Source organism: Oryza brachyantha, chromosome 2, assembly GCF_000231095.2.
Source record: "Oryza brachyantha chromosome 2, ObraRS2, whole genome shotgun sequence".
NCBI classification, from domain to species: Eukaryota; Viridiplantae; Streptophyta; class Magnoliopsida; order Poales; family Poaceae; genus Oryza; species Oryza brachyantha.
Window position 1 is genome coordinate 5,529,862 of NC_023164.2, and position 72,089 is coordinate 5,601,950.

Consider the following 72,089-nt stretch of genomic DNA (forward strand, 5'->3'; position numbering starts at 1 on the left):
TTAAAAAAATTCTTGGAAAATTTTAAATAAGATGGATAGTCAAACACTCGACACGAAAACCAAAAGATTACTTTTTTTAGGACGGAGGGAGTACATGATTAATTAATTATTAATTATAAAAATTATAAAATACATTAATATGATTTTTTTAAAGTAACTTTCTTATAGAATTTTTTTAAAAATATACCAATTTATAGTTCGAAAAGCGTGCGCGAAAAGCAAGGAAATATGGGGGTAGTAAAGGGGGCAAAGGCAGCCTAGGAAGACTGGATAGGATACAACCATACAATGTTATAGCCACACGACCGAAGAACAAATGCAACGCAAGCGCAAGGTGTCCGGCTAGCGCTCAAGCTAGATAGATAAGAGAAGATGCCAGACACGTAGATATTTGAAGCAGAAAATACATTGAAAGTTAGCTTGACAGTAGGATAAATGTATTGGAGTTTGATAAAGTAGTAGATAAATATATTGAAGATTGAAAAAGTAGAGGATAAATGCATTTGAGTTTTTAACTTTATATTGATGCATGTATGATGAACTAAAACTGCAACCTTTCTGATGAGAGAAAGCCAGTGACCAAATATTAATAGCATAGCCAATTGCTAGCTTCAAATTTCGATACATCATATATATAGCTAACCCAATAGTTGTTGACGTCGAAAATTGTTAGGAACTCACAGAAACAGAGAATCGATAAAGATAGATCGCCGGATATTCAACCGAATACTCCGCGCCGCCACCGTCGCCACCGCGATCAGTTCATTTCATTAGCCGGCTCCCAATTGTTGTATCGATACAGTATTTAAGCACCAGCCAGCTGGCCACACACACGCACTCTAACATGGCCCAATGTGGCCCAATATACTTTGGATTAAGTCTACTTTGCCTCCTAACACGTGAATCCTCTGCTTGTGCGTCGGCCTCCTCAGTTCCAGCAACGATCTCCTTGCATCTTCAGTGTCAGCATGATTTGGAATGTTGACAATCCCCCCTTCTTGAGAAATGGCTTGTCCCCAAGCCAGTGCACAAAGAAAATGGTAACGAAGTTCAACTAAATTCTCCCAGGTGGCATCTTCGGCCAGGATGTTGGGCTATTGAACCAATACCTGCAAGTAGCTGTATTGGCATATTGTGAAATCTTGGTGTCCAACAGAGCAACTGGGTACTGCTTGATTCTGTAATTGTGATTTCCCCATCTACTTCATTCTGGGCCAAGCAACAATGCTCGAATTCTTCGATAAGGAACCATAAATCTCACCCACTGGACTGTCATAAGCAATAGGATGGCCATCTTGGAGTAAAACAGCTTCGGTCCCCATTTCGCTAGCATCGGTCTCAATACAGAAAAGCTTTAAAAAATCTGGCAAGGCTAGAACCCGAGCAGTGATCAATGCTTGCTTCATCGGTTAAAGGCAAGATCTACTTCAGAAGTCCATATAAAAGCCTCCCCTTTTCTCAACAAGTTAGTCAAAGGCTTACTTAACAACCCAAAGTTTTTAACAACCTTGCTATAATAGCCAGCTAAGCCCCAAACCTCCTTGAGTTGCTTCAGATTCTTCAAAATAGGCCAATTAGCAACAGCCTTGACCTTAGCTGGATTTATAGAAAAACCCTTGGCTCTAATAATATAACCCAAGTAAGCCAGTTCTGACTGACCAAAGGAACACTTGGACATTTTTAACGTTCCAGTGGTGCTGCTGTAAAAATTGTAGCACTTCCCTCAAATGAATCACATGAGAGTCCAAATCTTGGCTGTAAATCAATATGTCATCAAGGAAAACTAAAGCACATCTCCTAAGCACTGGGGCTAAAGTAGCATTCATTGCCTCCTGGAATGTGGCAAGTGCACCGGTCAACCTAAAGGACATCACCTTGAATTCAAATTGATCGAGATGAGTTTTAGGTTCTTCTTCTTCAGCCAATCTAATTTGGTGATACCCCGCCCTTAAGTCCAATTTAGAGAAATATTTCGATCCAGCCAATTCGTCCAATAATTCATCAATGACTGGAAGAGAAAACTTTCTTTTAACAGTCAATGCATTCAACTGTCGATAGTCAATACACATTCTCCATGTTCCATCTTTCTTTTTAACTAGTATCACCCCATTCTGTAACATTTCAGACACTTGTTTTTCTATCTCATCCTTTTGTGTTGGATTATACCTGTAAGGTCTAATACAAACAGGTTTGGCTCCAGGAGGAAGAGGCATAGGATGATCATAAGCTCTCCTTGGAGGTAATTGAGTGGGTTCTGTAAATACATCAGCAAATTCTTGCAGGAGTGGGGTGATAGAATCAGAAACACAGGTGGTTGCTACAACTTCATTGTCATGTACTCCTGTTACTTGTACCATGTGCATCAGTGGTCCTGACTTATGTAAAGCTTGTATTTGAAGATTAGTAATAGGGGCACAGTTATGTAATTGAGTATGAACTCCCTGAATAATAACTAGTTGCCCATCCTTGAAATACTGCACTTCTTTTGTTCCCAGTCCACATTCATAGGTCCTAATGATTGCAACCAGTCCATACCAAATATGGCATCATACCTAGATAATGGTAACAACTTGAAATTAGTCCTATAATGTTGTCCTTGCAGCCACCAATCACAATTGGATAGTAACTGAGTACAAGTGATCGCTTCACCATTAGCCACTCGAACTCTAACTGCAGTAGGCAGTGTTTGAATTCCATTTAGATGCTGAACTGAATGTACATCCAAAAATGAGTGAGTGCTTCTTGAATCTATCAACATTAACAGTTCAGATTCCTGAATTAGCCCCTGAATACGCATAGACTGGGGTGCTTCTATTCCCTTGCAAGCATATACAGATAAGGTCATTAAACCTTCTTCTTCACTATGAGGTTCAGGGGTGAAATCAGAGTCTCCTTCTTGCAATACTTCCAAGAGCTCTTCCATCACATGCAGTTGGACAGTGGATGCACACTTGTGATCTCGACTCCAATGTTCTCCACATGTAAAACAAAGCCCCTTAGCCTTTCTATAAGCCTTCAATGCTGACAACTTGCTGTCTTTATCTGATCTCCTGGCACTTTCAGAGAACCTACGATCTTTAGCTTGAATTATAGTACCAACCTTGGGCAAAAATGGTGCAGTACTCTTCCCAGGTCCCTTCAGGTAAGAAGCATGCTCAAGTCGTCTGAAATTAGGCTTTTGAATCATGACCACCGTTCTAATTTCTTGTTTCAAACCCTCCATGAATTTAGTCACAAAATACAAAGGCCGAACAACATGGTCATACGCCAGCAATTGATGCATCACAATATCAAATCTCTCAACATATTCGGAAATACTACCCACTTGTTTCAAATGAAACCACTGGCGAATCAAAACATGTTGCCTATCTCTCGTAAACTTACTGCAGACCTTGTCACACAAATCCACCCAGGTGATTCCTGTAATCTGCTGACGCACAAACTGCAACCAAAATGCCACCGCACCCACAAAATTTAGAGTGGCCACCTTCACCCAATTTGCTGGATGAACTCCGTAGACATCAAAGTATGATTCACAATTGTCCTTCCACATGTGAGGATTATCACCATCGAACTGAGGACAGGACAGCGGCGGTAATGAAACCGCGATAGAATTAACAAACAACTGATCATGATGGAAGCAAGCCGAATTTGCTACATCCGTGGAAGGTGCAAATGACGTAGGAATTCCTTGAGAACTTAGATCATTCCTTCTACTCAGCCATGGTGATTCTAGGTATTCCTCCTTGACATTTTCCCGAACAGCGGCTGGACGCTCAGAAGCTCCTGTTGCCTGTAACGACTTCCAACTCGCCTGAAGCACATCCACCTTGTTTGCTAACTCCTCCACCATCAAACCTGACTCATCCACCTTGTTCTCAACCACAGGAATCCTGCCCTCTAAAGCTAATTTCAGGGACTGAAGGTCAGAGCAGTACCTTTCTTCGGCGGCCGCTCGCTTCTGCTCCGACTCCTCCATTTTTCTCAGAAGAACATCCAACTTGTCGTCGTGCTCCATGATCGTTCGTGCTTGCTTGTTGAGATATCTCGGTCTCTCCAGATTGCCAAAAAAAAATCACGAGCACCAACGCTCCAAATCGAGCCAACCCAGATCGAGGGAGCGAATCGAATTCACTTTTGCGGAATCAGTCCAAAGAGACCGATTCCCACCTCGTTCCCGGAATTTTACAGACGATCGAGAGATAATGGAATGCTCGCGGATCACAATGGCTCTGATACCAGATTGTTAGGAACTCACAGAAACAGAGAATCGATAAAGATAGATCGCCGGAGATTCAACCGAATACTCCGCGCCGCCGCCGTCGCCACCGCGATCAGTTCATTTCATTAGCCGCCTCCCAATTGTTGTATCGATACAGTATTTAAGCACCAGAGAACTGGCCACACACACGCACTCTAACACGGCCCAATGTGGCCCAGTATACTTCGGATTAAGTCTACTTTGCCTCCTAACACGTGAATCCTCTGCTTGTGCTTCGGCCTCCTCAGTTCCAGCAACGATCTCCTTGCATCTTTAGTGTCAGCATGATTTGGAATGCTGACAAAAATATGATCCGACGTGTTACACACGAAGGCCTGTGAGTCAATCTTAGACAGCTCAAGTGCAGGACCTAAATTCTTAGAGTACACGGGCGTGCCAGTCAGTTTGATCCTGCAACTGACAAGATAAATAGTAAAACATGCCGATCGGCTATCAAGCCGATAGGTGACTTAATATCCAGCCGACCGAATGTTGAGGCTGCAACGGTTAGCCGATAGGATGAACGATCGACTGTAAAAAGTATGGATCGGCTAGAAACACTAATAGAAATAGACATGAAATCAATATAAGACCAACGTAATCCGCCAAGTTACTTATTGATCTTAGTCGATCGGACAAGTCCCTATAACTAGATCGAACTAGACATAGAGAGATTAGACTTAACCAAGACAGTATGCAGTCGAGCACGATGTGATTATAGGAAACATGAAGATCGATAAGTCTAAAAAATAAACTGATGAATTACTTGGAATAAACAATGAATCATGTGTTGCGATTGGCTAAACCAATTTGCATGTAATTCTTATAAGCCGATGCAACATAAATAACTGCTGATCTAACTAAATGAAGTCGATGGATACATAAATAATGCAGTAAAGCAATCGGCTACTATATTGATGTAAATATGATAAACATGTAGATCGACAAAGATCATCAGCTATAGACGATGGACAAACAACCAAGATCTATAAAATACCTAGCCCAGATTGCTAAGAATAATCATAGAAGATCGGACCCAATCGAGACAGTTTAAGATTAAATCTAGCAATGTCAGGATAGATACTAAACAGATCAAGATTGCTATCAAGCCAATGAGCCGATGACTGATAACTTATCGGCTGGTACTCCGATAAAACAATGAGTAAAATACATCAATCTGATAGAAACCATCCGACAAACGCAATCTACTAAATCAGACCTAACCGAGACAGTACTAGATTGAATATGTCAAATAGTGAATATCAAACCAACATAGATCGCCCAAAGTGGTCGACCAGATCAACTCAAAGCATGAAAGCGATCTAAGTTGAAACTGATACGATAACTAGCAATTGCACAACTAGATTAGAAGATCAGACTGAACCGAGACAGTTCTAATCTAGCCGAATGATTACCGTGGCCCGACGGAACATATGAATTACCCCTCCATCAGAGATCGAGACGATGCAGCCCCACGTCAGGTGTCAAGTCCCGCCGGAGTTGAAACCTCGGTTTGGAGGGTGGCGATGCGCTGAAAGTAATTGATCTATTCATTGATGTAGATGATCAACAATGACCCCGGGCATACATATTTATACCCTCGGATTGAGGCTAGGCTGTGTTGGACACGACATACAACTCCTAATAGACAAAAAGAAATAACAAACTAGTCCTATGCGGACTCTATCTCTAACTCCTACTAGATAAAACAAACATAAGTCCTGATCGGACTCTAGTCTCTTAGAGATAAAATAAAATCATAACTAACTCTAATAAACTGATAAATTTATGCCGCCAAGCCTTGGTCTTCATGATTCCCTGTCGGATTCAAAATCTTCCGGATAAAATTTCTCTCGGCGATTGCACCTTTCCTTATCCGAATCCAATACGGAAATTTATCAAATTTTGGTGTTAACAATAGCCCACTCATATAATTATTAGCTAAACATATATAATGTGTAATTAACACTTGGCCCCTGAATATGCATAGCACGCGCTATATTGAGTGGACATACACTCACATAGTTCATAGCACACCGTCTATATTGAGTGGACCCATATTCATATAGTACCTAGTTGTACTTTCGTATTTGTTGTGTAAAACAGTTAACTTGATCTAAACTCATCGCATGGGACTAATACCACTAAATAAACGCTTCAAGCTAATGGTATGGAACTGGAATGAAAACAGATATATGCATGGACAAAAATGGGCCAAAACACTATAAATGGGCTAAGTTATTACACTCTCCCCCTTCACGGGTTGACACCCTCAGCAGCTCACCGCTACTCCGCTGATAAATACCTACGACATTACCTCGGACAATTGTTTCCCTTTACGGGCCATGCATACTCATGCGACGTGGGTTAAGCCTTTGATAGCAACTATAATACTCAAAATATCCACTCACCTGGAATTAATGCTACACGAGACACACAAACAATAAGTCCTAAATTGTTTAAAATTTTGGTAAAATTATCTCAACCGTAAATAAGAACACCACGATAAGTAATTACCCTATAACACTTGAAGTCCGTGCCGTGGACGGCTACAAAAATATATGTAGCATGTTTTTGTTCTTTTTCGTTCTTTCTTTTCTCCTTCACTTAAATACAAAATTAATGTGGTAAATTCTTATAGCAAGTTTACATCAGTCTACTGTACTCGCTCTAAGGTTATGGTTTTTAAAAGTTAGCGATTAATAAATTTGTCATGACCTATAGGAGATGCTTAGATAGGGTTGGACCGGCCGGGAACAAGGAATATTGCAAAGTTGATATACACATCGACGATCGATTTATGATGTTGCGTTGCGCACTAGATGCTGCCTAGCCAATAGCATCATCCCATTAGTCGTTACCAACACACCAGCTGATGGCGATCGATCGATCGATCGATCAAGTGGCTAGTGTGTTTAGTGCTTTTGTTTCCATTGATCCAATAGCTGGAACTAGAGATGCAAAAGGATAGATGCTGCATCTCTTTTTGACTCGTGCTCGCACACGTTAATTTGTTAGCACACTTTGCTAGGGCCCCCTTGATTCGTATGAAAACATTGAAATTGTGTAGGACTTAAATCTTATAGAATTTTTCTTTGATCCTTTGCAATAAAGGACTGCATTTCAACGTACTCAATGTAATGACATTTCCTATATGGAATTAATAGTCAAAGAGAAGAAGATTTTGGAGGAAAGTTAATTTGCATGGGTCTATATAACTTTATTGAATTTTTGCTATGAGTATATCTATCGTCTAATTCATGTGTGTTTTTTTTGGTTTTCCATTCAGACAAATTTATGTATTTTTCTTGTGTTTTTCAGTTCTCCATTTTACATTTACCGTGAAAAATCTACCCTACCGGCCAGAAACCTTTGCTGGTATTTTAAAGTGGCTCTTACGTAAGAATAATCGATCTGAAACGATGACATCTGTTGTCGTTTTATGATAATGTACTCAATTCAACTCCACGGCCACGGCCACTAAATGGTTCTTTTATGATAATGTGAATAAATTAAAATAGAATCTTGGGTTGTTTTGACTGAACATTTTGAGTGCTTTGTTTCTGTATATGTTGTGGGAATATGCATGTCAACTGGGATAGCAGGGCTTATATATGTTGTAGTCCAATAAGGGAAAACCTCCACTACACAAATATTAATCTAAACAAAGGGGGTTACATGACTTGTGTGGCGCGCCACCATTTCGCATAAAATAATCAAGGTTTTTTTGGTGTCACAAAAATCAAATTTGAAGAAACTGCTACCAGTGGCAATTTTTTAAAAAATAGCACCGCTGTTGGTAATTAGATGTGACAGTGATGAACTTTTCTGTATTAGTGAAATTGTTTTAATTTATAAGCTAGTGCGAAGGATATGTCATCTTTTTTTCGAAATTATGTGTGAATACATTTTGATAAAGTTAACGAAATTGACCCAATATGTATCCTACTATCTCAATAATTTAAAGCCTAAATTTGACTGACAAATCATGGTCGTTAGCACCCGTATCCATATTACCAAGCCGAAACCATAGCGATCTTAGCTAGTGTCCTAATTTTTCTTCGTAACATCCAATCTTACTATTTACTTTTATCTGATCCTACAAAATCTTAGGTGGTACGATCTCTACAATCCTAAAAGAAAATATTAAAAACAAGTTGGATTGAACATAATGTTAAAAAATCATTTATGTCAAAATTGGTATTACATGTATAAATTTATACCATATATATTATATATTTTATATAAAATATGTACTTTCTAAAATTCGATAGTACCCGGCCCGATCCTACAAAAAAAAGGATAATATTTAGTATTCCAATATTGATTGCCTCGCCACATGCAAACAGAGAAACGAAAAGGGACACATTCAAACTTGAAATGGTGTCCTCTTAATTTATCATGAAGCGTGCTTAGGTAAACGTTGGACTTGAATCTTTCATGGAGCGTGATAGATGTTAATTAATATATTTTATATTTATGAAAATAAAACTATATGTATTATATTTGACAAAGTAGGGATAACTTCTCAAGGAACAAAAATTCCATGAATCATTTTCTGTTCGATAAGCTATAGACATTGTACATTGATAAGTATATATCTAGAAGTGTTAAAATAACAGGTTCGACGGTTCACCACTATAACAACTAGAAAATAACAGTGATGAACCTGTTAATACTTATAAAATTTTGATAAAATTAATATAATTCTAACTTATGAGAATTTTATAATAACAGTGATGAGCCTGTTAAAAATTTGGAGCGAAATTAAAGTATGTAAACAAAAACCCATCACTAAATTTTGCTAAAAATACGTATATATGTTTATTGTACCTACTATACGTGCCTTATTTGTTAAAATCCACCCCAAATTAGTGTGTGTGTAGACACACATATCATCCAATATATGGTCGTCGTGTGGCCTCGTATTGATCGATCCACGCACGCAGCAATTAAGTCCTCTGCTTTATTCCAACATTACTGAAGAGTGGAACAGTGACAGCAAAAGGGATGGATAATATTCTTCCCGGCCGGCCGGTCGTCGATGAACTGACCACCAAAACCCTAGCTAGCTTGTTTACTGTGGAAGCTATGGCCGGGAAGTAAGGTATTATCGTGTATCGATCGCTGGTGCCAATTATGCTACAAGCGGCCACGATTGTCGTGGCCACTATACCTGAGAAAACGACGTCGATCGTCGACGCACATATGCATATATATGATCACGTCACAGCCACATCTCATCGATCATCTGGGAGTCGTAGCAGCTGCACACGTCATGGGGTCATCCTCCTTTGACGATATCGATCAGAACAAAAAGAAAAATCAAAAGAAGGCTACCAGGGGAGACGAGACCTATTTACAAACAAAAATAATTTATAAATAATATATATATATATATATATATATATCACGATTAAGACTTAAAAATAAACTTCGGTAAAAAAATCTAAAATTAACTTCTAAATTTAATGTTTAAAATTTAAATTCTGTGTTGTAAATATAGACAGAAAAAAAAAGATTATTGACTACGTACATGATGTTGTTCTTGCCTCTAAATGTCAAAAGCCGTATATATGCTCGGACCAAATGTAACTAACTAAGCTCAGGTCGAGACCTACAGAGCTCCGTATCGTATGATCGGGTAGCCGCTTGTCCACACCGCTGTTCCATCGGCGGCGAGGGTACGCGGGTCCGGCGTCCGTCCGATCATGATCCGACGGGGGGGGCGCCATGGGAACGAGGCGCCGCGTTTGAAGCGCGTGCACGGAGACGAGGTCGTCGTCGTCGTCGTCGCGGTGGTGGTCCATGCAAGTTGGGGATGGAGCTAGCGAGAGAATTGAATTGAAGCTAGCTAGCTAGGGTGATCGATCAATGGGAAGACGGATAGATAGATCCATCTCGATCGACGGAGGTCAAGAGATTCGGTTCCGGCGATTCCCACGGCTAGCCGGCTTAATTAGCTCATTAGCTGGCCGGCCGCCGCCGCCGGCCAGGCCGGTCAGCGGTCGTACCTCTTGCTTCGACCGACCGATTCATCGACCGTGTCAAGTCCTGAACTCCTGAAGCGAGAGCTAGCCTGTCCGCGTCTTGCTCTCGCAGTCGGTCACGTGATAATTACGTGGCGATGAACTTCGATCACACAAAGAATTAAAGATCGGTGTCATTATTACGCATGCCTAATAATGCCTACGTAGACGTCATCACACTTAATTCTGGTGAGAGCATTTGCTAGAGAACGTAACGCGTAAAATTAATTACTGCTCCCTGCAGTTTCTTAATTCACGGTCCTTTTCAACGAGATATTATAAAGCTTTTTGTAATTTTATCTATCAGTATCTTGTAAAATATTTTAGTTTCAAGACAAGTAATTAAGCCAATAAAATTTAGCAGTGGTACCATTTATATATATTCTAAAATATTACCATTTTTTTCAACAAATGGCTATCTTTAGTTTTGGTTAAATAATTGACTCGTCTTAAGATATTACAAATTTAAACCGAATCGATCTTAATTTTATTGCTTTTAATAGATTTTGACCGATGGTACTGTAGATTTGTCCAAGAGTCGAGAGATGTGGCAATATTATTAATTTATTTTCAGCATATCCATAGGATTATTTGTTCTTTGTTTTGAAAAATATGTTTTCTCAAAATATTTCTTATGCCACGTTGTTTGGTCTACTTGATTTAAACTATTTATTAAGTTTATTTCTTACTAATTTAGCCCTACAATCAAATCGATAATCAAGATATATCAAGCGGGGCCTTAAGATTTAATCTATGGAAGATTTGGCTAGGCAAGCAGTGCCGTTGGCCTATTATGTTTCTTGGAATAATTTTTAAATTTCATGGATTACTTTTGAAATCCAGTTCTAACCTTTTAATATTTAGGCCCCCTTTGATTCAAAGAAATTTCATAGGAATTTTAGAGAATTATATTCCTATAGAAATTTTTTCTACAAAACCCTTTGAATCAAAGGAATGAACCCTATTGAATCCTATGAAATTCCTATGGAATACATCTCCCTATACAAATTTTGGAGGAAATTTAACAAGAGGTTGAACCTCATGGAAAAAAAATCCTTTGAGTCTATCTTCTTAAGTTCCTGTGTTTTTCCTTTTCCTGTGGTCCAATCAAACAGCCATTCCTATATTTTTTCTGTGTTTTGCAATCTTCTGTTTTACATCTACATTCATGTCAGAATCTTATATTTTTCCTATTTCTTAATTTTTTTATTCCTGTAATTCAAATGAGTCCTTAGTCCACGCAAAGCTACACTTAAATAATCGTCACGGACTCATAATAATCTACTGTCCATGCATTCTCGACAGTTTAAAATTAAGAAATGTGGTCGAGACGATCACAACGATCATCACAATTCATTAATGTGTAAATTGTCACCCGTTTATGACAATTTCGTGAAACGAGTGTGTATGTACACACACGCTGTGATTATATATTGATAGCATTGAAGGGAACATGTCTCCTTTGGAGTGGTAATAATTCAACTAAGGTCTCGATCATTGAGAAACAGAGAATATTTGACGTACTTTGTCCAGGCATACACACATGACTTACGTGTAGATCAGGGGGGAAAGAAAGGGTACGTAGTTTTGCACGTTCTTAATTAATTACTGTTCCTATGACACCTAGGAACTAGTTTGCAAGCCATGCGTTTCAAATCAATATATATATATACGTCATATCAAACCAGATACGTGGTTAATTTATGCTAATCTCTGAGTGTCGTATCAAGCTACTGGTCACCGAATCTCTTTTCTTTTTCTCTCGTTACGTATATTTATACGAGTACTAGCAAAATTCAAATAAGTTATTATATACGTGATTTTTTTTAAAAAAAATCACATTTTGGCTGCTTGAATTGCCAACTTTTAACTACCGGACAAAAAATGTTTAATTTATTGTTAGTGTGTAAGAATGATTATGGATATATGAGAGCTTTAGGATCTATCCATGACTTCTATTATACTATTGTATGTTTGGTTTGGAGGTAAAATAGACAATGTTCATACATATCAGGATTGTAGGAAGTTACCGATGGGTGGTGGTGGCAAATTTACTATTGAACACCACTACTACTCACTTTTAAAATAAAAATATTCTCTTTCAGAAAATAATAGATAAGGTACCCGGCCCATACATAAACACATGTACATGTATAACCATGTGTATTTATGTATTAACACACATGCTAATTAATTAATTAGACAAGGATAATAGTAAATCCCTAACCTAGATCACTTAATTTACATTAAAAATACACCCACAAATATGACAACATGATTTGAACTATAGTCTAAAGTATGTGGAATCATGCCCAAAACTCCACCACCCCCACCCTCACCACTAACACACTGCAACACACACAACCATGCAAATTTGATATATGATAGCACTTGAAAGTCGTAGGGTACGCATAAAATTAACTCCAACTTCTATCAAATTTAGGTGCTTTCTAAACCTTTATAAATTGACCAGCAGCTTAAAAGTTGAAGCTATTCCATAATTTACCAAATCTAAAGTAGTGAAAGAACTAATATTTCTATTCTCAACATGGGAATATGCTACGTCATTGAGAAAAACACACCCGTTCGATCAAACGGAGATGCAAGATGTGTCGTACGATTTATAAGCAGTGTTGGTCAAACATGACTAAAAAAATTCACTCTCCTTTAGGTGGCTTCCAAACGTAAGGCTCCGGAACAACCATGAGTTCACGATCTACCCATCCTATGGGGTTATTGTTTGGTTTCTTTAGGAAAAAAACAAATATTATATTTGTAAACGAAAAATAATTTATGTATAAACTTTTATATACGTGTTCTTATCGATCTAAAAATAAAAAATGAAAACTTCTAAATTTAAAGTAAAAAATTTAAATTTTGGCTTATAAGCGTAAACAGAAGCAAAAGGATAGATGCCAGTGAGAGCAAAAACTGCATGTGATCTAGAAGCCAAAAAATTAAAATCCCTCCTCCAAATAACCGTAAAGAAAAATCCATCAATTAATTAACTCATTAGGATAGCTTAACACGTGAGATTAGGTTTATTTTACATGTAAGAGAATAAAAAAAATTATACCATGATCAAGAGAGGTTACCGATAAAACACATTATAATAACCATTATTTTTTTTCTAATTTATTTAGTTCTTTGAAATTCTTTTATTGTAATTCCTATCCCATGTAAAAACACTGATCCCCAATAATATACGTATGTTATTTTAAAATACTAACTTGTAGAGTTTGTTAATTAACCATCATGTGAAGATAGCCCTATTGAAATACACTAAGTAGTACAGTTTATAAACTAACCAGCATGCATGTCAACAACAAGTAGGCATAAACCAGCATGTCAAATCATGGTTGTGCAATGCATGGCGGTGTGGCTAGTTACATAATGCGAATCCAGATCTGGGGGTTGATAGTACCGGTCGTTTGATGTTGGTTATAAGCTGCAGCCAAGTTAAAATTCATGTTAAAAAAATTTAAATTTAAATTTACAATTGTCTAGATATATATCAGCCGGTTACACATCTATTTTTTTTAAAAAAAATTGAGCTTTATGTACAGTTAATTAATTCCACAGTAGGAGACTTTTTTTTTTCTTTCGCAATTATATACTGGATTTGAATAGAGAAAAAAATCTTGACCATCGAAACCCAATTGAACTAGAGTAACTTTCTCTTGCTGAAAACTCTTCCATAGGTGGTCGAGAGTTTTTCTTTTCGTTCCTTGCAGGTACGAAAATTGCACATGCTTTTTCTCCGGGCGCAGCATCTAGCCAGCTTATTAGATTGGTCCTCCAATTATCTTTGAATTAAGTAAAATTTGTCCTTTTAGCCAACAGAATTGGTCCTCTAGTCTTACACGTGGATCAGGCGTTCATGCATTCGCCGATAGCACCTCAAGCTATGTGCTTTCCCATCCAAAGCCATCAACAAAGGTGGTTAATAAAGTATTTAAAAAATGTTCAGATGAATATGTGTGGCTACCTTGTGTTTGGACTACTTTGAGATGCAGATACTGAGAAATTAATTTCACCGAAATTTAGTTTAGTTTTGTATTGTATTTTGATGTCCTTATCATATAGCAAATCTTCCTAAATAGTCACACCACCTAATTAATATTTATCTACTTTTATTTTTGAGTGGCAAATATATATATATATATATATATATATATATATATATATATATATATATATATATATATATATATATGTAAAATTTCCCTTGCACGTAAAGAAGCGTCATGCGGTTCAATTAATTGTTGGGCTGATTTTCATATGATGAAATATAATGACTTTCTCGTCAAGTGAAGTTTAATTTGTAGTGTAGTTACGTGAAACGGTTGTGCCATTGGCATGGGACACGCTAAAGTACAATCCACACATCAGTGTCTCAACTATGAACTCCAAAGTCAAAACACCTATTCACGTGGAACAATCTGCTGAGATTAAGGCTCCAATCTAAACTACCTAATAAGATTAGCCGCCCCTCGACATCCATATGCATGCTTTTCAAATACTAAATATTGTGTTTAGTGCGGAAATTTTCTACGTAAAAGTTTCTTTAAGAAATAAAATAAATCTATTTCTTAACTTTTTAATATTTAGTTCTCAATTAATCATATGCTAATCATATTTCTCGTTTTTCGTGAGACTAACAGGCTAATTTTAAACTTTGAAAAGAATTAATGTGTCCAAATAGACCTCAAGCTAAATAAGAGCAAGATTAATAATATAACCAACAAGCTGGCTATAAGACTCTTTGTAGTTTTCTTATAGTCCACTCATACAATGGTTAGTTCTTCATCTTTAATACAGGACCCACATATCTCTCTCACATAGTGTATTGTTTCCTATGCCTGAGCTGGATATAAACTTATAGCTAGCTTCTCCTCTCTCTCCTTCCCTCTCTCTTACATATCAGCATTTAGCTGCAGCTTGCTATTATACTTGCTCTAAGATTTAGGACCTCCTCCTTGAAAACACGTGAATTACACTAGCCTAGAGGACAGTGTCCTTTTGTTATACGTACTACCTCCGTCAATATAAGTATTTTTGAATTTCTTAACAGGGATTAAGGTTTTAAAAAATATAATACTCTTTAATAAATGAGAAATGAATATACGTGGAAGGGTAGATGGTGTAAATAGAAAGGATCTTAATTGGGAAGTGATTGATGAAACAAGTACCATTAATTGATAATAGTGTTTATATTTTCATAATAGATTTAAATCCTGAAAAATATTTACATTTGAGAACGGATGGAGCACAAGTTCTCGTCAAGCAGAAAATGGCATCATTGTTGATATCGAGAAGCTCCCTGCAGTAAAAAAAAAAGTAAAAATTGTTTTGACTCACATTTACGGTATCCAGCCAAGCTACTAGTTTGACTGTAATTAATTTCAGAGAAAATTTCCTGTACGCTGCTAGAATTTCAGTTAATTTTATAGTTTTCATGTCCCTGAGTTTTGCTCCTTCTTTTATATAACCTTGAATTTTGGTTTTTGATCCATATACAATGTCTATTCCGTTAGTTTACTGTATAATAGCTATGAAAAAGTCCATTGTGCCCTTATGCTTGGAATGAATGTATAAATTAATGGATCGAATCTATATTACATTGTTGGGGGTACTACATTCATTAGTTGTTTTATTTTGTTTCATTTATGACGAAATAACAAGAAAAACATATCGTCTATATTAAGAAAAATATATGTACCATTTTTTCCCTATGCGATAGATTTGGTATAGTTTAATTTTTTTTACAATATATATTATTGATCAAAACGACATGAGCTATAAAATATCGAAGGGAGTAGCGGTAAGAATCAAGAAAAGTAAGGGATATGCTGGCTGTTGATGGTTCTGACATTAAGGTTGTGTTTTCTAGAATCAGATTATTTCTTGGCTTTTGTGTATACGCTTGATAAACTATTAAACCATGTATTTTAATACATATCATATTAATAAAATAGTTTTTTAGCTGATTTTATCGTTTATATATACTATTAATTAGCTATAAAAATATAGGGCAACGCTTCGGTGTATATTACTTGTAGTATAATACTGTGAGTGGAACTAATCTTGTCCATTGATTTAAAAGGGTATTTTCGTATTTTGATTAATATTTTATTTGTATTTATTATTATTTTATCACATTATGCACGGATCAAAACAGCCCAGCAAGGCCCACTTGCTATCACTGTAAAAAAGACGATATTGCCCTCTCAGAACTCTGCTACATCTAAAATTATTGGTAGTAATTTAATTACAACTGTCCAACAAAATTAATCAGCGGTCTAGATTAAATTATACTACAAGTAATATGCACCGGAGTCGGCCAAAAATAGATAATCTTTTATTTTTTATCCTTAAAAAAAGCTAGCCAAAGTAGATTATTCTCCGAGCTGCACGGCACTAGCTAAGACTCTCCCAGCTGGAGTGAGGCCTTGTTTAATTTGCAAAAAAAATTTGTAGAAACATCACATCAAAACTTTAAACACACTGAAGTATTAAACGTAGTCTAATTACAAAACAAATATCAGATTTCGTCTGGAAACCGCGAGACAAATCTTTTGAGTCTAATTAATCCATCATTAGCACATGTTGGTTACTGTAGCACATATGGTTAATCACGTCCTAATTAGACTCAAAAGATTTGTCTCACTATTTTCTCCATAACTGTATAATTAGTTTAATGTTTATATATTTAATATTTTATTTAGATATCCAAAAATTCGATTTGATGTTAGGGTCTAAATTTGACGACGACTTCTCTCTGCTGCCAGCACAATAATGTTACTACTATATGATAAATGAAGCCAATCGGGTACAGACCCGAACCCGCTATGGTGCCGTATATATATGCGCGGGCGCACGAGGAACACAACGACGAACCGAGACCTAGCTAGGCACAGCACGGCGAGCTAGCTAGCTAATTAATCTCGATCGCTCGCCGCCGGCCACCGATCGTCATCGACGTACACGCACTATCTGATATGGCGATGCCGCCGTCCGGATCAGGAGGCGCCAAGCCCGACCGGAAGACGGTGGAGCGCAACCGCCGCAACCAGATGAACGAGCTCTACTCCCACCTCGACTCCCTCGTCCGCTCCGGCGGCGGCGCCGCCCCTCCGGCCCCCGCAGTTAATACAATCCCGGCCTGCACATGAAATATTAATTTTGTAATTACCAAAACGATGTATAAAATGTGCAAGATCGATGATTGAGGTGTCATGCATTAATTTGTGGTGATGATAGGGTGGGGCGCCGTCGGCGACGACGAGGCCGGACAAGCTGGGGGAGGCGGCGGAGTACATAAGGCGGCAGGAGGAGAGGTTGGGCGCGCTGAGGGAGAAGAGGCAGGAGCTGTCGGCGGCGGCGGCGGCGGCCCACCAGCTGGGCGGCGGCGGCGGCGGCTCCTCGTCCCCGGGTGCGGCGGCGGCCACACCACCTAAGGTGGAGGTGCAGCACCTGGGGTCCGGCCTCCACGCCATCCTCGTCACCGGCGCCCCGCCCAGCGACGGCGCCTCGTTCCACCGCGCCGTCCGCGCCGTGCAGGAGGCCGGCGGCCAGGTGCAGAACGCGCACTTCTCCGTCGTCGGCGCCATGGCCGTCTACACCATCCACGCGCTGGTGAGACTGAGAGCTAGCATGCATGCAGCTATTCATTACACTGCAGTACTGCACGAACTGAAACCAATATTATAAATTCTAATGAATTAAATTCATTAACGCAAATTGTTGCTAACGAATTAACGATGATCTTTGCAGGTTGGAGAAGGATATGGAGGCATTGAGAGGGTGGTGCAGAGATTAAAGGAAGCAATACGGGGAGATGCACAGTGATTAATTAATCAAGGTTAATTGTCACTGCACGCATGCATGGCTAAAGTTTATCTTCTCGATCAAATCCCTATCCAGCAACTACTTACTACTACTACTACGTACAAGATGGTCTTAAAAACTATTTCAATTCAAAACTTACAAATAGCCTGTCAAATTTCGCTCAAACACCTTTGAATTCAAAGCAGCAGCAGGAAGGAGTTGAAGCCCCCCATGACTACTAGCAAATGGAGTGCTAGTTTGTCTGCATGCATGGTGCATGCATGAATTAATTATTATAGAGCTTAATTGAGTCCTAATAACGCGTGCGTTGACTTGCCAACTGATGGTCAGGTCAACGATCGCGATGATCCATCGAACTGCTCTCTTGGTGCAGCAGCAGAAGCTTATTTGATCTTTGACTCTGATGTGGTAAAACATTTACGCTATGATATGATTGTATATCAATTGTTAGTTCCTAACGTGTCACGTGTGTATCAGGTGTGTTAATTCGAGCATGCACTTGTGGATCATAAATATAATGGATTATTTGCATGCACTTGATTATCATTATGGCTTGGTGTTGGATTAATTATTTAATTATGCTTTAGCATCATACTCAGAATTGATTTGGTCTTTGTTGGATATATGATGTTTAATTGGTGTGTTGTGTGTTGTTCGATACTTCGATATCTCCATATGACAGTATATGTATAAATGAATGACTATATAAAGGATTGTTAGGTATATATAGAAAATGGTATGGAATTCAATAACAAAAATTAGAATGTTTTGAATTAGATATCAAATAATGGGAATAAAGGTAGTTTGGTGTCACCACAGTAAGAAAGTGAAGTACATGAGTTTTCCTGGTCATTGCACATATGCATAAACGTTTCATTGTTTTTTAATTAATCGGACACATTTTCAATTAAATTAGGGGCCATCATACAGAAAAGTTTATATTAGATCAAATTTCTGATGGAAAATTTAAGTACACGGGAAAAAAAAACGTTTTCTCGTATATTTAATGTAATACTGATCATGTTTTCCATGTAGGCCCTTAAAGGGCGGATATATCATGGAACTTGGGTGGGAACTTGTAAAAAAGTTCTAAAATATGTCATGCACATAGGGCAATGTGTGATATTAGACAAACATACAGAAATTCAAGATCGATCAGCTTGTCTTTCTCCCATGAGATATAAAATCAACAGATGGTAAAGATAATACAAGTTATTTCTATTTTTTGTCTTTTTCTTCCCTATTTGACAATTTGATATCACATAAATGGGGTTGTCTAATACCATAATACCTTTATGTTAATTTTTTTTACAACTTCTATGATGTAGTCATTAATTAGATAGTGGTATCCGCCATGTATTTACACTGCATTTTGCGCTTTTCCTTTACCCTTTTCCTTTGCTTGTTCAACTGAATGTCATTTTAGCTCCCGCACATACCTTTTGGTACTGCTTTCAAGCAGTCAAACACATAGTACTGTCTCATAAAAATTAACTCATTGTTTCTTGGATCGCTCTAGTCAATAAAAACGCATTGTAAAAACATACAATATACCAAATGATATTATATATACACTCCTTGTCAACTATTTTTCTTAATGTAATCATTTAAGTTTTACATTGTTCTTCCATATCAGCCGTTCTTAACAAATAGATTGAACTTTTTTCCAATAAAAGGAGGACGTACTACAACATCATTTGAGCTTCATTTTTTAATTTATATTTGGAACCGGATGAGGTAGTTATTTAATTTACAACCGGTCGAGTCCAACATAATACATAATATTTAGTGCGTATGTATTGTAATGGATCAAAAATCATACTCTCTCCAGTCAAATTTAATTGACGCTGGGAACCTGATTTTAGTACCAACGTTATTTTTTTTTACTAGAGAGAGTACATATACAAGATCACTATTAGCACCCTCAAATATAATATATATGGAAAAGTATTTTAAACTCTTAGAGGGGCACCCCCTCATATCTTGCATGTCATATAAGTGATATGAAAAAAAAACAATTGTTTGGTAAGATCGATTAATGTGTGATATATTAATGCACAAACATGCTAAATCAAATTTAACTTTTACAACTTGCAAAAAAAATATTGTTGTGAATATGTGTATACTAACCATGGTTTAGTTTGTTTTATTACAATTTATATATAGAAGTAGAATTTGAAAACGCATGTTTGTGGAGTAATATGTCACATATTAATCTATTATAGTTTTTAAATAATTATTTGGATGACATGCAACAACGAAGAGACAACCTCTCGAGAAATTAGAATCCATCTCTAATATAGAGGTTACAATCACGCGTACACATATGATTGATTTTGTGAAGTCTATAATAAAACTAATATTAAAGATGGCAGCAGCAATATATACCTACCGATACGATATGATTTTTCATCGAAAAAAGCCAAACGGCATATTTACAAATAAAAAATAATTTGTGAATAAAAATTTTATATATGTATTCTTAGCAACCTAAAAACCAAAGAATTTACAAATATCTCCTCGCGATCTCGTTTCTTCGAATTAAATTAAGATCAGGGGCGAAGCTACGTTCATTGGCTAGGGTCAGTCGACACTGATGAAAATTTAGTCAGCCTCATACCAGCGATTTTTTGGCTAGCTTAGACCCCATTAAACTCTGTGCTAGCCGCTGTTAATGCTCAGTTAGTAGTTAGTACTGACCCCGGTGGCCATTTATCCTGCTGATTAATTAAGATCATGCATAAACATATATATAACGTGATCGTAGGATAGCGTACGCTTCAATGTCGTCGCCAGTACGTACGGCTTCCTGCCCCTTCATCATGACAGGCACGACGTCGCCGCCGCGCCGGCGAGGCTGCACGTCGGCAATGGCGACGAGAGAGCAGGATGATCGATATTGGCCGAGCAGACGAGAAGACAATGCCTGCCGGCTAAGTATCAGAATACCACGTACTATATATATGCTGCTCTCTTCGTTTCATATACATCTATATATATCCGTGTAACAATGCATATGTATTACATATATATCAAGATTTATTAACATCCATATAATCTAGAAATAATGAAAAAAGTTTATAACATATAAAAGAGGTAAAATCTTCCTTCTTTCTATCTTTATGACAAATTATTCGAGGGGGGTATATAATCTAGTAGCTAGACTAGGCCAATGAATTAAAGGTAACTAGGAAGATGCATGAAACCGTTTTAAACTTGTAAGACGATGTCCGCTCAACGTTTGCGTACTACCTAAATAGTTATAAATAATTAAAAGAATTTTGGTAGGTTAACATGTGATATATTATCCTGCAAATATGTATGGTCAAATTTGACTTATATAAGTTTAAAAAATAATTGTGATATATGTATAATAACTAAAATTTAATTTGTTAATTTGTTATAATTTATAGAAGTCGAATTCAAACTTACATGTTTATGGAATTACATAACATATGTTAATCTATCTTAAAGTTTTTTTTTAACTTTTTCACGGTTATTTGACTGCCATCTGAAACAATGGGACATTCTCTCAAGAGATTAAAATCGATTCCAGTAAGATGCCATATACTGTGTGTCCAGTAACAAAAGTACACTTGTGATGAAAGTGATTTGTTGCTCGCACTATGACTAGGTTTCGTAAAACCGCAGTAACCAAACCTTACCATTGGTTAGCAGTAAAGATAACCAATGCTATGGTTTGATAAATTTTATCTAAATTTAAATTTAAAATCCAAATAAATTCATACAAATAGTACCCAATTTGTGATAAACAAGGTTCATAAAAATGGTGAAGTTTATTTCATATTTTGGGGCTCCATATAAATTTAAAACTGGCTAAAATATAATTTCTGCTAAAACATATACTAAACGTTATGCCAATTAATTCATACAACGTTGCGTCATTTTTATAGATCTATTTACAAATTTTGTATATTTTTATGATACTTACTGAATTTTATAATTGTTACCCTATTTCTTCTTTTTAGATTTAACGCACCACGATTGCCGAGGCTTATCGTGCCAAAACACACTATTACCGTGGCTTACCACACAAGTTCAAAATTTAATCAAGCTTTGATGTGTAAATTTACACCCTCATTTGTGTTTACGAGCTAAAATTTAAATTTCAACCTTAAATTTAGAGTTGATTTTGAGTGTTTTTTTCATCATAGTTTATTTTTCAGCCTTGGCTTTTAGATCATTAACAATATGTATATAAAATTTTATTAACAAATTATTTTTCATTTTATTTATTCCAATAAAAAGAATCAAAAGATGACCTTATTGGGGTTTTGCTGGTAACCGTTGTGCCGGCGGCAACGGTCGGTCCGGCCGGCAGTAAGGGGACCTGACTGTGACACGAATATGCACAAGACACAATTCAACTCTATACGAGGCTAGTTTTTTTTAGAGGTATAATAGGCCAGTTAATTAGGAACGAGCTACTGCCTGTGAATTTCAATTCACTCGTGAAAAGAAAAAAAACAGAGCCCTTTTCAGAGAGTTTCAGTCAATGAATGTATGATCTTCCCATTCCCATGCATCTAGTTATTAAAGGTAGGCCAACACTCAGTGGAGCGCGTAGACCATCGAACTCGCAGGTCACTTTGATTCTATCGATTGACTTTAATTAAAAAGAAAATTATAGTAGCAATTGTTTGTCTTTTTCAGGTAAAAATCAAATGATATATTTATAAACAAAAAATAATTTACAAATAAAATTTTTATATATACGTGTTCTTAGCGATCTTGAAAACAAGGTTAAAAAATAAACTATAATAATGAAAAATTCTAAATTTAATATTAAAAATTTAAACTTTAATGTAGGGAAAAGAGGGTGGTGTATATTAACAGCACATAAAAAAGTGTATGTTCTTTAGAAACTATTTTCTTTTCTCTACGCAAAAACAAGAAACTTGACACGCCGTTTTGCCAATTGTGCAGGGTCATGAGCAACCAGAGGTGGAGCCACGATTTTGAATGGACGGTGTCATAGGTCATAGCCATTAGGCAACTCTTATGAAGAAGCATGACTTGTACTGAGGCCGTGTGCTTTCCTCTCCCTTTCTAACCTAAATTCTCTCGTTTTTTGCGCGTACGTTTCTCAAACTGCTAAATGGTGTGTTTTTTCGAAAATTCTTTATAAAAAAATTGCTTCAAAAATTATATTAATATATTTTTTAATTTTTTTATAACTAATAATTAATTAATTATGTACTAATCTATTACTATGTTTTCCGCACCAGGTAAATTATCTACCGCTGAACGCAGCCTAAATAACAATATATGTGAAAAACGTAAAATAGAAGGGTAAGCAATAAATCACGTGTTAATCCAAACATCCAATCCTTAAGCGTAATACGGATAATCGTAGCACTATAGTTCAAAAGCTCTAAAGTTTACACAAAAGATCGAACATAGAGTAATCTGAAAATAGATGAATAAAACATGTCATGATAATCAGAGCAACTGAATTCCGTTCCATCCTTTCGGCAAAAGCAAGGTCCAGGACGGGTCCAAGGGCGTTGTCTCTCTGATAAATCAATATATAAATCTTAAACGTTTTGCGTTTTTTTTATATATGTGAGACATCCAAACAACATTTAGTATAACTTCCGTGGTTTTCACCAAAGTCATGGCAACTTAATCGTGTGTATTTTCCAATTTCTGTGTTTTGATTTCATACGTTTCCATTTGCTTAGTAAAATCTCCATTACCTGAAAATAACATCAAAAACTTGTGACTGATCAACGCAGGGTGCATTAGGCCAATCATGGTTACAGCATCATAAGACGATAATAATACCATCTTTTTTTTTCCATTCTATTGTATATTTCTTAGGTGTGAATAATCCAAATGTCCTGTGAATCACATGCATAGCTTTGCACAGTTACATAGCATGCCTCCTTTAAATGCCGGAGCTACCAAAATGGGCTCATAATAGCCTCTGAAATTAAGTAGTCTCTTCACCGACAAACACACAAGCTACTAGTGTAGCATCAACAACCTGAAAATACGTCTAGAAAAAACAGCTTGAATCTAAGCTGAAATAAGGATGTACTATATTTAATACATATCTGGTAACTGTGGAATTACAATTTCTGACGAGTGCAGGTTGTAGACAGCAGATTTAGTTATGGCTGGCAAAAGGCAGAAAGCACATTTCTGAATTTTGACCATCCTGGTTCTTTCAGAAACTTTTCTTTCAATGATTTGAGCTTGGGTGAAGAAAATTAGCCGAATAGTAAGATCCAATTTCATTTCATTTTTCATCAACTCCTTGTGCAATTCTCCCCAGTGATACCGTGGAACAGAGAGCAGTTAACTGTTAGGTTTTACACAGTAATCAAGACGCTTGATTCATTTGCTCCATAACCCTTGGGAGGTGCGGCAATAGTAATGCGTGCCGTCTCCAGCTTTCAGGGACCCAACAATCACCAAATGAATGAAACTGTACCCTTCAGAAATGGCAGCCCCACAGTGATATTCCAGCAAACTATACTGTCCTCTCCGAACTATCTTCCCGGCCGGCAAATGCACGAAGGATCACATGGAGACATGGAGCTTCAGTCCCTCAGTGCCAATCACATCTTGCGCAAGTACAGCTGCTGCTGGTATCTTCAGCCATTCCTCCATTATCTCCTGGCCTGGTCCTGCTCAGCTGTAACGGTTAGTAAAGTCTCATGGTATGGTTTCACAGGGTTTGACTGTTTCAGAAATTATGGCCAATAGATAATTATTTGAATCCAGTCCCTAGTAATTTCTGAGTTTCAGTTTTTTTGTCGCTTTAAATGTAATTCGTTACAAGAGATCACACATGCATGGTACTCTTTTTTTCATATGCAAAATCTGCCGTTATCAAGATAAGAAGTAATTTTGTTTACTAGAAGAAGAAAAATGTGAGTGGACAGTATGATAACATAATAGGTGTGATATTGTTTTAAACGGTAGCAAGGTCTGTTATAACTGAAATAGAACATTTAAAAAAGAAAAACAGAACAACAGAAAGCTTACAGCATACCAAGTAAAATAACGCTAGCTAGAAGGTATCAGAAGGATCATAGAGGTAGAGAACTTTGCAACACAATTCTCTAATATATAATGTACTTATAATGTATAGCATAAAAACCACTGCACAAATCAATTCCAAGAAAGACACGAGAATTAACAATTGGGATTTGTCCAAAACATCACTTGGTACCCAAATACAATTGTAAAATCAAATTGGTTGCCTCCATATACCAATTGGACCAGGGAATAAAACCATACCTGTGCTCCCATTAAACCGAGAAATTCAATTTTGCCACCACAGCGTGAAATCCAGCTTGAGGCACACAGTTAAGTCTACTGAGTAGTTGGCAAGCACCGAACCCAATTAATAAACAGACTGCCAGGAAGGAGCTCCATTCTGCAGGGAAAGAAGGCTGTCCAATACCCATGGAAGCTAAAAATGCCATGGCATCGCTCTAACCTACATATCTAGACAGAAATTTGGGGGTTCGGGCTAAAGAACTCACAAGGGAAGCTTCATCATGTGAATTGAAAGCAGGCAGATCACCGTTGTGTTGAACAAGCTGGACGAATCAAATAATTAAATGATAGACAACTACTAACAGTGTCAATAGAACTGTAGAGAATCTTTCGCATGTATATATAGGTACACAAAGGCAATTCAGTTCATCAGCTCAGGCACCTCAACCAGTTCAGTCATCTATTGTCTTCTCTGCAGACACTGGGAACCAAGATGAGTGGCAAGGTTCTTCTGATCAGTGTTGTCCTGGTGGGGCTCCTTTCTCTGAGCTCATGCAGGAGCCTGGGAGAGTTGTCCGAACATAAGACCTACTCTTCTACTCCTCAGTGTATTTTTCTAACCACATCCATTCTGTTCAATACACCATTATTATATTGCATCTATCATGGTCGATCTGGAGATGTTAAAGAACACTGCATATAACATCTAGTTAGCTAATGCTAATATGAATCAATTAGAATTATTGAAAGCAACTAAGCAAGTGAGCAACTTCATGCATCCACTCCTACTGATAGCTACAGGCAGTGGCAATTCACTGTTGACTAGGATGTACAATATGCAGTTCATATTACAAATATCAAGGATATGCCATCTTGTTTTTCTTTTTTTAGTATCTTTCAGAATTCGAAGTTATAACAGGTTGTGGTATTGTATTATCTTACCAGATGGTGGCTCCCCATCTCCAGCATATGGATCAGGTGGTGCAACACCAACCCCAACTTACGGCACAACACCTACACCATCTTATGGCACAACACCGACACCATCTTATGGCACTACACCAAGCACCCCCAGCACACCTTCACATGATGCCCCTCCGACAAAGCATGATTTCTGTGGATCCTGCGAGTAAGAGCCAGAATGAGTTTGCATCATAAGTATCAAATATCACAAATAACTAAGTCTAAATGGTTCTATTTTGACATAAATTGCAGTTACTGGAAAAGCCACCCAGATGTTATCATCGCAGCTATTGGGTCCCTTGGCGACATTGGCAAGACACTCGGTGATGCTTGTAATTTGATTGTTGGCAAGAAGCTAGAAAATCTTCATGATGCACTGTCAAACACTAGATCTGATGGTACTGGTGCGCTGCTTCGTGAGGGAGCAGCTGCATACCTCAACTCCATTGTGAACAACAAATTTCCTTTTAGCACCCAACAGGTCAAGGATTGCATCGTTGTGGCCATGACCTCTGATGGCGCTGCTTCTTCCCAGGCTGAGATCTTCAAGAAGGCAAACGATTACCACTACAAGTTTTAGTTCAAGTCTTCAAGAGTTTTCTTGGCTAAATTGTTTGTCCCTATGTGTTTTCCTTGATTGATATTATCTTGCTGTGTGATGAATCTATTGTATTCTATTGGTTTGCCATGTAATATCGCCATCTAAGATAGTTGATTTTTATAAATCCATCACAAATGGCACTGCAAAGTTTCATTTCAGTGGCCCATAAAAGTAATCTATATCGTAATCACAATATCACACCAGAACTATGAGATATTTGTTACGGCTGTAGTGCTGTCTGTTTGCTGGTTTTACACTGGCAAAAAGGTATGACTAATGCTAAAAACCTTCTCAACAAACTACAGAGTCAAGTATCACAATTTAAAAATGCACGGCTGAAGAGTGCCTCTGGTTCATTAATCTTGAAGAGTAAACCTCCATCAGAAAATTCCAATATTCTGCCATTCCAAATATACCCAAGAATAATTGTACTGGAATAAACTACAGTAACAAAACCAAAAACTAAAATAAGATGGCTAAAAATGAATCGAGAATAATCTAGAAAGTGTATGACAAGAAAGAAGGGCCACTTAATGAAGGGGAAGTTACATGGTGAATCAGTGATGCTTTAGTATCAAGATGGGAGATACATAACTGACAGTATCTGTACATGCATGGAGGCAAACAGTAAAACAAATAACTTGTACTGATAAAAGGACATGCATATTGGCATTGATAAATTACTTAAGCATACTTTGCAGATTTCTCAGCTGCTGCTAATTTATCGACAAGATGGCAATTTGCAGTTCAGTGTAAAACTGTACTTGTACTTCAAATACAGTATAATGAAGAACCTGCAAGGATTGTTTCCAATTCTTTGTAATTATTAACTGATCACGGTATCTACTTGAGATAATTATATTCAACAGGAACATGAGATACTTAACAAGATAGCAGTAAAGTTCTATATTTTCAGTATAGACTAGACATTAGAGCTTTTCAGCACAAAGCAAGTTTTTTTTTTGAAGAAAATCAGAACAAGGAAAATTTATCTGGACATGAAAACATTTGCTCTGGAAGGACCAGTTGTTCAACATGTTTATCATTTTTGTGTACATTGAAGGTATTCCTCTGTTACAAACTCGATAGGATGGCAACACAATGGGGGCATCATACATATTGCTCGCTTGCATCAACAACAACAATTCAAGAAGGAAATGTAATCATATTAGGAACTACAAGAGGACATTGTGAACGATAAACCATAAGTAGAAGCCTTACAAGGTTTTCCTCCATTTTCCCATCTCTCTTAAACCAACGATTTAAGACCGTGAATTCCATTCCTGAAAATCAGCAGCAACAGCTGAATCCAGCATCAGGTTGCTCACTTCTACTCAGTTCTAGTAATGTAATTGCTACTAGAACACTTTAGCTCTTATGATCCATATGGGACTCAAACCACTCAAAGATTTCCCCGTTCCTCAAAATCAGCAGCATCAGCTGAATCCAGCATCAGGTTTGCTCGCTTCTACTCAGTTCTAGTAATGCAACTGCTACTAGAACACTTCAGCTCTTATGATCCATATGGGACTCAAACCACTCAAAGATTTCCCCATTCTTGAGGCTGGTGAATTCATGGTAGGCATATGCAACATTCAGCTCCTCCGTGACATGCCTCTCCAGCCGGAACCCCTCCGGCAAGACCTTCGCCTCCTCCGCCGCCTTCTTCCATGGTGTACTCCTCCCGTCCTTCTTCAGGAACCCCTTCTCATCCACGAACCCCTTCCGGTGAAGCACGTCGACCAGCCCGTCGGCGACGGCACGGGTCAAACCAGGTATCCGCGCTGCCAAGAACTGGGCGCTCACGGCCAACTCGCCGCATTGGATCTCTCCGGCGCTGACGCGGTTCCCCTTGAGCTTGCCCATGTTCGACGCCACCTCCCGCGCCCTCTCGTCGTCCTTGGGCATGTGGACGAACAGCGCCGGCGGGTAGTTGGCCGGGATGTCCTCCATCGCGCCGAACACGCCCTCCGCGATCATGATGGCGACGCTGCTGAACCTGACCCTCGCCGCCAACGCGGAGAGGAAGTACCCTCCCGACGACGCGCCGATTCCGACGAGCGGGAGGCCGGCGAGCTGGGGGTGCTTCTCCCTGACCCACCACTCGATGATGGACTCGACGGCGGCGAGCTCGCTTCCTTCTCCGGTGTCTAGGGACCAGCACTCCGCGCGGCTCGACACGGCGAGGACGGCGTAGCCGCGGCGGAGCGCCTCGCTCGTGAAGCGGCGCTCCTCGGGGAGCCCCGCGCAGCTCGGGCAGCCCGGGGAGGCGTCGAAGAAGTCGGTGGCGCGGATGGTGCAGCCGGGGGCCGCGAAAAGCGCGGCGCGCGGCGGGGTGGGCGGGAGCTGCCACAGCAACTCGTTGCCGCTCCTCCGCTCCACCGTCGCGTCGAGCCGGACGGCCGCTCGTTCAGCGGCCGCGCCGGCGGAGGCTAGCTGCCCAGGGGCAGGAGGAGCGCGGGGTAGGAGGAGGAGGGTGGCGAGGAGCACCAGCGCGCAGCACGGCGCGACCAACGCCGCCGGCCTGCGCAACTGCGGGATCCCGGCGAGGAAGGCGTCCATTTCGCCGGCGAGATTAGGCGGCGGCGCTAATCGAGAAGGGATCTTAAGCAAGGAGACTGATTAGACTCGAGGTGCGAGTTGACTACTCTCCACCTGTTGCGTTGACTTAACTTGAAGAAAGAAACAACTCAATCTCAACTGGGCTGTCATCTTCTGACGCTATGTTCTCTCAGCCCATACACGATTACGGCCCAAAGATACACACACCATAAATTAGTCCCATTAAAACCTCGTCCTCGTCGAAAACTCGAAAAGACACCCATGCCTACTTTCGGCCCAAAGTGGCCACCAACGGGCTAGATCACTAACGGGCCGAAATCAGTGATGGGCTAAATTCATGTTTGGCCCAAAACCAAAATAGGCCCAATAACATAAACAGGTCGAAATTAGCAGTGGCCTAAATTCATATTTGGTCCAACACAAAAATAGGCCTAATATACTAACGGGCCGAAATTAGCGATGGGCTATATTCATATTAGGTCCAAAACCAAAATAGGCTCAAGAAATTAACGGGCCGAAATCACCCACTTAACAGGCCAAATAAAAACAGGACCAACTCACTATCGGGCCGAAATCAGCGATGGGCTAAATTCATATTTGGTCCAAAACCAAAATAGGCCTAATAAACTAATGGGCCGAATGCAGCTATGGGCTAAATTCATGTTTTGTACAAAACCAACATAGGCCCAAGCAATTAAAGGGCCGAAATGACCAATGGGCTAAATTCATATTTTGTCCAAAATCTTGATATGCCGATCTAAATTCATATTTTGTCCAAACTTGTTGATGCGATTTAATTTATCCCAATGTAATCGTGGGCCTAGTTTAATTACGGCGACCGAATTCACTTCTAGCCCAAATCAGTTGACGAGCTACGTGGGCCAAATTTATTACCGGGCAAAGTTTTGTTGCTGGGCCAAATATTACTTTTGGGCCGAATTTACTGTCAAACAATTAAGAAGTTTTATAATTGAGAATCCGGCCCATCTCTTTTCCAATCAACGAAATCGGAGAAGACGACGCCGCCGCCGAGGCGCAGCCACACGAGGTGCCGTCGACCGTCTCGATCACCGGAGATAGCCGGAGCCCTTGCCACCAGATTTCCGCGCTTACGGGAATTGCGCCAGTGGAGGACCCGAGCAAGCTCAAGTCGCCGCCGCCGTTCAGGGAGGGACGACGGAGACCGGCAGAATGAACGGAGCAGCTCCAGCTCTGGCTAGCCGACGGGCAAGATCGTGCGTCCACGAAAAGTATAAACAAGGAGAAGTGGAGAAGTCACCGACAGCGGTGTCGCGGTAGCCCACCGCCGAGCGAGTGATGCGACGGCGACGAGGGCACGCAAGCGAAGCCGGCGAGAAAACCTTGCTACCTGCCGACTCAAAAAGCTTCAGCCTTTTGTCTAGGCCTCAGTAATACCGGCCGGTAGTTGGCCGGGATCTCCTCCATCGCGCCGAACACGCCCTCCGCGATCATGATGTCGACACGAAGTACCCTCCGACGACGCACCGATTCCGGCGAGCGGGAGGCCGGCGAGCTGGGGGTGCTTGTCCCTGACCCACCACTCGGTGATGGACTCGACGGCGGCGAGCTCGCTTCCCTCTTCGGTGTCTAGGGACCAGCTCTCCGCGCGGCTCGACACGGCGAGGACGGCGTAGCCGCGGCGGAGCGCCTCGCTCGTGAAGCGGCGCTCCTCGGGGAGCCCCGCGCAGCTCGGGCAGCCCGGGGAGGCGTCGAAGAAGTCGGTGGCGCGGATGGTGCAGCCGGGGGCCGCGAAAAGCGCGGCGCGCGGCAGGGTGGGCGGGAGCTGCCACAGCAACTCGTTGCCGCTCCTCCTGTCCACCGTCGAGTCGAGCCGGACGGTCGCCCGTTCCGCGCCCGCGCCGGCGGAGGCTAGGTGCCCAGGGGCAGGAGGAGCAGGAGGAGGCGAGGAGGACGGTGGCGAGGAGCACCAGCGCGCAGCACGGCGCGATCAACGGCGCCGGCCTGCGCAACTGCGGGATCCTGGCGAGGAGGGCATCCATTTCGCCGGCGAGATTAGGCGGCGGCGCTAATCGAGAAGGGATCTTAAGCAAGGAGACTGATTAGACAAAAGCCCAAGTCAATGCTTGGGCTACATTTCTAAGGCCCATTCAATTGTGCAGCCCAGTAAAATTTTATCCAGGCCTAGAAATTCGATAGTCCGATATTCTGGCCCACAAATTTGTCGGCCCCAAAATGCATTCGTTCTCCATCGGCCCTAAAATGTGGCTGTGCATTCGTTCTTGCCCCGTGAAAACGAACAGGCCGTGAATGTGAACCTGGGCTAAGATTCGGCCCGTAAAGGATAATTCGGTAAATTCGGTCCAAAAATATTTCTCGGCCCAGCAAGCAAATGTTGCTCAGGAATAAATTTGGCCCAGGTGGGAACCACCGTCAACTTCAGCCCAGAATTGAATTTAGCCCATCAAATTGGTACTGAAAATTCAAGCCTGAATATAAACGTAGCCTGCTTAATACCCCATTGACCAACGCAATTGGCCCACTAGCCCATTTCCAGTCAACGTATTCAATCCACAAGTGAAATCAGCCCAAGTAAATCCACGTGCGGATTCAAGCCCCACAAATAAATGATCCCACGTCACTCCCGTACACTTGGTTTTTACAAATGGGTGCACGAGAAGATTTGGCAAACCTACTTGTTGCCAATAAATTCAGTCCAATTAAAAATTTAGCCCACTTAGTTCTCGCTAAACATTTTGGCCCATAACAGAATTGGGCTATTTATCAATTTAATAGTTTTAGCCCATAACTAAACTTGGCCCACTTGTAGCTCATCAATTGATTTGGGCCAGATATGAATATTTGGCCCGTTAATTTACTGGGCCTATTTTGGTTTTGGAAAAATAAGAATTTAGCCTATCGCTGATTTTGGCCTGTTAATTTCTTGGCCCTATTTTGATTTTGAACCAAATATGAATTCAGCCCATTGCTGATATGGGGCTGATTTTGGCCCGGTAATTTCTTGGGCCTATTTTGATTTGGGCTAGTTAGTGTATTAGGCCTATTTTTCCAAAGTTTTATAATTGAGAATCGGGCCCATCTCCTCTCCAATCAACGAAATCGGAGAAGACGACGACGCCGCCGGCTCGCCGTGGCGCAGTCGGACGAGGTGCCGTCGACCGTCTCGATCACCGGCGCGAGCCCTCGCCACAAGATTTCCTCGCCTCCGGGAATTGCGCCAGTGGAGGACCCGAGGAAGCTCAAGTCGCCGCCGTTCAGGGAGGGACGACGGAGACCGGCAGAATGAACGGAGCAGCTCCGGCTAACCGACGGGAAAGATCGTGCGTCCACGAAAAGTATAAACAAGAAGAAGTGGAGAAGTTACTCGCAGCGGTGTCCCGGGAGCCCACCGCCGAGCGAGCGATGCGACGGCGACGAGGGCACGCGAGCGAAGCCGGCGAGGAAACCCTTGCTGCCTGCCGACTCAAAAAGCTTCAGCCTTTTGTCTAGGCCTCAGTAATACAGGCGGGTACTTCCGGGATCTCCTCCATCGCGCCGAACACGCCCTCCGGGATCATGATGGCGACGCTGCTGAACCTCACCCTCTCCGGCAGCGTGGACAGGAAGTATCCTCGGACGACGCGCCGATTCCGACGAGCGGGAGACCGGCGAGCCGGGGGTGCTTGTCCCTGAGCCACCACTCGATGGACTCGACGGCGGCGAGCTCGCTTCCCTCTCCGGTGTCCAGGGACCAGCACTCCACGCGGCTTGACACCGCGAGGACGGCGTAGCCGCGGAGGAGCGCCTCGCTCGTGAAGCGGCGCTCCTCGGGGAGCCCCGTGCAACTCGGGCGCCTGGGGAGGCGTCGAAGAAGTCGTTGGCGCGGATGGTGCAGCCGGGGGCCGTGAACAGCGCGGCACGCGGCGGGGTAGGCGGGAGCTGCCACAGCAAGTCGTTGCCGCACCACCGTCGCGTCGAGGCGGACGGCCGCCCGTTCCGCGCCCGCGCCGGCGCGGGCGGTGGCTAGCTGCCCAGGGGCAGGAGGAGCGCGGGGTAGGAGGAGGACGGTGGCGAGGAGCACCAGCGCGCAGCACGACGCGATCAACGCCGCCGGCCTGCGGAACTGCGGGATCCCGGCGAGGAGGGCAGCCATTTCGCCCGCGAGATTAGGCGGCGGCGCTAATCGAGAAGGGGTCTTAAGCAAGGACGGATTAGACTCGAGATGCGTGTTAACTTTTCTCCACCTGTTGCTTTGACTTCACTTGACCGTCACAATTACAGCCCAAACGTACAGACCCCACAAATTAGGCCCATTGAAGCCTCCTCCTCGTCGAAAAGACACCCATGACTACTTTCGGCCCAAAATGGCCATTAATGGGCTGGGATATGTTCAGGAAAAGCCCAAGTATATGCTTGGGCTACATTTGTCCGGCCCATTAAATTGTGCAGCCCAGTAATTTTTTCCCATCAAAGCGTTAGGATTAGAAATTCGATAGTCCGATATTTCGGCCTACAAAGTTGTCGGCCCTAAAATGCCTTCGGTCTGGACTGTCAAACTTCTTGGCCCGTGAAAACAAACAGGCCGTGAATGTGAACTTGGGCTAAGAGTCAATCCAATTATGAATTTAGCCCACTTAGTTCTCGCTAAACATTTTAGCTCATAACAGAATTGGGCTTATATTTAATAGTTTCAGCCCATGAATAAATTTGGCCCAAATATACCTCATCAATTGATTTGGCCCAGAAGTGAATTCGGTCGCGCTAATTGAATTGAGCCCACGATTAAATTGGGCCAAATTAAATTACATCAACAATTTTGAACTTATGAATTTCGCCCATCTCCGATTTGAGCCCGTTAATTTATTAGGCTTATTTTCATTTTCGAAAAACATTAATTTAACCCATCTCCGATTTCAGCCTGTTAATTTATTAAGCCTATTTTGATTTTCGAAAAACATTAATTTAGCCAATGGCTGATTCGGCCCGTTACTAGACCATAGCGGCCCGTTAGTGGGAAGGTCCGATTTTTGTTTTGGAAAATATGAATTTAGCCCATCGCTTATTTTAGCCCATTAATTTATTGGGCCTATTTTAATTTTCAGAAAATATTAATTTAGCCCATGGCTTATTTTGGCCCGTTAATTTATTGTGCCTAATTGACTTTGGACCAAACATGAATATAGCCCATGGCTGATTACAGCCCGTTGGTAGCCCATTGTTGATTTCGGCCTGTTGGTACATTGGGCCTATTTTCATTTTGGACCAATTATGACTATAGCCCATGGAGGATTTCAGCCCGTTAGTGTATTGGGCCTACTTTAATTTTGGCCTGTTAGTGTATTGTGCCTATTTTGTTTTTGGACCTACTATAAAATTAGGCCATCGCTCATTTCGGGCCATTGTATATGGGCCTGTTTTGATGTTGGACAAAATATGAACTTACCACATCAACGGGCTGGGGTGTGTTCGGGAAAAGCCCACGTCTATGCTTGGGCTACATTTCTCCGTCCCATTAAAATGTGCAGCCCAGTAGAATTTTATCACGTCAAAGCGTTAGGACTAGAAATTGGATAGTCCGATATTTTGGTAAACAACGAATGTGAACCTGGGCTAAGATTCGGTCCGTAGAGGATAAGTCGGTAAATTCGGCCCAAAAATATTAATCGGCCCAGGTAGGTTCAGCCCACCTGATTGGTACTGAAAATTCAGGCCTGAATATAAATGCGGCCTACTTAATATTAACCGACGCAATTGGCCCGCTAGCCCATTTCCAGTCAACGTATTTAATCCATAAGTAAAATCAGCCCGTACATTCCCGCGAAAATATCAGCCCCACAAATAAATGATCGATCCCACGTCACTAATAGGCTTCTCACGGGGGTTCACGAGAAGATTTGGTCCACCCACTTAGGCAACTTATCCCTCTCATTTTCCACGTGCACGCTTCTTAAACTGCTAAACGGTGTATTTTTTGCAAAAATTTTCTATATGAAAGTTATTTTTAAAAAACATATTAATCTATTTTATATTTTTTTAATAATTAATAATTAATTAATAATGTACTAATCTATTACTACATTTTTCATGTCGGGGTAAGTTAACTTACCCCCATCGAAACGAACGTGGTCTTAGTTCTCGCTAAACATTTTAGCCCATAACAGAATTGGGCTATTTATCTATTAATAAATTTGGCCCATCAATTGATTTAGGACATATATGAATATTCGGCCCGTTAATTTACTGGGCCAATTTTGATTTTGGAAAGAACAGAACTTAGCCTATCGTTGATTTCGGGCTGTAAATATTGGGCCTATTTTGATTCTGGACCAAATATGAATATAACCCATCGCTGATTTCGGCCCGTTAGTGTATTGGGCCTATTCTGATTTTGGACCAAATTGTAAGTATAGCATATCGCTCATTTCGGTTTGGTGTATATAGGTCTGGTGTTGTGGGCTACTTACCAGGATTTCGTGGGCCACCATTTAGGGCATCACCTTTTGTGGGCCATCGTCAACTCATCTTAATGTGGCCCACGTATTGTCATGGGCCTGGAGTTGTGGGCTTTAAATGGGTAAGGCACATAACGTTTTTAGGCCCAAGCCGTGTTTGGGCCCATGAGTATTACTGAGGCCTAGACAGACAAAAGCCCTGAAGCTTCTCTGAGGTCGGCAGGCAGGCAACAAGGGTTTCCTCGCTTGCGTGCCCTCGTCGCCGTCGCATTGCTTGCTCGGCGCTGCCGGTGACATCTCCACTTCTCCTGGTTTGTACTTTTCGTGGATGCACGATCTTCTCGTCGGCTAGCCGGAGCTGCTCCGTGCATCACGGGTCTCCGTCGTCCCTCCCTGAACGGCGGCGACTTGAGCTGCCTCGGGTCCTCCACTACTGGCGCAATTCCCGAAGGCGGGTGAGACGGTCGACGGCACCTCATCCGTCTGCGGCTTCGGCGTGGGCGTCGTCTCCGATTTCGTTTATTGGAAAAGAGATGGGCCGGATTCTCAAAAATAAAACTTCTTAATTGTTTGACAATAAATTCGGCCCAAAAATATTATCCGGCCTAGCAACAAAATGTTGCGCTGTAATAAATTTGGCCCACATAGCTTGTCAACCGATTTGGACCAGAAGTGAATTCGGTCGCCCTAATTGAACTGGGTCCACGATCACATCAACAATTTTTGACAAAATATGAATTTACCCCGGCCTATGAAGATGTTGGACCTAAAATGAATTTAGCCCATCGGTGATGTCGTCCCGTCCCGTTATTAAGTTGGGCCTATTTTAATTTTGGACAAAATATGAATTTGACCCATAGCCAATTTTGGCCTGTTAATTTGTTGGGCCTACTTTAATTTCGGCCATTTAGTGTATTGGGCTGATTTTGATTTTGGTCCAAATATGAATTTGGCCAATCGCTGATTTTGGCCCGTTAATTTTTTCGGCCTATTTTTATTTCAGCCCCTTAGTGTATTGGGCCTATTTTCTTTTTGGACCACATATAAATTTAACCCACCGCATATTTCGGTCTGTTAATTTGTTGGGCCTATTTTAGTATTCGACCATATATGAATATAACTCATCGATGATTTCAGCCTATTAACTTTTTGGGCCTATTTTAGTTTTCTGGGCCTATGTTCTAGCCATTTTTGGGCCTATCAGTATTACTGAGCCCTAGCTAGGCAAAAGGCCTAAAGCTTCTATGAGTCGGCAGACAGCAAAGGGTTTCCCCGCTGGCGCCACTCGTTGCCATCGTGTCACCCGCCCGACGGTCGGGTCCGGTGGCATCGCTTCCTACGAATTCTCCTATTCTCGGCTGCGCGCTCTTCCCGTTGGCTAGCAGAGTTGTTTCGTCCATCCTGGCTCTGTCACCCTCCTCGCAGGCGGCTTCTCGGCTACTTTGCCCATCTTTTCTGACCAAGTTGAGGGCTGGTTCCCATCTTCAGGTACTTGCCCTATCATTGGAGTAGCTATCAGCAATCCATGTGCTTCATGCGGCTACGAATGTGTTCATCAAGTATATGAGAGATAGGATCCATTTAGTTACTGCCTGTACAATTTTTTTTGAGCAAGTACCGTCTGTATAATTGATTGCTACTGATGTGTAATGCCATATGTTACATCGTCTGTTCTGTGGAATACTATTTCTGTGAAATGTTAGCATTTCATCCATTGCCCATAGGTGGCATGGGAAACAACATTTGTTTATATGTGTCCTTGTGTCTTGTCTTCTCCATTACGTTTTAAAATGCTACATTTGGACAAATATTTTCTTTAGTATCTTTCAAGGTTAAACCGACTGATCGTAGTGTGATATGATCGCCTCTGACTGAAATTTATGTGTCTTGTGCAAATTCTCATGGACATAAGCGACAATTTTACTCCAATGTAATTGAGGGCCTTTCCTTAAATCATTCGTGTGATGTTATTCACTTTTTGCTGATGTTTGGAGGAATACCAAGAGGGATTGGCTCATATATAGAGTTCTCAGACTAATTCTTATACCAGAGCAACTTAGACAGTAGCATGTGTTCTGGATCATAAACTGTTGGAACCACATATTTGATGCATGTATGCTTGCTTTGTTACAGCATTTACCAATAATATCTGTATTTCCTTAATTTAAAATTAAGTTGTGTAATTTTTTTTTCCAACTAAAAAGACTGTAAGGGGTTGTTGCTCCATTTTCCACATATAAAACTACAAATATTGTTATAGTTATGTTCAACTCCTCATGGATTTTGCAGCCAGCACTTGAATTTTCATTATTTTTTAGGTATTTAATAGCCTTATCAGTTCATCATTCTTAATTTTCTCTACTTGAATTCTAATAGATTTTTGAGAAAATGGACCCTGTAGATCTTACCAATTCTGACGAAGATGAAGATGATGACATGATGTTATTTATTTTGCCTGCATTATATCTCGCTTCTGCTGGAACCAAAAGAGCCATATTATACATTGAAGTTGAGTGGTGCAGAGTGGATTTTTGAAGTGCTTGAAGATGACTGAGGTGAAGGCTATGCTAAATTTCGAATGGAGCCTCAATTCGCCAAAAAAATTTTTGACTTTCTTCGATCAAAGAATCCTTTGCGTAATACAAGAGTTGTCTCTGTGGAAGAGCAAATTGGCATGTTTATTTACATGCTTTCTCGAAATGCCAGCTTTCAGAAATTGAGTGACAGCTTTGAGCACAGTACGGAGACTATCCATAGACATATCAAGGCATGTTTTAATGCTATAACCTCATTGATAGGTGAGTTTGTCAAACATCCTTCATCTAAGACTCATTGGAAAATATCATCTGATCCGCAATATGGGCCTTATTTTGAGGTAGGTTTAGCATGTCTCTTTGCATTTTAGGAACTTCTACACTTCTCTGTCACATCTGAATTAGTAATGTGCTTCCTTTCAGAACTGTATAGGTGTAATTGATGGAGTTCATGTGACTATCACAATATCAGATTGTGAAGCAGCTCCATATCGAAATATATAAGAATCCCTTTCTCAAAATGTGATGCTAGCATGTGACTTTGATTTGAATTTTGTCCATGTTTCATGTGGCCATGAATGCATCTAATGCTGCGGTCTTATATTCTACTATTGAATCTGGATTTCAAGTCCCAAGCGGCAAGTACTATTTGGTTGACCATCTTTTCTTGCTCCTTGTAGAGAAGCCCTTTACCATATTGAAGAGTAGGGGCAGAAGATTTGCCAGCCAAGAGACTACAAGGAGTTGTTCAACCTTCGTCACTAGCTCAAAGTTGCGGAACCACATAAAGTGTGCTACATTGCTATTGAAAATGAGGTTCCCAATTTTATGTGTTGCAACGTTTTAACCCATAGAAACTCAAGTGAAAATTCCAACAGTAACAGTGGTGTTGCATAATATAATGCAGGGTCAAAGAGATGGCGATGAGTGGTTAAGTAACTAGATAATGACAATGTCATCCCGTAAAACTGTAGTTTTACCTGGTGGGGATAATGCATTTGGAAATGATGTTGAAGCACTGAGCAATCAATGTAGCATGGTAATTCTTTGAGAGATGATATTGCACAGCAGATGTGGGCGGATTATGAAAGAAGTAGGTAGGTTTCTATATTCTCATGCCAAACCACATAGAGGAAAGGAAAGAGCAGTTTATATGGATAGAATCATACAGTGAACTATGGTGAGTGATTTAGTTCAAGCCCATCGTGAGACAAACAAATGCAAGTCATGGAGCCTCGCTGATTAGGTACAAAAATGGTTTGTAAACTATTCGGATTCCAGACCTGCTTTTAGAAGTCGGATTTTTTTTTAGAAATTATCTCAAGCGGAAACATATTTGTAATTTTTTCGCAGAAGCAGAAACAAATAAGGTAAGAGTACTATGTATATATCGGAAATAAGAACTAATTGAAAATTTTTCCAAAAAAAACTTGGAATTTTCGCATGCCCATACACCATAAATCCACAATAGCAGCCTAAATAGCCTAGCTCATTTCAGAAACTTAAGTCTTTAATTAGTCAAGATATATACGCAAACGCTTTACTTCGTAATGACTCGTATGATTTGTATTTTACTTTGTAATATGAGACGTAAGCTTTATAATAATCTATGGACAATCATTGACGAAGTGATCTATGATCTTGGTCTAACCTATTTGATATAAAGTGGTATTATTAGCTACTAAAATTTAGAATTGTTTATCTGTTGTTTTAGAAAAAAATAGAAGCTTTGTTTGAGGATTTTATAAGGTGATAAATTTTGTTACAGTGTTTACTCCTATTTTTATTTTTTCGTATTTAATAATATTCGATTAACTTTTTGTATTTTGAGTTTTTAATTTCGATTCTGAAAAACATATGGAAATGAAAACGGTGGAGGTGGTTTTTGTCCGTTTCCGAGCTATTTTTATGCCTACATGAGATGAGTTTAATTATTTCGAACAAGAAATATGAGATTATTTGATTTTTCACATCAATTTTCTAGTCAAAGAAATTGCAAAAATGTACACCGTTTAGCTATTTGTGCAATGTGAGCATGGAAAACGTTTAAGTTGCTCAGCTCATTTAGCTCAAACGAACTCCCTCTAAAGTTTACGTTTGGTCATATTTGCGCATTAGTTTTGTTGGGTGCGGTAGTCACCTTCACAGGCCAACTAATAAAAAAAACCATCTTATAGGTTAAAACTACGAGTAAATTTGGTAAAACCCTAGGTATCACGGTCCTAGTTATACAAAATTATAGGAATTTATTATGTGACACATAACCGTAAATATTACGATTTTACTAAACCATGTTTTAGTTAATTTGACTAGCACATGTAGCAGATAAAAAATGACTTAGGTGGCTAAGGCTTCTGTACGATAGATAGAAGAATTCATAATTTGAAGATTTGATTTTAGGACTCATAAATATGGTGGATAAATGACAACTAGTCAATGCTGTAGTTTTCTGAAATAATATATATACTAAGGTTTGTGTTATGTACTACGGTTAAAACACATGTGGTTTGGTGCAATTAGCATCATATAACCATAGTGTTATGTAAAATTCACTCTAAAAAATTAATCGTTCTAATAGTTGTAAGCGAAAATAATGGTTTCAAATAAATTTAAAAACAGAAAAACGTACCCAGCCTAATGGTAGTTGGTGATGGCTTCATTCTCTTGGCAAAGAAACAATTTCTGAAAATAAATCTAGACGTTAGTGAGCTATGCACAAACAAACAACGGCGGCCATGCATGGTTTGTTGTTGGCGGCCAAACCAACGTATTATTATGGTTAGCTCCCACTTATTAAGGGGTGATTGTACGGTCTGATATATTTATAAAAAAAATAATTTATAAATATAACTTTATGTATATATTCTTAGCGATCTAACGACTAAAGCTGAAAAATAAATTACGATAAAAAACCATAATGTTAACTCTATATTAAAAATTAAAATTTAACATAAGGAAAAAAATACCGGATGTAATCAAGCAGCATAAGCTTATGCAGAGGGCTCACTCCACTGTCGCTAGCTACCTATACACTTAATGCGATTGCAGCTACCCCCACCACACAAACCAGCTACTTCCTCCGTTCCAAAACAAATCAACTATATAATATTTAACTCTTCGTCTTATTAAAAAAATATAATTAATAATTTTATTTCTATTAGACGATAAAACATAAATAGTATTTTATGTATGACTATTTTTAAAAAATTTCTTAAACTTTTTTTAAATAAGACGTAGGGTTAAATGATCGACATAAAAACAAGTTGGTTTTTTTTTTCTTACGGAGGGAGTAGATGAGAGGTCTTTAGCTGTTCATTCAATTTGGAATTGACCGGTTTTATGACTTGACACTTATTGACACTTATTATGAATAGACATGAGTTGACTGTTTCGACCTCTTGTACGTGATTCTTGGCAAGACGAATATTTTTTCCCATTTTTTGAAATTAGTCGGTCAATCTCGATTTTTTCGAAATTTACGTGTTTGAACTATACAGTGGGGTTTTAAGCTTATTTATTCAACTTTCAAATTGGTTCCTTCAGTAGCTTAAGTATTCTCAATTTCAGAAAGCAGACAGCCTTCTGTTACCCTTCTTCCCATGCTCTCGTTTTACTTGTGCATGCTTCCCGAACAATTAAATTGTGTGTTTTTCTAAAGAAAAAATTCTACATAAAAGTTTATTTAAAAATCATATTAATAACTTTTAAGCTTTTTACTAATAATTAATTAATCATATGCTAATTCACTGTTATATTTTCCACGCGAGTTAATAAGCTAACTAAAGAGCACGGTCAAAGTCTCTCTCTTTTTATAAAGATGTTAGTAGGTTACTTTCTCACGATTACCTAAAACAAGATTTCGATTGCTTGGGTTTGCTACCTTGAATCATTGATTAAGGGTCTATTAGGATTTCTACCGATCCGTTGGTAGTGCCAAAACTGCAATTTCAGCACTACCAAGGAATTGGTAGTGTAAAAGATTGCATATGTTTAAATTTGGTTTGCTACCAACATGTAGCCAAAATATAAATTTCAGTGAAGAAAGTTCTACATCAATACCAAATCTAGCATGGTTATTATCAATACTTTGGCTTCAATGTAACCAAATGTCTGCCCTACATGGCACCAAGTAGTTTTACTCTTTGTTTCATAACCCATTCATCACAAAGCGGCATAAATTATCTGTATTTTGATCTTACATCTTACGATACTCCCCATTAATATATTGGAAAATTTTCATTTATATCACGAACTTTTGAGGAGTATAAAAAATACCACAAAATTTTTCAACTTCCCAACAAACAGAAGAACGGGAGTGGAACGGGACGACATGGAAAATAAAAGCACTAAAGCACTAGACATGTTTACCCCTCGCCGAAATCGTCCCAGCCCCGATGCCCAGCAGAAAGAAAGAGGAAATAGAAAGCAGGTGGACTCAGACCTGGCCGGCGACCTTGGCCGGCCAACGCCCCACCCTGTTGCCCGACGCCCCCCTGCCACCCAACTCCCCTTCCCGCCGGCCGACACCTCAACCCACCAGCCGACACCTCGGCCCCTGCCTTCTACCCGCCGACCAACGCCCTGCCCAATGGCTGACGACCTTGGCCCTGGCGGTCGACGCCTTGCCTGCTGAAGTCGATGCCCCGTCGGCTGATGCTTCACCCGGCGGCCAAGGCCCCATTGCCGACGTCGACTCCCCACCGGCCGACGCCTAGGCTGCCCTCTTCCTCTTTCTTCTCGCACTACTTTTTTGGAACAGAAAGAAGGGAAAACGCTGTCGCACGCCATAGCCATTTCTCAGGTCGCACGTTCTCCGGTTCCATGCACATAGGGTTACTTTGGTCCTACAAATAGTGAACGCTAATTCCCGTTCCACTTCCGTTGAGTTTTATGGTATTGTTGGGAATGTGAAAAATTTTGTAGTATTTTTTGGTACCGCTTAAAAGTTTGTGGTATAGATGAAATTTCCCTAATATCTTCCCCTTTCCCTCTTTAAGGTTGTCCACAGTTCCCTAGACAACGAGCTAAATAGAGTAATTGATTGAGTAAATAAGGAATATATATTTTCATGTAATATATACATATTATCGGAGACATGGGCCCGGAGGTATTCCTTGTGCGTGTGTGCCACGCGGCTCCGTGGGCACACAGTCAAAATCCTTGGGAGGGGAGGTCAGGCCCTAGAAAGCCACGTGCCCCTAGAGGATCGGGCTAGAAGATTGATGGGTGGCCGAGCGTTGGAGGGGTCTAGGGGTGGACAGAAAACTCGTGGCTCGTTAGCTCGCTCGACTCGTGACAAACTCGGCTCGGCTCGACTCGGCTCGTTTCATTTTTCTAACAAGACGAGCTAGCATTTTAGATCGTTAGAGATAACGAGCCAGCTCGAGCTAGCTCGTGAGCTGCTCGCGAGCCTAACGAGCTAGACCAAAGACACGACGTTCATTGATTCCACCTCGGAATGCATGTGTTCAGTACTTCAGAGGTTCACCATGTGATATGTTGGTTCAAACTTTAATATTTAGATACAATTTCATATGATTTTTATGTTTGAACTAAAAATTTGCTTGGATAATCTATTAAAAAATTGTTTAGATTCACTTTTCATACATGGCTCACGAGCCTAACGAGCTAGCTCAAGCTTTATAACGAGCCGAGCTGAGCCAGCTCGTTAGGATAACGAGCTAGACTGAGCCGAGCCGAGCTGGCTCGTTATCCACCCCTAGAGGGGTCGAGCCGCCCCTGGCCCCTCGGCATGGGGGCTACATGTTGTGGGCCCACCGTGTGTCAGCGCAGCATGCCCTCAGCGTACAACCACCATATTTATGGCGATGGGAGAGCGTCTGGCGCACCACGTCGCCCTTATGATGGGCACAGGCGCGCGCCTGGCCGCATTAAATGCGGTTGCATGTACACAACCCCATTTGCGCCCCCCTCCCCGTGAAAAATCAAGGGGAGGCATGCTATCCCTAATCGTGCCATGACATCCCTGTCACCGCAGGGATGACCTATCTCCCTCGCGTCACCATCACATTAAATACGGTGGACGACCGCATGACAGGAGTGGCGGTTTCCTGTTCGGACCGTTTGGTCTAAGGGACGCTGCCCACTCCTTCATCTACTGATCGATGGGACCCAACAGTACAGTATGTCGACTTGTTGACTAACGGCAGCCTCCGTAGCAGTCCCCAAAAGGATGATATCCTATACACCACAGGTGAGAAAACCCATGGTCACGACAGCCTGAACCTGTATAATTTCTCTACATCTATCGAGGGGCCCGACCCCCTTAAAACTCTTTGCTTTGCGCTCTTTTTCTTTGACGAGGCTTTTGGACCCTGACTCGCACCCCTGGGCCAAACTCGAAAGGAGGTCCCACGGTAGGGCTGTCAAAGAAGCTCAAAGCTCGTGAGCTGCTCGAGCTCGGCTCGCCCCAGGCTCGGTTTGAGCTCGGCTCAAGCTCCTAACGAGCCGAGCTCGAGCCTGATCCAAAGCTCGTGAGCTTTCTCGAGCCAAGCTCGAGCTTCTCACGAGCTTACCCATATGTGTTACTTTTATTTTTTTTATTTGACAAGATAGTATAGAAAGAATAAAATATTATATATTTAAATGATAAGTTAATTTGTATTGGTATTATATATTGATTTTAAATCTTATTTATAATTTATTTAATATGATTGACTTGAAATTATTGCTGTTATTAAAAAATTATCATCAAAATAACTATATCTTATACTCAAATTGAGCTTGACCCGAGCTCACGGGCCTAACCGAGCTCGAGTCGAGCCTGCCTAAAGGCTCGAAGTTTTGGTCGGCTTGATTCAAGCTTGGCTCGAGCTTATGTCGAGCTCGAGCCTAGACAGGCAGGCTCGCTCGAGCTCGGCTCGTTGACAGCCCTATCCCATGGTCCCCCGCTCGACAAGCTTACTCTCCGACACATAATTTCCTTTAATCGTTAAAAATAAATAAGGAAACATGAGCTAGATAGAGCAAATAATCGATATAAACAAGGAATATATATTCACATGTATTTTATTTTATACGTAAACTTCACTTTAATGGGTAAAAATAAATTATTGATATATTGATATGTAATACATATGTGTTGTTATTTTGGACTATAGTATGCATAATGAATATGTCTATCATCATTACACATAATTCTTTAAGAATGCTCCCAATAAAAAAATCTATTGTCCTATTAAATTGCAAATAAAAAATTAATTTATTATATTGTTTTATTTTAAAATTTTATGTTAGAATTTTCAGCATAAATTATGTAGTCTCATTAGTTACATAAAATAGACATGCTATAAACTCAAAACAAATTTTCCAATCATTTTTCAAGCTTATATTCAAACATAAATCATCAAGAGCATTAAAAACATTTGTCATAAACCTAACGGTGAAACGAAGAAAATGTAAGACAGGGGTATGGAATGGATCAAGTTAAAATTTTAGGAGTATAAAAGGGATCAGATATATTTTACTGGTATAGAAAGGATTGAGTGTTTTTCCAGGGGTATACGGGAATTTAACCTTTTTCTTTGATTAATTAGATTCGTGTCATTACAAATATGCCACTTTAGAAAAATGTCATTAAAATTCCTGTATTCACATAGATGTCATTGCAATTCTTTCTCTATCATAGAAATATCATTTTCTACGGCTGGAAGGCCACTGTAATTTTATATTGTCCAAAATGCCCATCTCTCCACCTCACTGGCATGTGGGCCCCTCCTCTAGCCCCAACCCCTCCCCCAGCCTGGTGCGGTGATGGTCGGATTCGATGACGTCAACCATTCGGTGTGGTGTCAACGTGATGACGAGGCGACCGAGGCACGACGACAAGGGTTCCTCGCCACCTGACCTTTACCGCAGTAGGCCGCGTCGCCACTGGATCCACGACGAACTCCCGTGTCCACCACAGCCCCTCCCTCAAATCCCCAACCCCGCCGTCGTCGCCGCCGCCGTTGCCACCTTCTACGTCGTGGGTCGCCAACGAGGATGTGGGCGCGTGCTATGGCTACTCACTGCAGTGGCCGCCGTTCGGGGGAAGGGGTCAAGGCGAGGTCACGGTGGACGTCCGGCTTACTCGGAGCGGCCATCGTGCTCTTCAACCTTGGGATGGTCTACTCCTCGAGCCACCATGCTCTAGTTGCACCTCGCTGGTGAAATTGCCGCCGCAGGGGAAACGACACCACCGCCACCGCCCTCTCCTCCAGCAGAAGTTGTCCCAGCCATCACCGCACACCGACTGCCCTCGTCGTCACGCCGTCGCCGCACACCGGCCGCCCTCGCCATCGACTCAGCCCGTCACTGCACCGGGGCCGGGGCTATGGGGTGAGGCCCACATGCCAGTGAGGTGGAGAGATAGATATTTTGGACAATACGAAATTACAGTGGCCTTCTGGACCTAGAAAATGACATTTCTATGATAACAAGTTCATAATGGCATATATGTATATATAGAAACTTTAATGATATTTTTAAACTGATATATCTGTAATAACATGAATCTAAATAATCTTTTTTTGGGTAGAATAGATCCACCGGTGCGGCGCTGCACGCGTCCACCATCATTTGTGTTTCCGAGAGTGAGATCCGGGTCGGGCAGGCAGCGCGTGATCTCACGGAGGGGTGGGGAGCCCATCTCCACCTACCCATCCATCCCTCCTCCTCCCTCTCTCCACGCACGCGCCGGCCACCGTATATCTACCTCCCCCTCCCCTCCCCTCTCCCGCTGTCTCCCCCGCCTCTCCTCCCCTCTCCGCTCCGCTCCGGTACGTGCCTCTACCCCTCCCCCCCCCCCCCTCCTCCGCGAGCATTGCGTGCCGTGCTAGGTGCTCGCTTCTTCGCCGTCCCATGATCCCATCCGTGTGTGTGTCTGCTTCTCTCCCATGTCTCCCCCTGCCCCGCCGCTTCTTCGTCGGCGATTCCTCGCTGACGGACCCGACCTCGCAGCGCCGTCGCGGATTCCGCTCGGATCGATCGCAATGTGTGCTTGGTTGCTTTCCTCACCGCCCCGCACACCGCACTTTTTGCTGATCCGGATGTGGGGTTTTTTTTTTTTCCTTCACCGAGGTTGTAGATCGATCTAGGCCGACCTCGAGGTGCCCTGTGCTTGCCCTCTTGTTAATCGCCTAGATGGCCTGGAAATTTTGTTGTTTATTGTGTTTGCTTTGGGGGGGAATGGGTCCACAGGTTGTCGGATTTGCGTGCTTTATTGACTGTATTATATCGTGCGGTAGCAACGTCAGGATCAGATCTTCTTTTTGAGATTAAAAAATTTTACGTTTTTAATTACGTTATTGAGGTGTTTCTTTGTTCTTTGTTCTCTCTCTCCTATATATATATTGCATCATGTTTTTTGTCGGTGCCAGTCTGGTTACATTGTGACCTTGCAAAAACTCGCTGCTCTATTTTTGATTGTACAAGGCTATGGTATAACAGAAAAGGGTAAATTAAGTCTGTTTTTTACCTTTACCTTAATACCCCTGCATCGTTTTGGTTGTGCAATTTCATACCCCTGATGATTTATGAAGAAAGCGTTTAACAATTCAACAGCTTGTGCTTTGCATATTTATTTGAGTGTACACAACAGATTGTGTTTCTGCCTCCATGAAAATTGAATCTTTTTTGTGTTTTACATTATTGAATTGTATTTGGATTGTGCACTACATGTGAATTGGATGCAGCCTCCTGTTTACGTTGCGGTCAATACGCTGGGAGTAGTTTCTCGTATTAAAATGAACAACCACAAATTTAGTAGCTAAATCTTGCTTTTGAACAGCATGGATCATATTACATCGCAATCTCCAGAAGATTATATTTAAGTTATCAAGTATTTTGTTCATGGTGCTTAATTGATTATTCACCCAATCATCAAGTCTAATCCTGTCGATTCACTTTACGCTACAGAATCTGACAAGTAACAATTCAGAAGAATATGGCGATGCCATACAAACCAAAGAACATCCTCATTACGGGAGCTGCTGGCTTCATTGCCTCCCATGTCACAAACCGTATTGTCCGGAGCTACCCTGATTACAAGATTGTTGTCCTTGACAAGCTCGACTACTGCTCTAATCTGAAGAACCTGCTCCCTGCCAGCTCGTCACCAAACTTCAAGTTTGTCAAGGGCGATATTGCAAGTGCTGATCTTGTTAACTTCCTTCTTGTCACAGAGAATATTGATACTATAATGCACTTTGCAGCCCAGACACATGTTGACAATTCATTTGGGAACTCCTTTGAGTTCACCAAGAATAACATTTATGGCACTCATGTCCTTCTTGAGGCCTGCAAGGTCACTGGACAGATCAGGAGGTTCATTCATGTTAGCACTGATGAGGTTTATGGGGAGACCGATGAGGATGCAGTGGTCGGCAACCATGAGGCATCACAGCTGCTCCCAACAAACCCTTATTCAGCTACCAAAGCTGGAGCAGAGATGCTTGTTATGGCATATGGAAGATCCTATGGTTTACCTGTTATCACTACTCGGGGGAATAATGTGTATGGCCCTAATCAGTTTCCAGAGAAGCTTATCCCAAAGTTCATTCTCCTGGCTATGAGAGGAAAGCCCCTCCCAATTCACGGTGATGGATCCAATGTCCGGAGCTACCTCTATTGTGAGGATGTTGCTGAGGCATTTGAGGTCATTCTTCATAAAGGAGAAGTTGGACATGTTTACAATATTGGTACAAAGAAAGAGAGAACGGTCCTTGATGTGGCAAAGGATGTTTGCAAGCTTTTTAATCTGGAAGCTGACAAAGTCATCCAATTTGTTGATAACAGACCATTCAATGATCAGAGGTACTTCTTGGATGATCAGAAGCTCAAGAACCTTGGGTGGTCTGAGCGCACTACATGGGAGGAGGGCCTGAGGAAGACAATGGAATGGTATGTTGCCAATTCTGATTATTGGGGTGATGTTTCTGGTGCATTGCTGCCTCATCCAAGGACATTGATGATGCCTGGTTCTGAGGGATCGGAGGAAATTAAAGGAATGATTAATCAGTTTAATAGTAATCAGACAAAGATGGTGGTTCCAACATCAAAGGTGGCATCTCCAACGCATCCTTTCAAGTTCTTGATTTATGGCCGGACAGGATGGATAGGTGGACTTCTTGGAAAAATATGTGAGAAGAAGGGAATTCCATATCAATATGGAAAAGGTCGCTTGGAAGAGCGCTCTTCACTCGTCCTGGATATCCAGACTATTAAGCCAACACATGTCTTCAATGCTGCTGGTGTCACTGGCAGACCCAATGTTGACTGGTGTGAGTCTCACAAGCCGGACACCATACGCACCAATGTTGTGGGCACCTTGACTTTAGCGGATGTGTGTAGGGAGAATGGGTTGTTGATGATGAATTATGCCACTGGGTGTATTTTTGAATATGATGCAAATCATCCTGAAGGATCAGGCATTGGCTTCAAGGAAGAGGATAAACCAAATTTTACTGGTTCATTCTACTCTAAGACCAAGGCAATGGTAACTACTCATACCCATGTGATGATCAAGTTTACTTTGTTACAGCTCTTACATTTCTTTCTTCTAAGCTTTGTTTATTTCTTCCTGGATGCTGCAGGTCGAGGAATTGTTGAAGGAGTATGACAATGTCTGCACCCTACGAGTCCGGATGCCTATATCCTCTGACCTCAGCAATCCGCGGAACTTCATCACAAAGATCAGTCGCTACAACAAGGTGGTTAACATCCCAAACAGCATGACTATACTAGATGAGCTTTTGCCGATTTCAGTTGAGATGGCAAAAAGAAACCTGCGGGGAATCTGGAACTTCACCAACCCTGGCGTCATTAGCCACAATGAGATTTTAGAGATGTACAAGAAGTACATTGATCCCAGCTTCAAGTGGTCCAACTTCACACTTGAAGAACAAGCTAAGGTCATTGTTGCTCCTCGGAGCAATAATGAGATGGATGGCACAAAGCTGAAGGATGAGTTTCCTGAGCTGCTATCGATCAAAGAATCCTTGGTCAAGTATGTTTTTGAGCCAAACAGGAAGGTACCAGCAAATTGAAACCAGCAGCATAGCTGGTATAGAAAATATACCGACCATTATAAGCCTGTAGGAATCACTCATCGTCGTAATGCATCAGAATGTTTTCTCCACGATACTTACCAGCATACCTTATATACCACGATACTTACCAGCATATCTTATATAGCTTTACAGTAGCATTTAAACTATATATTTGGCAATCTGTTGTCGGCAACAAGATATTGCCCAATTTGTTGTAGTGACTACTTGATATGTTAAATCTGTTCAGCTTGTGTGTACCACAATTGTTCTGTCCAGAAATGAATCTCCTACCCCTTATGGTGTTCCTCAATCTGCTGCTATTTTTATCAGAGACCTTTGTCCTCTTAACTAGTTAATCAGACCTAAATAAATCTACACGCTACAAAAGTGACCTTGTTTCCAAGAACATCATCTGAGATTGCGGATATCCTAATTTTCCTTACTCCATGAATCACAGCTGCCAGTAGTTTAACACTTCTGATAAATGTTTGCGTTTCAATTGCCCAATGTGGCGATGTTCTTATTGTTCCTAGTAACTCCCATACTTCACAATTAGGAACTGATATATTTATCTAGTTTTCTGAAAGCAACCAGTTTTTCGTCTCGATCTACAGCTGTTTTGAGTAACCCCAACACAACCTATAGAACAAACTTGTCACTTTGTCCAGTGACATCATGATGTCACAGTCCAAAGGCAGCTGGAGAAAAGAAGAAATTCTAAAGGCAAAGAGCCAAAGAAGACTTGAAGACCAGGCAACATCCATGTTCCAGAATCCAGATTTGCCTATGATGGTGGCAATGTCATGTCATATGGAGAAAAATGAAACAAGACTGATCTGCACGGCACATGAGTGCCAGATCTGTATTTATTCTCTAATCCAACTTTGACAGCAACTCAAGTGTTGTAGCTATGCAATAGCTGGCTTTCTTTCTAGGAATATCCTTTGCAGAGTTGCAGAGATATGATGATGGATGGAAAGGGAAGCATCAATCATCATAGCGTATTAGCGTAACTGCATGAGCATTGCTGCGCTGATCACACCGAAGACACTTAATAAAATCAAGTGGCTTTTGCAAATTTGTCGCTTGGTTTTTCTTTTATTGCAAGGATGTCACTCGAATGATAATTCTGGTGACAATTTTATAATTTTTAGTGCCAGTCTTGTAATAAAGAGTTTTGTAATAACGATTAGCAAACTTTCAAATTGCCCATAACAAAAAATTGTCTCTCCAACAGATCTAGCCCTAACATTTTTCAAGTGGTTTAACAAAAACGGTCTCTGCAACAGATCTGGTCCTAATATTTTTTGAGTGGTTTTATAGGAAACCGTTTTCTCGCTTCTGCTTACGCTTATAAACCAAAATTTAAATTTGAAGTTAATTTTAGAGTTTTTTCATTGTAGTTTATTTTCTAGCGTTGACTTTTAGATCGTGAAGAACATGTATATAGAAGTTTTATTTATAAATTATCTTTTCGTTTGTAAATATGTCGTTTGACTTTTTTTTCCCCAAAAAGCCAAACTATCACCCCATAGATTGTTAGAAAATAGTAGGATTAAGAAAAAAATATTCCCAATAAGTCAGTACCAAAGACACTTAGATAGGTGAGCATTGTTCGTGCAACCCGTAGAGACGCTTGAAAACGCAGTCATAGGGAATATTATGGTATCCTATTGATATTTGTGATATACAGGAAAAATCATTGCGAGACTAGGAAAAGAGTATTGTGGAAGCAAAGGTTGCTTCTATTAATTACTATCTTCGTCCCAATTTAAATACATTTATCGAGTTGTGTGTTTAATCCTTGGTTACACGTAAATTACTATTTATATTTATCATCTTAATTAAAAATACTAATCATATTTTTTTAAATAAGACGTAACGGTTAAATGTTAAACATCAACCATGTAAAATGCACTCTATATATTGTGCGTGGAGTTCAGTACTCCGTCACATAATAACCTTATTTTTTATTTTTTCATGTCCGACCTTTAATCATTCGTTTTATTTGAAAAATTTGCAAAAAACTTAAAAAATAGTTACTTATATAGCATCATTCATATTTTATCATCCAGTAACAATAAAAATATTAATCGTAAAAAAATATAAATAAAACGAATGGTTAAACATTGGACATGAAAAAACAATAAGATTATTACGAGACGCAGTAGACTAGTTACGGTCTCGATTTCTGGCAATTCTATATGACGATACGATAGCCTGGTCAACCTGCTCGTCGTCGTGCTCCCTCCGCCCCGTCCAGTCCAGAGATACGGGCGGCGGCGGCGGTCGGTTCCAACAGCTATAGCTGAGTAGGAGCAGAGCATTGGCGTTGGCCGGCGGCGGCCATGGCCATGGGCGTTGGCGAGCGGCAGCATCAAGCCATCAGTGATTCCTCCCGTCTGCTGTCGTCTCTACTATTCTGTAAGCTCCTTCTACCCTTCTTTCATCCCCGTCTGCTCTGTCCACAGATCTGCTCCAGTCCTAGCTAGCTCTATATCCTAATCCCGTCCACTGATCTTTAAGGTATATTCAGCTCATCTTTGCTAGAACAACAATGCCCTTCTTCTAGTTGCAGCAGATCTCAAATAAGCATTGTATATTCTATATTCAAAAAAAATGTTATTAGTTCAACCCACCAAATTCGAAATATTTGCATTGAAGATGGAGAAGATTAAACAAATGCATGAATGAGGATTTGTCTCCGTTCCCATCAACCCCGGAGTTGTTTCTTTAATATTGGCACCTCCTTATAGAGAGAAATATCTAGAATGCATGTTTGCCTGACCATTATGAAGTTACTCATAGGATGAATGTCTCCAAGAATTATGTAGAGGCATATATTTTCAGTTAGGGATAAATAACTGTTACCGCCTTTGATCCCAACTATAGATCACAAGAATTAATGATGTAGAGGCATGTATTTGCAATTAGGGATAAATAACTGTTACTGCCTTTGATCCCAACTATAGATCACAAGAATTAGACAAGTACTCACAAGAGTTAAGAAAGTGTAGAAATTAATGATGTCACTGCCCACAATAACCGCACAATTTAGGGGGTGTTTAGTTGATGAAATGAAAATATTTATGTGTCACATCAGACGTTTAACCGGATGTCGGAAAAGGTTTTTGGACAATAATGAAAAAACGAATTTCACGGCTGGCATGGAAACCGCGAGACGAATCTTTTAAGCCTAATTAATCTGTCATTAGCGCATGTGGGTTACTGTAGCACTTATGGCTAATCATGTATTAATTAGGCTCAAAAGATTCGTCTCACGATTTCTCATATAACTGTGCAATTAGTTTTTCGATTTATCTAAGTTTAATACTTTATTTAGGTGTCCAAAGATTCAATGTGATTTTTTTGGGTGAAATTTTTTGGGAACTAAACGGGGCCTTTAGAAAGGCACCGTTATGGTACCTACTACTGCCAGTGGTAGTAGTGTAATAGATTTAAATCTAACTATACATAAGTATCCTATAAAATATTTTATTCAAAACTTTGGTAAGATATATTTACCTATTCATCTATTTTAATGTTGCATATGATAAATGAATCTATTGTAACATTATATTTAGTTTCAGTTTTACCCCTATAAAAATTATACTACACATACTACAAGGTGTAGTATAATAAAATTAGCTCCATTGGATCCAAGGCATTGGATGTCTCATGGTTATTTGAGGGTACCATTTTTTCTTCTCAATCCTAATACCATATGGATAGCCTCCTTCAGAAATCCCAGCAAACAAAATAGGACATCAGCAATATCAAATTCAACAGCAACAGTATGAGTAGCTGCAAATTATCAGTTATCCATATACTGATGTACAAATGCTTCCAATTGGACAAATTAAATTCAAGTTATGTTATATTCTAGTAGGTACTAATCTACTCTTTCTGCATATTTTGAAGTAATTCCAGAATGTCCATGTTTCTGATATATTATTTTAACATGAACAACACTAGTTGCACATTTCTAATGAAGGAAAAAACTGGCTTTGAATACAAATACTTATTACAGGCTAGCAGTATTGGATTAAACAAACGGTCTTATCTTCCATAAAATCTTTTGGATAGGTTATCTTGAGTGAACACTGGATTCATACAGGACTGAAGAAACTGAGTTACGTTGAGGTTGAGCATTGTTGAAACCTGAAACATGTAAAGATGGCAGCGTTGATCCAACTATGGAATGACTGGGAGTTACAGGCTCTGGTGCTTCTAAGCTTCATGTTGCAAGTCTTCATCTTCTTCTCCGGTGGTCTTCGACAGCGCAGCACCAACTCGGCATTGAGGATTCTGGTGTGGTTAGCGTACCTGGTGGCTGATTTCATTGCAGTTTATGCGCTTGGCCAGTTATCACGGCAAAAAAACAGATGCAAGCGAAGCAGGGCAACCTCACAAGTTTGCAGTCTTCTGGACGCCTTTCCTTCTCATTCATCTTGATGGCCGCAGGACACCATCACTGCCTTTTCTGTGGAGGACAATGAGTTATGGCTCAGACAACACCTGCTCAATCTTCTACTAGTCCAAGGCCCTGGTTAGTTCCAAAAACTTTTTCTAAAAACATCATATCGATTTTTTAGACAATTAAATGGAGCATTAAATATTGATAGAAATAAAAACTAATTGCACAGTTATGGAGAAAATTGTGAGATTAATCTTTTGAGCTTAATTGGTGCATGATTAGCCATAAGTGCCACAGTAACCAATATATGCTAACGATGGATTAATTAGGCTCAAAAGATTCATCTCAGTTTCTTAGCGGAATCTATAATTTGTTTTGTAATTAGATTGCGTTTAATACTTCAAATGTGTATCCGTATATTCGATGTAATTTTTTTGCAATTTTTTTTTTTGCAAAGTGAACGGGGCCCAAGTTTTCCTGGTCTTATATGTGTTTTGGAAGTCAGCAGCACGCAGTCAGTTTGTAGCCTCAGCCATCTTTGCTTTCTGTTTCTGGAATTATCAAGTATGGGGAGAAGACATGGGATACACTGATTGAGCAGTAGTAGGTCAGTTTCCTGAACTAGGAGATGAGCAAGAGTTGGAACACAGGTACAAGACTATGGTCATGTTTGCTCTGTCTAGCTCACCAGCTGTGAGAAACCTATTTGCTGGACGCAAGCTTGACCAAATGGAAGAAAGGGTACAGCGAGCATTTTCTGGCCGATCTTATAGTCAGGCTTCAGAAAACACACAACTTGCGTTCAAGATTCTAGAGATCGAGCTGGGAATCATGTATGACAACCTCAACACCAAGGCGAGAGTGATCTATACATGGACCGGCACCATGCTCCGGCTCATCACCTACATCTAGGGGTGCAAGTGAGCCAACCCATGAGTCCGTTTATAGGCTACTAACCTGGCAAGCTGGCCACTTACACCCTTACCTACATCTCCCTGCTGGTTGCATTTGTGCTCTTCCTGACAGGGAACAAGCAATGGCACCATGGCAGGGTTGATATTGGCGATCAGCGTCCACGATGAACACAGTATAAGGCTTACAGTACCGGTAAAATCTGGTCGAATTCCGCGAAATCTGGATCTCCTGGCGTGAAACGGTGCGTGTTCTTGACCGAAAATTCGAAGCAATTTCCCAAACTAAGATTTGAGTTGAGGAAACGATGAAAATAAATTCCTATAAATAGTATGCAGCTCAAGTGCTCATAGAATAGAACCGAATGGACTAGAAAATTTTCGGAAAGAAGAATTAGCATTCGTCTTGGTTTTTTTAACTGCAATGGAACACAATTAATATTCTCGTATCCTCAAACTATGTAATGGACTTCTATTATTATGGTCATGAACTTTAAGGGCTGTAGGCTGTTTTTTTGGATGTTGCTGGACCATATATTTGTGATAGAGCAATTATACCGTTCTTAAGTAGGTACATCCTAGTATCTAAGGTACCAATAGGTACTAAATTTTATACTAAAATTTTGGTATCTCGAGGTACCTTATAAAGGATGGTAAAATTGCTCTTTGTGATATGTTTGGTGATTCAAATTGAATAGTGAATTTTATGTCATCTATCGTAATGTCTTCATGAATATGTATTAGATATTTACGTATTGCAGATACCCCTAGTGCATGTATCCCACACTATCTATACCATTTGTTTTGTATTTAAACCAAACATTTCAAAAATAGTTGCTTGTCAAAATTTTAGAAATTTGATCAAATATTGTCCTAAACACCAAATATTTTTGCCGGAGGACCGATACCGTTTTTGTTTCTTTCTATTATTCTCAATTCCTTTTCTAAGAAAAATATGATTAAAAAATGGTTAACGCTGCCTCCTACCTTTCTTTTATCCCTACCGGACATAGGTGCTAACACTTCCGTGGCTATCTCTTCCTCATTTTGTGCACTTCTGTTTGGTCTTTCCTTGTGCCACTAATTTAATTAGGGCAGATGAACGACAGCATATCTTGAAATTGAAGTTTGTGAAAATATAGAGGAAATACATTAGAAATAGATAAACTGGATGATAATTGCAATACAATTTGATGAAGTACGTAGAAGATATTCTAATCTTTTTAGTTTTTTATTGCTATGGGTGGGATGATTGAAATATCGGCTACAACAAATATTGCCAAAATATATTTACACACATGCTTCCAATAGTAATAAAGTTATGTATAAGGTCTTTATCTTCATACTCATTATAATTTAGTTGTTAAAAAATAAAAATCCAATAGTTTTAAGAGTATAAATATGTTACAATTTTGTTTTTCTCTCCATATATAATGAATTTAATGATATTTTATATATAGGTATAGACGGCCGGATAGAGCTAGAGAAAGTATGTGTATATTTTCTATAATATTTGATAATATTTATTACTCCATCCATTCCAAAATATAACAAATTAAGATGAGATTTAAACCATACTAATATACTAATCTTATGAATCTGAACTTGTAGTACTAGGATGGCTCAAATTCCATTTAAAGAAGCTATATTTTCAAACGGATCGGGAAGGCAGTTGGTGTAATACGAGAGTCGTGTGCGGAGAATACGTTTCCTTAAGAATTGGGTACTCTAGTACTAGGGCTGTCAAAAAAGCTCAAAGCTCATGAGCTACTCGAGCTTGGCTTGGCTCGTCTCAGACTCGGTTCGAGCTTGGCTTGAGCTCCTAACGAGCCGAGCCCAAGCCTGATTCTAAGCTCGTGAGCTTTCTTGAGTCGAGATCGAGCTTCTCACGAGCTTACCTATATATTAGGGGATGACAATTTTACCCCCGGGTACCCAGGTACCCAACCCGACAGTCATGGGTACGGGCACAATTTTTTGTCCGTGGGTGTACCCGCCCGTGACCTGACTACCAAATGGGTAGCGGCCGGGTTTTAATTTTTACCCGTGGGTAATCCGCGCCCGACCCAAATATAATTTTTTCGCCAATTGGTCCATATAAAAAATCGTATATATTTCATTGGGATACTATGGTTGGTTAGTAGTTCACTATTTTTAAGTACGATACTATAATTTTGTTATCATTGTTCTTTTATTTGTAATTTTGAGTTTATTTGTTTCTTTTACTATTTTTTTATGTATATTGGATAAGAAATTACGGATATGTTTATTTCAAAATACCCACCGGGTACCCAGTGGGTATCCGAGCGCCCGCCGAGTATGGGTATGGGTATAATATTTTGCCCGCTAAGCAATTTGGGTACGGGTCAGGTATTCATGGGCGGGTATCGGGTTGGATATGTTATTACTCCGCACGTACCCAACCCGACCCATTGCCATCCCTACTATATATGTTTTTTTCATTTGATGAATTAGTAGATTAAGAATAAATTATTACATATTTAAATGATAAATTAATTTATATGAATTATTTTATATTAATTTTAAATCTTAGTTATAATTTATTTAATATGATTTACTTGAAATTGTTGTTTTTTTCAAAAAAATATTATCAAAATAACTATATCATATACTCAAACCGAGCTCGAGCCGAACCTATCTAAGAGCCTGAAGGTTTGGTAGGCTCAATTCGAGCTCAGCTTGAGCTTATGTCTTGCTCGAGCTTATGTCTTGCTCGAGCCTAATAGGTTGGCTAGTTCGAGCTCGGCTCGTTGACAGCCCTATCGTGAACGCAGGAAAATGCATGACGAGAAGGTTACATATATGACATATTGACTTGAGTCAGATAGGCGATATATATGTCGTCATTTATGTGGAGTACCCAATTTAGTCTTGGCAGTAGCAATCATGAGCCATACAGAGTTCTAGTGCCATGGATGTGTACATTTGTTTGGATTATTCTCAGCAAATACATTTTTCGCTAAAATAATTATTGAGAAAAGTTTAAATATAAAATTTTATCATAATACCTTTGTAAAGTAAAATTTTAACTTTATATATTGTTATTTTCATTCTTTATACGATTTAATAGTTAAAAGATCCGCCTAACATTTCATCTTCTATCATCAATTTGTAGCTATAGGTTTATATCAAAGCTAACATGTATGATAGGTTGGTTCCAATATGTAAATATAATTAACAGTTATAAGGCCGACTCCAATATTTTTGTTGTACCTATATCTAATATATTTAATATATCTATCTTAGAGCATATATAAAAATAGCTCTCGCAGGACAGTTAAAAACAAGTACCATGTGTCCGTTAGCATAGCACTTAACATGATACTTAGAATTAAGCGGTGAGGTGGGTGAGTGAAGAGAGGAATAACCTCTGCACAATTTCCAAGAGAAAAGAAAACGTGGATTAGCTAATCAATTGTTGAAATTAATATACTATGGATAATATGGAGTTGATGTATTATTGCGTGACCTCTTAATTAATAAGTTGTTTATATAGATAAAATCAGAGATAATATACACCTCTATTATAAAAAAAACTCTTTATGACACACTTTATTTCTCGTTTTCTCTATTCTCCTTAGATAGGGTTGTAGTCCAAAGATATTGGAGCATGGCTATTGTTGTTGCTCCAATAGAATACGGCCATATACACTAGAGCGATCGGCGGGTCAGAAAGCTGGATACGTTGGCAGGGGCGCGGCGGCATGCACGCGCGCGTGGCGCGCCCAGGTAGGCTCGCGGCCGGGGCTCGCTGTGCGCGGACACGGACCTGCCTGTGTGTAGACATACTGCTTGCGCTGCGGCTGCGTGGGTCGCCCAGTGCGCCGCGCGTGGCCGCCTGCCTGCCTGCCTGCCTGCCGACTGTAAAACGGACACACGCAGCGGCACGCCACGCCCGATCGACGACCGCTTTGGCCTCTCGCATTGGACCGTACGTACGCAATCTAGACTAGGACACCCCCACGCATGTGGATTTAGTGACATTTCATCGTGACATTTATCACTAACATATGGCTCCTGCGTGAGTCCAGAAATATGCAAGGCTCATATGTCAGTGACATAATATCACCGAAAATGTCACGGGACAATATCACTCAATCTGAATCCCCCTCTCTCTCGTGGACTCGTGGTCGTAGCCCGATCGACGGGGATTTTGACTTTATGCCATTCTCTTGGGTGCCACGTTCTCAAATGCCACTTTCCCGAAAAATTTTAACCTTTTGCCATAAGAGAGAGCAATATCTTTCTTATATACATTTTTTTACATAATGTGTAGCTATATAGCAGACACTAGACGATTTTGCCCCTCTTTTTCCATTCTTCCTCCTCTTGCACCCACTCACTTTAGCCGGTTTGCATCATTATGGTTGTTGCCATCTTTGTCAGAGCTGAGGAGAAAGGCTGACTTCAGGTGATGAAATATGGGGGTTAGTTATCCAATACGGAAAACATAGTATTATATTAGAACATGATTAATTAATTATTAATTATAAAAAATTAAAAAGTAGATTAATATGATTTTTAATGTAACTTTTTAATAGAAAAATTTTATAAAAAGTACACAGTTTAGAAGTTTGTGAAATGTGCGCGCGGAAAAAGAGATAATATGACTTAGTTATTGTCACGTCCAGAAATTTACATCAATTTCTGAACAATAGCATACATTAATCTCGGTCTAGAAATCAGCCCGGGTACACACTATGACAAATTAATACACAGTTCCACGACTTGAAAACAAATAAAAACAGTTATCTATCGAAATGCAGAGGAAAAAGAAAAACAACCTAAACCATCTAATCTTCAGCTTCAACTGGCGATGACGGCTTCACACCACAGGCATTCTCGACGGCAGACTGAACCACACTTCAACCTTGGGAACAATCTTCTGACTTCTGACTCAGGCTCTAGCACTTGCACTGGTGTGGGAAAAATTAAGCAAGGCTGAGTACAAACCACCGTACTCAACAAGTAACACCCAAGAGAGAGAACAACAAGTAACACCTAAGAGAAGGAGAATAATGAATGCAATAGGGTACAAGGATAGGCTGAGGTTAAATTGCACAAAAGCTGCAGTAATTTAGCAAAACAGTAAACAAAATAGATGGAAAAAACAGTAAAATAACATTTAAAATAATCGTCCACTGTCCAACGTTACACCACGTTGCAACAGGCCCAAACCACTGTCCAGCGTTACACCACACTACAGCAGGGTCAACCCTCTGTCCAACGTTAAACCATGTTGCGACAGACCCAAACCACTGCCAACGTTACACCCCATTGTGCAAGGTCAAACCAGTTCCAAGATCAATCAAGTTTTAAAACAAGTTATTTAAAAGGTTCACTAATCCCAATGAATCTGTCAATTCGCCCAATAACCGCGGCATGGCTATTCGAATATTTTTACTCTGCAAAGGTGTATAACTTCACCCACAAGACATGGCTCCCAAGCATGTTATCATGCCCCAACGTATCACCATGATACCTCAGTATGGAAACCATGATAAGACCTTTCACCTAACCCTCCCTAGACAATCGCACCGTACTTCAGGTTTCACCCCCTCCTTTACACCAAGTTGGGCAGTTCCCTCTTGTGCCTTGGTGAATCCGGAAGCAGCAGAGGCTTTCCTTACACCTTGATTGTCCGTCCATACTCCATCACGCTCACCCTTGCCTTGGTACGTCGAATAGGGACAAGCTAGATTACGAGTCTCACCGTTGCCCACTCTGGCTTGTGGTTAGTACGTGTAAGACTTCCAGGGTTTCCCGAGAACCGGTCCTTAATTGCCATGGGTGCAACTTTCAAAACCATGCACCCATAGCCCACCATAAGCAATATTTTAGTTATTATTAATCCACATCGGGAGATTAATAATGATCACAACCATTAAAGGTCTATCAAAGTCTAATCAATAATTAAATAAGAATTGGTGAGCTAGTTGAACTAAGCATGGCTAAGCATTGACTAACCCTAATTCTAGTCAAATTTACCCAGGGATGACAATAACAATAAGTGGGAATCAACGGCTATAAAGGTAAATGCCCAATAGGTAAATAAAATAAATAGATTAAAACAATGCATGTTTGAATGTAAAGCAGGGATTTTATAATCATGGGATCAATATGATCAAAGAAGGGTGTCACTTGCCTTGCTCAGACCCACAAGGAACTTCGGCGATGACTTCGAGAACAAACGGCGTTGCGACGGGGTCAAAACCTACGACAAATAAGGCAAAACAAACAAAACAGACTATAAAACTACTGAAACAGAGAAAGAAACTATTTTTAATGGATTCTTGGCATTTTTCTAGATTTAATAAAATTTGAATGGACTTAAACGGAGACTAGATGAATTAGCAGTGAATTTTAGAAGATTAACGGTGTTTTTAAACTAAACAGAAAACCTTAATGAATTATTGCGTAATTAATTGGAGGAATGACGTCAGCTAGGAGAGAGTGGCGGCTGACAGTCCGTGCCCACTGGGTGGTGACTCAAGGGCACGTTGGTGCACCATGGACTAGGTCCACGGGTTGGCTCAAGGGGGAGAAGCGTTGCTGACAGGATGGGCCCACCAGGCAGTGACTCAAGGGAGGGGAGAGACACTATCACTTGGGCCTAGGGGGAGAGGGAAGACAGAAGGAGGAATGCTAACAGGTGGGGACCACCTGTCAGGGAGATAGAGAGACCAACAAATAGGGCCCACGGCTGGGTGAGAGAGGGAGAGAGGAGACTGACGCGCAGGACCCGCGAGGAGAGAGGAGGCTGGCGTGCGGGCCCGGCAAGGCAGTGAGAGAGAACAGAGCAGAAGAGAGCGGGGTCTCGGCTCGGCCGATGGCGGCCAGCGGCGCTCGGTGACGACGTCGGCCGACGACGGCGGCGGTGCACGGTCACAACGGTAGCGGAGACGATGGCGTACGACGACAGCCGATGATGGCGCGACATCGGCGACGACGGGAATGGCAAGGCGCGGGGAGGCGATGGCGGCGCGTGGCGGCCAAGACGCCAACGACGCGCGGTGGTAGAGGCGACCATGGGGAAAAGGGGCAGCGGCCCGAAGCGGCATCTGTAGCGCGGGCGCGGCGGCGCGAGCCGAGGAGGGAGGAGAGAGGGAAGGGAGGTGGCAACAACGGTCGGGGAGAGAGATGCGGCGCCCTCGGCTGAACGGTGGCAGAGCAGCGCGAGGGCGATGCGCCGGAGAGGAGAGAAGGAAGGGGCGCGGTGGCGGTGGCAACCGGTGAGGCTCGCGCGTGCGGTGACGATCAAGGTGGCGCCAGTCGAGGAAGAGGAGAGGACGGGGAGGGAGAAAGTGACGACGGCGACGACGCGCATGCGCGACGGTCGGCACGAAGGCGGCGCAGCGTGTGACCGGCGCGTGAGGGGGAGAAGAGGGACGGCGGTGAAGCGGCGCTGGGCAAAGGAGACGCGAGCGCGCTGAGAGGAAGAAGGAGAGGGGAGAGGGCGGCGACGGCCGGGGAGTGGCGGCAGTGTCGGCGCGACGTCGTGCGGTGCGGCGGCAACGCCGAGCGGCGACTGGTGGCGAAACGACGACGGCACACGCGCGCTCGCGACGGTGCGCGGCAGCAGCCGAGATGGGGAAGAGAAGGAGGGGCAAGGGAAAGGAGAGCGAGAGCTCACTGGGGATGGCGCAATGGTGACGATGACGCGGAGCGGCGGCGACCCGAGGGCGGCGCGGCGGTGACGACGACGACATGAGAGGAGCGGCGTCCAGTAGATGGGAGAGAGAAGTGTGTCCGAGGCGGCGTCGAATAGGTGGGGCGACGAAGAGAGGCAGAGGGCGGCGGCGCAAAGAGGGAGCAGCGGCGGTGCTCTCGGGGTTTTAAAGGCGGAGGCTAGTGCGGCGGCATCGCGCTTAGGGCGGACCGACGGTTAGCACGGTGGCCGGGATGCGACGCCGGGAAGTGCGGGAGGCGGTTGGCGGCGGGCACGGGAAAGGGGGCGGCGTCGGGAGAAGCAGGACGGTGGTTAGCGCGGCACGTGGAACGCGGAGCGGGGCGGCGCGATGGGCGCGGCTAGGTGCAGGGATGGCCGTTGGCGTGGGTCGGACGGCGCGCGGCAGCCGGAGGGATTGGGCGGCAGTTGACCGCAGCAGTGCGGCGAAGCCGGGGTGGCGGTTGGCGGTGGGCGCACGGGATTGGCGGACGCTGCGTAGGTTGCGGAATGGGGCGATAGCCATGGCGATGGCAAGACCAGCGCGGTGGCGAGGCGCTGGCGCAGCGCGGTAGAGCGGTGACGCGATGGAATGGGAAGGGGGAGACAGCACGAGAGGCAGCGTGGCCGATGACAGTGGCATGAGAGAGAGGGGGAAGGGGAAGTCGGCGGCCGGCAGCAGATGGCCGTAGCAACGTCGAGGCCTGCACGCTGCACGGCTGTCGCGCGCGCGAGCGGGCAGTCGGAGGAGGAAGACGGGCCTAACAGGTGGGGTCCACCTGTCGGTGTCCCGAGAGAGGAGGGAGGAGGAGAGGACTTTGGGCACAGGGTTGGCTAGGCCCTGGCTTGGCTTGGCCCAGGTGGGAAAGGGAGAGAGAGGAAGGGGGAAGCGGGTCGAGCTAGGCCAGGAGAAGAGCTGGGCCGGCCCAGGGAAAAAAGAGGGAGCAGGAGTACACAGGCCGAGCGGAGGGAGGTGATGGGGACTTCGAGCGCGGGTTGGATCGCGGCTAGGGAACTTACAAATAGAACACATATTCGCAAAACAAATCCAAAACGTGCACGAATCAGAGATTCGCATGACAAATCAGATTCGAAACGCGAAACCGTGAACTATTAGCGGAACAACGGACGAAGTTAGCGACCCATTAAATCGAGATCTAACGACTCGCTAAACTGGAAACTAAACGACTTTAACTTTAAATCAATCTACGTGTACGAAATTGAACTCCGCACTGTAGATCAATCTCATGCTAGCTAATTAGATTAGAAAATCTAAGTAATTACACGGTAGATCAATAATAGATTGATTCGCATGAGTAAAATGTATGCGAACCTGATATTTGGTGGATAGATTAGTGATGGATTGCTGCTACTCCTCGCCGTTCGGCTAGAAAACCTAAACAATTAAACGGTAGATGAATTTAGATTGATTCGCAAAAATAAAATATATGCGAACCTGAAATTCGGTGGAGAAATTGGTGATGGACTGCTGCTGCGAACAGGGAGCAGTACGGTTGTGGCTGAACAGGCGATGGCTCGGCAGAGAGACGGCGTGGGCGCAACGTGACTGGAAAAAGAAGACGGGAAAAAATAGGGGCTTGGGGGTCTATTTATAGGAGAAAACTAGAGACAAAACTAGTTATCCATCTCGTATTAAAAAGGAAAAGATAAGGTGTCAAATGGATAAGAAATTGGAGTTCTAATTAATTGAAATTGATTTACCGTGAGGAGGAGGTGGGGCTGCACGGCTGTGGAGGGGGAGTTGCGGTGGAGTACGGACAGGGGGAGGTGAGGTGGAGAGATCGCACCAGGGGGGAGTGGGGGAGGTGAGTTCGGCCAGGAGGAAAAAAAAAAGAGAAGAGAAAAAGAAAAGGGAAAAAGGAGAAAAAAAGAAGGGAAAAAGAAAAAGGAAAAGGAAGGAGGAAAAAAAGAAATTGCCTTTAATTTTGCCGATTTTTATTAAGTTTATCAGAGCAAATTTTATTGACTGCAATTCAAATTTAAATCCTGTTAATCATTTAAAATGCTTTCGGGACATTTTAGAACATTCCGAAAAGCTTCCAATTAATTAAATTAATTTATTACACTGGGTTTTCTCCTGAACTTTAATTAACAAATTATTTGTAATACATTATTTAATTAATTATTAGCTAAGGTAAAACTCAGGGCGTGATAGTTATCCAATCCAACGAACACGACCAAAGAGGAGCAACAACACCTCAAAGCTCCTTTATCGTGGCCCCTTGTACATTGCTGCTCACTTCTCGCATCCGTCCCCTCCACTGGGTTGGACAAGAGAAAGAAGATGAGGGCAACAAGGTCATTTATCATATAGATCGTTGAGTTAGCAAGCTAAAATGGCAAAAAGGAAAAAAATTAGTAGATTCGGATGGCAAAATGTTAAAGTTTTTAAAGAAGATGGTATCCGAGAGTTAGCGAGAGTGGTAAATAGTCCAAAACCTCCCGATCGACGGGTGCTCCCTTTGGGTCTATTTGCCCCTGCCCGCAGCCCGCTAGTCCAGTCACGACTCACGACACGTCCAAGCCCTCAAGTCGACGCTTGGGTAAATTATTCCTATATAAATTTTTAATCTTAAACCTAAAATTAATTTTAAGATTTTCATTAAAGTTTATTGTTTTTATTTTTTTAACTTTTAGATAGTTAATATATGGGGCAATTTCTTTTTTTCCCTGTTTCGGATTGTAATACTGATTATATCCATCTTTTTTAGGATTTTCATTTTTACCCATTTTTTTTAACAGAATCAATAGTCTGCCCTCCTTTGGATGGAGGGATCTACAGTATTAACTTACAGGTTAAAAGTACTCTTTTACCCTTTCTCGGGAATTTCATTGCTTGCTTTTTTGCCCTCTATTGTGAATCACATCAATATATATGCAACAACATGGCAAAAAAGCAAATGATAAAAAAACAAGGCTAAAAATAAAATTCTCAAGAAAGGGTAAGAGTACTTTTAACCTTCAAGTTAACACCGTTCAGTTCAAATAAACAGGGGTAAAAATGAAAACCTTAAAAAAGAGAGATAAAATTAGTATTAGAATCTGAAACAGGGATAAAGAAATAGCTCTTGCATGACAGTTAAGAACAAGTACTGTGTGCCTGTTAACACAGGACTTAACATGCTATGTAGAATTAAACGATAAGGTGGGTGAGTGAAGAGAGGAATAACCTCTGCACAATTTCTAAGAGAGAAGAAACATGTATTGAAAATATACTAGGAATAATATAGAGTTGATGTATTATTGTGTGAGCTCTTAGTTAAAAGTTGTTTATATAGATAAAATTAGAGACGATATACACCTCTGTTATAAAACTGGTTAGTTATTACACCCTTCATTTATCGTTTTCTCTCTATTGTCCGTATATAGGGTGGTTGTACTCCAGAGATATTGGGGCCGGAGCATGCTAGTAGTGTTCTTGCTCCAATAGAATACAGCCATATGTACTACTAGAGCGATCGGCGCCGCTTCGGGGAACGGCGGGTGAGGAAGCTGGAGGTGTGGGAGGGAGTACGGTTGCAGTTGCAGCGCGGGGCCGCGGCTGCATGCAAGCCCGCGTGGCGCGCCCAGGTAGGCTCTGCGCGGACACGGACCTGCCTTCGTGTGTATCCATCCTGCCGCGTGGCTGCCTGCCGACTGTAAAACGGACCCGCGCAGCGCCACCGCCACGCCCGACGAGCGCTTTGGCCTCTCGCATTGGACCGTTCGTACGTAATCTAGCCCGACGGGTGCTCCCTTTGGGTCTATTTGCCCCCCGCTACTCCGGTCATGACACGTCCAAGCCCTCAAGTCCACGCCACGCCGACGAAACCAACCAACAGATCACCACCCCGTTTTCCTAATTCGGTCTATACTTATAAATTTAAATTTAAATATTTAAACTTAAATTTTATCATAATTTATTTTCATCCTCGCTTTTAAGTCGACCAACAACACCTTCATAGAATTTATAGATTATTTTTCCCTTGCAAAACATCACCCGCGGCGTGCAGCCGGCACGGTAAAAACACTAGACTACACTAGGCCAAGCGGTCGCGGCGCGGCGGCCTCTGCTGCACTGCTCGGCCGCGACTGCACGCAGCAGAGTGAGTGAGTGAGGAGAGAGGAACGAACTTGTGGCTGGGAGGGGCGCCACGAAAGGGTCCGGAGCGCGCACACGCGTCCCTCCCCCGCCGCTCTCTCTCACCGTATAAAATTGCGCCACCCCCGCACCAATTCCATTTCCATCCAGCTTAAGCTATAACCACACCACCAGCACCAGCATGGCGACGGCGGCGGAGGGCGGGGTGGCGCCGTTCGTGGCGAAGACGTACCGCATGGTGGACGACCCGGCCACCGACGCCGTCATCGCCTGGGGCAGGGACAGCAACAGCTTCGTCGTCGCCGACCCCTTCGCCTTCTCCCAGACCCTCCTCCCCGCCCACTTCAAGCACTCCAACTTCTCCAGCTTCGTCCGCCAGCTCAACACCTACGTACGTACCCCTCTTCTTCTTCTTGCCTCCTTCGCTTAAGCTCGATCGATCGATTCATGGATCGAGGTGGTGTTGGTCGGGTGGGTCACAGGGGTTCCGCAAGGTTGACCCGGACAGGTGGGAGTTCGCGCACGTCTCGTTCCTGCGCGGCCAGACGCACCTGCTGCGCCGGATCGTGCGCCGGAGCGGCGGGGGAGGAGGAGGGAAGAGGAGAGAGCAAGAGGCCGGGGAGGACGACGAGGACGGCGCCGTGGTGGCTATGGAGGTGGCCCGGCTGAGGCGGGAGCAGAAGGAGATCGAGGACCGGCTGGCGGCGATGTGGCGCCGCGTGCAGGAGACGGAGCGCCGCCCCAAGCAGATGCTCGCGTTCCTCGTCAAGGTCGTCGGCGACCCGCAGGTCCTGCGCCGCCTCCTCGACCGGGACGCCGCTGCCGCCGACGCCGAGACGGACCGCGCGCGTGGGGAGGTCAAGAGGGCGCGCCTCCTCCTCGACACCACCACCGACCACCTCGTCACCACCGCCGCCGCCGCCAGCGACGCGGGGAGGCGCGTCGACGGGTTCTACGCCGCCGCCGGCTGCGTCCCGGAGCCCGACGCGTTCGTGCCGGACGACACGGTCGACTTCACGGGCCTCTACACCGGCGGCGACGGGTTCGTCGACGCCTCCGTGGACAGCGCGTACCCGACGCCGTACGCGTTCCCGGTGGTGGACAGCGGCTACTAACTGCAGCTGCTGCGATGAGATTCGTGCTACGTGTTACGCCCGATCGATTTGTGTACTTAACTCCAGCATTTTTTCCCCCCTTCTCCCAAAGTGTTTGGGAGAAGTGGCTGTGAACGGCGAAAGGAAGCTCTCCTGGTAGCCGTGTTGTTGTTTTTCTTTTTTTTTTTTCACCCCGTGTTGGGTTTTTTTTTTTTGGGTCTCGGTGTGTGCCTGACTTGTGGACGCAGCCGGGTGTCCATGCGCAACCCAAAATAGTATTAGTACTAGTATTATTATGTCGGTTCCACGAAATTTTCGTACTAGTAGTAGTTTTCAACTTTTGGTTATATATTACGAGTGATCGAGCCTCGCTCCTCTGGAGAATAATTTATAATTTGGTCTAACTTCAGTCTTTATCTTTGAACTTGTGCTTCGTAGTCCATATCCCTGTTTCCCTTAGTCATATACCAGCAAGAGCCTTAGTCATATATCTGCAAGAGCTAACTATATAAGTAATATTCAACACAAATAAAACTATATATATAACGAGCGGTTAAATAACTAGGGCTGATTGTCTAGTTTTTTTTATGAAATTTTTTCCACACGGTATATTTATAAATAAAAATAATTTATAAATAAAAAATTTTACATACGTATTCAGATCGAGTTAAAAAGTTAAGATAGAAAATAAATTTTAATAAAAATACTCTAAATCAATTTTAAATTTAAGGTTATAAATTTAAATATTGATTTTTAAGTATAAACGACCAAGCGAAGCGACTTATAGCACTCAGGCCTCTTTTGCCCAGGGGCGAACTTATCTAACCCTCGTTTTTTTTTCATATTTTCTAAGCTGCTAAACAGTGTTTTTTGAAAATAAAATTATAGAAAAGTTGTTTTAAAAATTAAAATAATCTATTTTATATTTTCTTAATAATTAATAATTAATTAATCATGTACTAATCTATTATTATTTTTTTCATACCAAATAACTAACCCACCACTGCCGAACGCAGACTCAGCTCGTGTTCGGCAAAATGAGTGACGAGGGTTAGTAATACATGATTAATTAGTTATTAATTATAAAATAGATAAATATGATTTTTGAAGCAACTTTTCTATAGAAAAATTTCACAAATTTTACAAAAGATACATTTCGAAAAGCGTGCGTAAAAAAAGAGAAATCTGAATAAGTTAGAAGAGGGGGGTGCCCAACGCAGCCTCAGTCATGATGTTAGTTCATAAGTGAGTGAACCAGAAGGAAAAATAAATATTTAAGTGGAGATTTAAATACACATGTCCAATATATCCAAATTATATATAAATAGAATAAAGTCAGTTTGCAAAACCACCTTAAAGAGTTCATGGGTCCAAAATCTGAAGTTCAGGACCTTTCCCTTCACACTATTACATACAACACTTATTTTAAGTTATTTATTATTTATAATATTTAATCTATCCCTTTATACAAGTAAACCATCCATCATTTTTTCATCCACATGATATCAAAATAACATCCTAAAAGATATAGAATGGTTTTTAGGTCCTTTTAAAACACGTGATTGTGTAAGTAGAGAAATATTAAAAAACCATAAGATTTTGACAAGAATATAATTGTAAAACAGACGATAGTATAGAACGGAAAAAATATAAATAACTATTTGATTGGACCCCAAAACACATGAATTTAAGGAGATGTAGAAGACTCGTAAGGTAAATTTCTACAATTGAAACTCATGCTAAATTTTCTCTAAAACTTTAAGATTGAACCTCATAGGACTTACTAGAAATTAATCTTTCATTAAAAGGGTTGTATTGAAAAATCCATTATAATTCGGATCCTACAAAATTTCTATATTTACTTTAAACCAAACGAGGCCCGAGCATATACAAAGTATGATTAAGCATCATCTCCGATAGAAATCTAGAAATTAAGTCCAAAAATCCTATATCGAAGTCCATCTAACAAATAATGAGTCTAAAAATTACCCCATACTTCGATAGACCAAAAATTAAATCCTAATAGTTAGCCACATGAGCAAGGTGGGAACATGTTTGTTGGATTGTTCTCTCCTCTCCTTCCACACAAGGAAGTCCGCCGCCACTTCACCGGTCGTATCATCGTCTAAATTGATTAGATAATCTGTTTGATCTCCTTTTATTAATAGAATGGAACAACAGGATTATGCCCTAGCCATATGTGTATCAATAACATAATATCCTGCATCAGAGGGCACGAATAAGGTGAGTTCGGCAAAGGCAGAGGAAAATACGGTAAGCAAAAGAATCTTTTGGAAGCTTATTTGACACACTATCAGGAAGGGGCGGATCTAGGGGGCTAGCACCGCTTCAGCCCACTAGGATCCCGAGGAGTGGAAAGAAGATGGAAGGGTGAAGAATAGGGCACTAAAATAGGAAGAAGATAATCAACCCCCACCCTTCAGATCCACCACTGTTACCGGGATACTCTAACCAAAATTATTATAATTAACCAAATACATTCCTAAAAAATTGTGAAGGTTCGTGCTGTGACATCAAATCAATCAAACACCCCGTAATCCTTCCACTAATCGTCTCACCGCTGACGTGCTCAGCCGGCCCAGCGTCACACTCCAGGGCTCTACCCATGCCCCGGATTCCAGCGGCATGTTTCGTTTTCGCAGCTCTCGCTGTCAACCTCAAAGAGGGAGGGATAGCTGGAACCAAATCTCCTCATCATTCAGTTAATTTAGGTGGTGTTTAGATTCAAAAATTTTTTGGAAAAAATGTCACGTTAAATGTTTGATCGGATGTTGGAAAGGGTTTTCGGACACGAATAAAAAAACGAATTTTACGGCTAGCCTAGAAACCGCGAGACGAATCTTTTGAGCCTAATTAATCCATCATTAGCACATATTGGTTATTGTAGCACTTATGGCTAATCATGAACTAATTAGGTTCAAAAAATTCGTATTAAGATTTTTTCCATAATATACAATTAGTTTTTTGGTTCGCCTATATTTAATGATTTATTTAGGTGTCCAAAGATTTGATACTATGTTTATGACTAAACTAGGCCTTAATCAGGAGCGTCTCGGGCCGAACGCAAGCCAGCCAATCGCTTCACCGTACGTGGGCAGTGACGAGGCTTGAGCACGGTGGAGCAGCTGGCCCGCTGCCATAATTAGTCACCCAAACAATGCTAAACAAAAAAAAAAACAAGATATATCTGTATTTATCCCCTACCTCCTGGTCTTCACGATCGATGCTCGCCGTCAGCTGATCATCGATGGGCGATAGAGAGAGATACAGAAAGGTAAGAGTATATTATTGTATAGTAGCTTAAAAATTCGACCAGGTAAG

At 41.5% G+C, this 72,089-nt stretch overlaps 5 protein-coding genes and 1 pseudogene across 5 annotated transcripts in view; 3 read left to right on the forward strand and 3 right to left on the reverse strand.

Moving 5' to 3' along the window:
• Nucleotides 1–25,814: 25,814 nt before the first annotated feature.
• LOC102702817 (protodermal factor 1-like) lies at nucleotides 25,815–27,106 on the forward strand. The gene is made up of 3 exons (XM_006647034.3): nucleotides 25,815–26,003; nucleotides 26,341–26,524; nucleotides 26,611–27,106. The coding sequence occupies exons 1-3, from the start codon at nucleotides 25,889–25,891 to the stop codon at nucleotides 26,936–26,938; spliced, it is 627 nt and encodes a 208-aa protein (XP_006647097.1). The 5' UTR covers nucleotides 25,815–25,888; the 3' UTR covers nucleotides 26,939–27,106.
• Nucleotides 27,107–27,957: 851 nt separating this feature from the next.
• On the reverse strand, nucleotides 27,958–29,579 carry LOC121053590. The gene has a single exon (XM_040521156.1). The coding sequence runs from the start codon at nucleotides 29,519–29,521 to the stop codon at nucleotides 28,466–28,468; it is 1,056 nt and encodes a 351-aa protein (XP_040377090.1). The 5' UTR covers nucleotides 29,522–29,579; the 3' UTR covers nucleotides 27,958–28,465.
• A 1,341-nt stretch (nucleotides 29,580–30,920) lies between these two features.
• LOC102703094 lies at nucleotides 30,921–33,653 on the reverse strand (annotated as a pseudogene).
• A 13,509-nt stretch (nucleotides 33,654–47,162) lies between these two features.
• Nucleotides 47,163–50,846, forward strand: LOC102703367 (trifunctional UDP-glucose 4,6-dehydratase/UDP-4-keto-6-deoxy-D-glucose 3,5-epimerase/UDP-4-keto-L-rhamnose-reductase RHM3). Its single transcript, XM_040520795.1, has 3 exons — nucleotides 47,163–47,266; nucleotides 48,405–49,983; nucleotides 50,081–50,846. Exons 2-3 carry the CDS (start codon nucleotides 48,433–48,435, stop codon nucleotides 50,531–50,533), a joined length of 2,004 nt encoding a protein of 667 aa, XP_040376729.1. The 5' UTR covers nucleotides 47,163–47,266; nucleotides 48,405–48,432; the 3' UTR covers nucleotides 50,534–50,846.
• A 16,971-nt stretch (nucleotides 50,847–67,817) lies between these two features.
• On the forward strand, nucleotides 67,818–69,175 carry LOC102712698 (heat stress transcription factor C-2a-like). The gene is made up of 2 exons (XM_040521164.1): nucleotides 67,818–68,044; nucleotides 68,136–69,175. Exons 1-2 carry the CDS (start codon nucleotides 67,835–67,837, stop codon nucleotides 68,766–68,768), a joined length of 843 nt encoding a protein of 280 aa, XP_040377098.1. The 5' UTR covers nucleotides 67,818–67,834; the 3' UTR covers nucleotides 68,769–69,175.
• Nucleotides 69,176–70,562: 1,387 nt separating this feature from the next.
• LOC102703651 (E3 ubiquitin-protein ligase CCNB1IP1 homolog) overlaps nucleotides 70,563–72,089 on the reverse strand; it is a 5,225-nt gene continuing 3,698 nt past the window's right edge. The window contains exon 10 of the transcript XR_001549503.2: nucleotides 70,563–70,968. The gene's annotated coding sequence lies outside the window, so the exon portion shown is untranslated. The remainder of the gene's footprint in view (nucleotides 70,969–72,089) is intronic.

Bases quoted from the DNA above. Each gene is read 5' to 3' on its own strand.
- LOC102703367 (XM_040520795.1), top strand. From the start codon at position 48,433: ATGGCGATGCCATACAAACCAAAGAACATCCTCATTACGGGAGCTGCT. The intron at 49,984-50,080 runs GTAACTACTCAT...TGGATGCTGCAG, and splicing joins ACTCTAAGACCAAGGCAATG to GTCGAGGAATTGTTGAAGGA.
- LOC102712698 (XM_040521164.1), top strand. From the start codon at position 67,835: ATGGCGACGGCGGCGGAGGGCGGGGTGGCGCCGTTCGTGGCGAAGACG. The intron at 68,045-68,135 runs GTACGTACCCCT...GGTGGGTCACAG, and splicing joins TCCGCCAGCTCAACACCTAC to GGGTTCCGCAAGGTTGACCC.
- LOC102702817 (XM_006647034.3), top strand. From the start codon at position 25,889: ATGAGTGGCAAGGTTCTTCTGATCAGTGTTGTCCTGGTGGGGCTCCTT. The intron at 26,004-26,340 runs GTATTTTTCTAA...TTATCTTACCAG, and splicing joins CTACTCTTCTACTCCTCAGT to ATGGTGGCTCCCCATCTCCA. The intron at 26,525-26,610 runs GTAAGAGCCAGA...CATAAATTGCAG, and splicing joins GATTTCTGTGGATCCTGCGA to TTACTGGAAAAGCCACCCAG.
- LOC121053590 (XM_040521156.1), bottom strand. From the start codon at position 29,521: ATGGACGCCTTCCTCGCCGGGATCCCGCAGTTGCGCAGGCCGGCGGCG.